Genomic DNA, 71425 nt, shown 5'->3' with positions numbered 1-71425 from the left:
AAGTTGAATGCTGTAACTCGCCCCGACAACTACCCGATGCCACGCACTGATGAGCTATTGGAGAAACTGGGATGTGCCCAGTTCATCTCTACCTTAGATTTAACCAAGGGGTACTGGCAAGTACCACTAGATGAACCCGCCAAAGAAAAGTTAGCCTTCATCACCCATGCAGGGGTGTATGAATTTAATGTGCTTCCTTTCGGACTGCGAAATGCACCTGCCACCTTCCAAAGGCTGGTAGATGGTCTACTAGCAGGATTGGGAGAATGTGCAGTTGCCTACCTCGATGATGTGGCCATTTTTTCTGATTCCTGGCCCGAACACCTAGAACACCTGGAAACGGTCTTTGAGCGCAGCAGGCAGGCAGGACTAACTGTTAAGGCCAAAAAGTGTCAAATGGGCCAAAACAGAGTGACTTACCTAGGGCACCAGGTGGGTCGAGGAACCATAAACCCCCTACAGGCCCAGGTGGAGGCTATCCAAAAGTGGCCTGTCCCAAGGTCAAAGAAACAGGTCCAATCCTTCTTAGGCTTGGCCGGATATTACAGGCGATTTGTACCACACTACAGCCAAATCGCTGCCCCACTAACTGATCTAACCAGAAAAATGCAGCCAAATGCTGTTAAGTGGACTGATGAGTGTCAGAAAGCCTTTACCCAGCTTAAGGCGACGCTCATGTCTGACCCTGTGTTAAGGGCCCCAGACTTTGACAAACCCTTCCTAGTAACCACCGATGCATCTGAGCGTGGGGTAGGAGCAGTTCTAATGCAGGAAGGACGGATCACAACTTCCATCCTGTCGTGTCTCAGCAAGAAGCTGTCTGAGAGGGAAAGCCACTGGTCCATCAGTGAAAAGGAATGCTACGCCATTGTGTACACCCTGGAAAAGCTACGCCCATACGTTTGGGGATGTCGGTTCCAGCTACAAACCGACCATGCTGCGCTAAAATGGCTCCATACTGCCAAAGGAATCAACAAAAAACTGCTTCGATGGAGCTTAGCTCTCCAAGATTTTGATTTTGAAATTCAACACATTTCAGGAGCTTCCAACAAAGTAGCTGATTGTAGCAGGGTGGACCCCTGCTCTGGCCCTGAAGGGGTTAAAAACAGCCCTGGGAAGAGGCCAAGGCTCGAGAAAGCAGCTTTTAGGTTGGGCTGATTGGAAAGTGGCTGAAGCTGGGGCCATGCCCCAAACTGAGTGACAGCTGGCCCCTATAAGAGGCAGAGAAGCCAGAAGCCCAACACAGTCTCTCTCTGCATTTAGAGGGAGATGGGCCTGGCTGCAGGGGCTATAGGCAAGGTACCTAGGGTGAAGCAGGGCTGGGGAAGGCTGAGGAGCTGGGGAGCTCCAGCCTGGAAAGCCCCAGGCTGTGGCCTAGCATTGGGCCAACAGGTACTGGGGGTTGCAGGGGGCAGCCCAGGAGTAGGCCAAGGCAGCAGGTCCAAACCCTTCTTGCCAGTGATGAATAGGCTGATACTGCAGTCTGCCCCAGGATGTGGGGCTAGACAATGACTGGCAGTAGCCATACACTGAGGCAAGGTGGGGATAGAGGGTGGGGGTTCCCCAGGGAGGGGAGACCTTAAGACTGAGGGGTTACTGCCAGGGGTAGTGCCACAGATAAAGGGGCACTGGGTCCAGGGAGGGACACAGGGGCCAGAGGACAGGCGGATCATCAGCCTGCAGAGGGCGCTCCAGTGCTGGAACGAGCTAATTCCCGGAGTCACCAGCAGGAGGCGCCGCAGGGGTGAGTCCGACCCGTCTACACGTGGTGGAGAATGGGGGCATAGTGGTCCGCCCCTGATACAAGGGTCCAAGGCAAGGACTGTGGGACAGTTGCCCAGAAGAAGAGCTGAGTCCAAAATGGTGGAGAAAATGAACAGAGACTATTATTGGAGAGCTTGTGTGGCCCGGCTCGCCGAGCAGCAAGCAGGGCTGCTTCAGCTGCTGCGGGGGAGGGCACAAGGACCTCATTGGGGCCCCGGCACCTGGGGCAGGAGGCCGGTGCCAAGGCCAAGGAACTGTTGGACCTGTGGAGAACCAGGACACTTGAAAAGGGAGTGCTCCCACGGAACTCGCAGGGCCCAGGCGAGCCCTGAAGGAAGGGCTATGCCAAAAATGTACCATGGACAGACTCGAGTGCCCCCTGTGAAGCCAACAGGGGGGCTCAAAATGTGTTGGGTCTGTGGGGAACCTGGGCACAAGAAGAGGGAGTGCACTCAGGGGACTCACAGGGCCCAGACTAGCCCTGAGGTGGTCAGGGGTAGGCACTGGAGGTGCTGCTTCTGCCACAAGGGGCACAAGCAGCCTAGTCCCCAGAGAAGTTGGGGGAGGCCGGAGGACCAGGCCAGGTCCAAGATTGCCCCAAAGGAGGGGGTGGTGATGACCAAGGCCCAAAAGAGGGGACTGGCAGGGGCAGAGAGGTCCCGAACAAACCGGGGATCCCATGGATCAAAGGACCAATCAGGGGACAAGATATTTTCAAATCTCTGTGGAGGGAAGTCTTTGTCTGTGTCTTTGTTTGGGTTGTTGTTCTCTTTTTAGATCTAAGAGGGGCCAGACATATCTCCAAGTTCTCCAAGTTTTCCTGAAGTATTTTCTACTATTCAGTATAGTGAGTATTAGAAAGGCGGGTTAGTCTTATAATTAATTTCTGCATTTGCAATTGTGTGTTTGCTGGAGAAATATCTTTATTGCTGTTTGCTGTTACTTTGATTATTCTGAGAAAGGGGGGGGGGAAGTCTCTCCAGGTTTATAGCTAGACCCTGTAATTTTTTCCATCCTGGTGTTACAGAGATAGTGTACTTTCTTTCTTTTCATAAAATCCTTTTCTTTTAGAACCTGAGTGATTTCTTCCCTTGTTTGGATTTTCAGGGGAAGGGGAGGGGGGAAAAGTGAATCCCTCTTTGTTTTGATTCAAGGAGTTTGAATCAAGGTATCTCTCCCAAGGACTAGGGGAGGGGGAAGAAGGTGGGGGAATGGATTATTTCCCTTTGTGTTAAGATCCCAGGAAGTTGGGATCTGTGTTCCCCAGGGAAAGTTTGGGGGAACAGGGAGTGTGCTAGACACTGGAATTTCTAGCTGGTGGCAGTATACCAGATCTAAACTAGGATATAAGTTTAGAGGAGCCCATGCAGGTCCCCATCTTGTGGACGCTAAAGTTCAAAGTGGGGAATAAACCTATGACACCTTCCCTTTATAGTTATGACACCTGTATTTAAGTCCCTGCTCCAAATCAGGTAGAGCAGAAATTTTGGATCTGGTCTCCCATGTCTCTCTCTGGCCTGGAAGTCTAAATATTAAGATGGGTGAACTGGAGTGGCTGGTATTAAATGAGGATATTGATATAAGAGGCGTCAGGGAAACATGGTGGAATGAGGATAATCAATGGGACACAGTAATACTAGAGTACCAAATATATCGGAAGGACAGAACAGGTTGTGCTGGTGGAGGACTGGCGCTAGAGATGAAAGAAAGCGTAGAATCAAATGAAAAATTGTAAATGAATCAAACTGTACCATAGAATCTCCATGGATAGAAATCCCATACTCTAATAATAAGAATAACGCAGTAGGGATCTATTACAAACCTCCTGACTAGGATGGTGATAGTGACTGTGAAATGCTCAGGGAGATTACAGAGGCTATTAAAATAAAAAAAACCTCAATAATAATAATGGGAGATTTCAATTATCCACATATTGACTGGGTACATGTCACCTCAGGACGGGATGCAGAGATAAAGTTTCTTGACACCTTAAATGACTGGTTCTTGGAGCAGCTAGTCCTGGAACCCACCAGAGGAGAGGGAATTCTTGATTTAGTCCTAAGTGGAGCACAGGATGTGATAAAAGAGGGGAATATAGCTGGACTGCTTGGTAATAGTGACCATAATATAATTAAATTTAATAATCCTGTGGCAGGAAAAACACCACAGCAGCCCAACACTGTAGCATTTTATTTCAGAAAGGGTACAAAATATATCAGAGTGACAGAACAGGGCTCCACAGGTGATCCTGGCAATTACAAGGTATCAGACCATATGGAGATCTCGGCATTATCCCTAGTTTTCTTATTAATCAACTATAATTTTTAAATATACACAAATGCACAGAGCAGCCAATTCCTCTCTGACTCAGCACAGAGCCCAAGAGTTCTCATCTCCCTTTGGGAAGGTCCATTAATTACTGTTTACTCCTAAAGATGAATAAATAGCACAGAAGTGCAGACATGGAAAGAGAGAGATTGGCTAGAATGTCTCCAGTCTCCAGCCTGTTTACATCCAGATGCGGTTTCTCCAGTAGACACTGAGCGAACTGACGGGGATTGCACAGAGCTATATTGTAAATGTCCTCTGTGTCAGCTCTCGGTGTGCGATGCTGCTGCAGATGCTGGATTCAGAGCGGTGTAGGTCACAGCTACCTGAGGGGGATTCCCAGGGAAGACGCTTCCGTCTCAGGATTCACAGGTACCATCTCTTGCTGAGGAGCTCACCTGCTCGACTAACCCAGTGCAATGTGGGCGTGATGGGATGGAGAATAGGTCTGGGGTCCTTTCTGCTCTGCACAGCCAGTAAACATCCCAGGGCCCTTCCCACAGGGGATGGGTTTGCTCCAGTATCATTGGCCAAAATGTCCTTCTTTGCTGTGTGACCCCTGCCCACCCAGGTTGATGGGCTCCAGCCCCAAGGTGGCTGCATTTCAGTGGCACAGAGGATCCTTCAGGATGAAAGGTGTTAGTATGTGGACAAGACAAGGCCACATTTTGAGTCCATCACCTGTGATTTGCTTAGTCTCCACTGAGGCAAATCTTCACTTGGAGTGAGAGCTCAGGAGCCAGCTGTGTGTTTATGCACAGACACTGTCCCCTCCTGCTCTTGTATTTCAGGGCTCTGACTGTTAACGGGGGAGGGAGGGGAGGAGGGGAAGAAGGAGCCGTTACCTGACTTTTATCTGCTGGAAAGTAAGGAGGTGTTAGGGCTCCTCATAGGAACAATTCTAAGAATTTGTCAACATGGCCAAGGCATAGAATCATGGAATCAGAGGACTCGAAATGTCAGCTAGGCAGGAGGGGCGCCGGGAGTGGACACAGAAACACAGCAATGTTGGATCGCAGGGATTCGAGAGGTCGTCTAGTTCAGTTCCCTGCAGTCATGGCAGGACCAGCACCATCTAGACCATCCCTGACAGGTGTTTGTCTGACCTGCTCTTAAAAATCTCCAGTGATGGAGATTCCACAACCTCCCTGGGCAATTTATTCCAGTGCTTAACCACCCTGACAGTTAGGAAGTTTTTCCTTTTGTCTAACCTAAACCTCCCCTGCTGCAATTTAAGCCCATTGCTTCTTGTCCTATCCTCAGGTATTAAGAAAAACAATTCTTCTCCCTCCTGCTGTAAGAACCTTTTCTGTACTTGAAAACTGTTATCATGTTCTCTCTCAGTCTTCTCTCTTCCAGACTGCACAAACGCAAATTTTTCAATCTTCCCTCAGGTCATGTTTTCTAGACCTTTCATCATTTTTCTTGCTCTTTCTCCAGTTTGTCCACATCTTTCCTGAAATGTGGCACCGAGAACTGAGCACAATACTCCAGTTGTGGCCTAACCAGCGCTAGCTACCATCTCTGAAGGAGGTGGATTACCTACGCTGATAGGAGAACCCCTGCCGTTGGTGTAAGTCGTGTCTACACAGAAGAGCTATGGCAGCACCACTGTAGCATTTGAAATGTAGACAAGCCCTCAATCAGATCTTCCAGTAAGGGATCCAGTCTGGGTCTGCAGCCATGAGGAATCCACCACTTCCCTTCGCAGTTTGTCCCAACGGTTGATCACCCTCAGGGCTAAAACTTTGGCCCTTATTTCCTACTGGAGTATGTCTGGCTTCAACTTCCAGCCACTGGGTCTTGCTCTGCCTTTCTCCGCTAGATTACAGAGCCTGTTATTATCCACGCTTTTACCCCAATTAAAGTCTTTGCTTAATCATCTTTTTGATAAGATAAATAGATGAACCTCTTTAATTCTCTTTCTGTCCGGCATTTTCTCCAGTCTCCAAGCATTTGTGTGGCTCTTTTCTGCACCCTCTCCAATTTTTCTCTGTCCGGCATTTTCTCCAGTCTCCAAGCATTTTTGTGGCTCTTTTCTGCACCCTCTCCAATTTTTCTACAGCCTTTTTGAAATGTGGACCCCAGAACTGGGCGCAGTTGGTTTCACTAATGCCATGTGCAGAGGTAAAATCCTCCCCCTGCTCCAACTCACCAACCCCGTTTGTGTATCCAAGGATCACATCAGCCCTTTTGGCGACAGCATCGCAGTGGAAGCTCACATTTAGTTGGGTGTCCACAAATGACCCCTGTTATAAACATACAGCATAAAATTTATATAATCAGTAGTATATTTAGAGGTGCATGTGACATATTAATTTTGTTTTCTCATAAAGCTCCAGGAAGAAATCACAGCCGGTGTAGAGCAGGCTGTCCAGCACTGTCTATGATTTGGGGGTGTGTTATAAACACACAGGTAAGGGTAGCATAACATCCCTCCTTACCTGTAAAGGGTTAAGAAGCTCACATAACTTGGCTGACACCTGACCAAAAGGACCAATAAGGGGAGAAGATACTTTCAGATCTGTAGGGGAAGGTTTTTGGTTTTGAGTTCCTTTGCTGTCTTGGAGTCAGCAAGGAACCAGGTCAGGGAAAATATATCTCCCTAAGCCATATCTGAGCTAAGCATCTACTACTGCAGAAACAGTAAGTAATAGCAAAGAAATGCGTTAGATTATCTTTTGTTGTAACTTGTAAATTTTCCCTGGTTTTATAACTTTAAAGTTTTGCCTAGAGGGGAAATCCTCTGTGTTTGGTATCTTTTTGTTTACCCTGTAAAGTTATCGTCCATCTTAATTTTACAGAGGTGATTCTTTTAGCTTTTTAAAAATAAATTTATTTTAAAAATCTAATTGTTTTTCAGTGTCCTAAAGACTCGGGGGGGGGGGGTTGATCTGTGCTCACTTTGTAACCAATTGGTGAGGATATTATTCTCAAGCCTCCCCAGGAAAGGGGGTGTAGGGGATTGGGGGGATATTTTGGGGGAGGTAGGGCTCCAAGTGGCCCTCCCTGAATGTTTGCTTAAATCACTTGGTGGTGGCAGCAATACTAAGGGCAAGAAAAAAATTTGTGCCTTGGGGGAAGTTTTTAACCTAAGCTGGTAAAAATAGGGGTCCCCGTATCTGTACCCTAAAGTTTAGAGTGGGGAGGAAACCCTAAGAACCCCTAAATCCTTTTGCGTGTCTGCATTGGGCCTAGAACTGATCCCTGCAGAACCCCACTAGAAACACTCCCATTCACTGACAATGGCCCATTGACAGCTGTTTTCTGACATCTATCAGTTAGCGTTTTTAGTCCTGTATGCCCGACTCATATCAAATAGTGTTCATTTATTATCTGAATGTTCTCCCCTACTAAATCAAATGCCACAGAGAAATCAAAGTCTATTACAGCTGTGTGGTTCCCTTGATCAACCAAACATGTTCTCTCATTACAGGATGAAACTGTGTTTATTTGACAAGACCTGTTTTTCATAAATCATATTGTTGACTGGCATTAATTATATACCTAGACTTTTTTTTTTGAACAAATCCCATACCAGCTTTTCCATTGTTTCCTAACCTTGTCAGATCATTTTTTAAACTTTCCTTTTATTTATTTTTTAATATTTTATGTTTAACACACAACCGTCCTATATTTGCCTTTGTTTTTTTGTCTCTGTTGCTGCCTGATTGCATCCTTCCATTTCTGAATGAGGGGTGCGGCTGATCAGTCAATTTGTAGCTCTGGTGTTTGTAACTCTAAGGTTCTACTGTAGATGCTGTTTAACATTCTCCTTTACTGCTAATGGACTGGAAAGTATTCCATCGCCTATATGCCATGAGTACCTCATACTTCTTTCTAAATGCAGAAGAAAAATATTTTCATTAATACATCTACCTTTTCTACAACATTAACAAGTTTCCTTCCTCCCTTAGGAATTGGCATAAACCTTTTCTAGGATTTCTTTTAAATTGCCTCCTTTTTGTGATCCTTAGCCCTCCCAAGTATGGATTTACCCTAATATCTTCTACATCCCTTATCAATTTTCATAACTTCTCATTTGTATTGCTTGATAGCTGCATTCCCTTTCCCCATTTGTTATATATTGTTATTCCCTCCCTAATTGCTGCCTTCACTTTGCCACTGAACTGGGCTTTGAGCCAAAATTGTCTAGTAGTGGGGTTTTAGCTATTTAATAATCTTATCTTACAGAACTCAAAATTTTCATTCAATTTTTCTCTTTTTTTTCCCTCCCAATCAGTTTTGCTGATAATTTGCTTCAGCTCTGGGGAATTAGACCTTTGGAAGCACGAAGTGTCTATAGATATTACTGGTTAGCAACTGTTCTCTCTTTGTCCCTTTGAATGTAATCAGTTGCATTTTTTTATTTTGTTCTCCTCCATCATATGCTCCCTTCTTTCTCTCGTCTCTACACTAAACAGTTCAGATATATAGGAATTATTGATGCATGAAGCACCATAACATATGGAATTGGCATTAGTAGGGTCAGTTGTTCATAATTCATTTTTCTGCATAATGAAAATGCCATTTTTCAGTTTCTGAAGAGCAACCGATCTGCTTCACCCATGAGAACAGCCTCCAGTAGTGCATGTAGTGTCTCATATTAACATTGTCTCTCCATCCAGGCATTTGTACTGCGACCATCACCCTAGAGCTTGGGCACATACAGGAAGTCAGGAGAATGTACGGTACATGCAGGAGACACCGTTCTGCCTCAGAGTTGGACACCTCCCCTACTCCATGTCAGATTCCAACAAAACCGATTTCACCAACCCCTCCACCTTCATCCTGCTTGGCATTCCTGGCCTGGAGGCTGCCCATATTTGGATCTCCATCCCCTTCTGCATCATGTATGCCATAGCCGTCTTGGGGAACTTCACCATCCTTTTCATTGTGAAGAGGGAGCCAAGCCTCCATGTGCCCATGTACTATTTCCTCTGCATGCTGGCGATCACTGACCTGGTTCTGTCTACATCCTCTATGCCCAAAATGCTGAGCATCTTCTGGTTCAATTCCAGGGAGATCGATTTCAGTGCCTGCCTCACTCAGATGTATTTCATTCACTGCATCTCAGTGATGGAGTCTGGGATCTTGGTGGCCATGGCTTTGGATCGCTACGTGGCCATCTGCCATCCCCTGAGACATTCCACCATCCTGACAAACCCTGTGGTGGCCAAGATTGGTCTGGCCGTGGTGCTGCGCGGGATCATGCTAATACTGCCCTATCCCTTCTTGGTGAGGCGTTGGCCATATTGCAGAACTAACATCATCCCCCACACATACTGTGAGCACATGGCCGTGGTTCAACTGGCCTGTGCCGACATCCGTATCAGTAGTTACTATGGCCTCTTTGTGATATTCTTGTTGACTGCTCTGGATGTGTTTTCTATTGCTGTGTCCTATACCCAGATCCTCAGGGCCATCTTTATCCTCCCCACAAAGGACGCCCAGCTCAAGACCTTTGGGACCTGCAGCTCCCACCTCTGTGTCATCTTAGCCTCTTACATCCCAGGTCTCTTCTCCTTCTTCACACACCGGTTTGGCCACAATGTGCCCCTGCATTTCCACGTTCTCATGGCCAACGTGTACCTCCTGCTGCCCCCCATGTTAAACCCCATCATCTATGGGGTGAGGACCAAACTGATCCGGGACAGGGTGCTAAGGCTCTTTACACATCAAGGGACGTAAAGTTTTCTCCTGGTGCTCTGGCTCTCAGGCCAAGCTCTGAGCAGAGCTGGCTGGTGACATGGTGCTGGGCCCCCTTCCTGAGTCACTGACTGGACAGTCAAGGTGGCCTTACTGCGCTGTGTCGGCATGACAAACAGGGGAATTGGTCTGTGTACAACCCAGAGGGTTGCCACCTTTCTAACTGCTAGTAAATGAACCCCTGAGGCCCTGCACTGTGCTGCACCTCTTCCCCCAAGACCCTGCCCCTGCTCCACCTCTTCCCTCAAAGACCCTTCCCCCATCCCACCTATTTCCTTGAGGCCCAGCCCCCTTCTCCACCTCTTGGCCCACAGCCCCGCCCCTGTTGCTTGCTCCTCTGCTCCCCTCCCCCGTCACTTGATGGATCATCTCCATGTTCCTCCCCCAGCCTGGGCTCCCTGTGCTCCAGGGATGGGAGGGGAGCTGCTGCAGCCTGACAAGCCGCCTGCCTGCTGGTAGGAAGCAGCCTGGTTGAGCAGGAGCTGCCATGAGTTAATGACCCGATGCCTCCCCACGCCCTGAAGTAACTGAACACTGCCAGTCGCCTTTAGACCGGACTGTCTGGCTGAGAACCGGGTACCTGGAAATGCTAAATGGCAGCTGGACACGGAAGCCAAAAACCCAACCCAGATGCACAGAAAGCCTATTAATTCCCATTTGATTGTATGAACCATCTGTATCCTTGTGTCTTTGGACTTTTCCTGTGCTCGTCACTCACTCTTTTCATTCTAAGGGGCAAGAGGCTGGGGTGGAGGCATCTGTCTGTAAATACATTCATTGGTCATTAAAGACTGTCAGAATCTATCGAGATCTCACCAGGAGAGAAGAAGGGAGTAACTGCATTCTAGGTAAAACCAGTTTTCTCCAGCGTCTCTGCAGAGGGATGGTCATGGAAGGAACCTCCCCAGAAGAGGGACTAGAGAGAGGAGGTTTTGGCCCAGATCTTCAAAAACACAGAGAGAAGCTGGGGCACAAGGGTGGCAGAGGGGACTCTTTGATTGTGTGGGTGTGGCTGCAGGAAAGAATCAGACTCCAGCAGGAGGAGAAGCCATGAGCTGCAGGAGGTGGCCTCTGGACACCCTGGAGGGCTCTGACCAAATCCCACAGATGCTCCAGGGCAATGAAGGCACAGAGACAGGTGTGCAGGTGTTGTGCTGTGTTTACCGGGATCTCGGGATCTGCTGTGCTGTCTGAAGTAGAGGAATTGTATAAGCAAGGCCTGGGTCTGTTTGCTGTAATGATCCTGTGCCCTGAATGACAGAAACTGGAAACCGCGTAGGTCCCAGGGGAGCTCTGGGAAGGGTGGGCTGAAGCAATGGGAGAGGCTGGAGGAGCCAGGCTGAAACTAGTCTCCGGGCCTTGGGGCCTGGCGTGCAGGTCTCCAATCGCAGAGGCTGGCATAGAATGGAAGCAGCACCCTGAGAATGGGCCTAAAAACCCAGAGCCAGGGGCAGGGCCTGACCGCTGCTCTGACTCAAAAGCACGTGGGCCCAGTGTGTGGGACCCAAACACCAGCACCTGGCGGGTGTCCAGCCATGGGAGCTTGAGCAGGGCTGTGGTAGCAAACCTGGGGCTGCTCCAGGGATGCCAGAGCACAGGGAGTGGAAGGGGAATGGGGCTGGGTGGGGACGTGTCGACAAGATGTTCTCCACCCAGATGTGGCTCCTCTTCCCCCAGTGATTCCCTGAGAGCTCTAGTTCCTAGACGAATTCAGCTGGGCTCCCTGCAGGCAACATTTCCTGAGCCAGGCCGTGCCGGTTTGGGGTCAGGGAGAGGATTTGTCTCCCTGAGAAAGTGCTCCCCAGAGTGCAAGAGGCAGCGAGTCCCTGTTCTAGTGGATTTCGTCCTATCTCCCTTCCTCTCTCTCTTTCTCTCTTTCTCTCTCTGTCTCCCTCTCTCTCCGTCCCTCCCTCTCTCTCTCTCTCTCCCTCTCCCTCTCCTTCCCTCTCTTTCTCTCTCTCTCTCCCCATGCATTTTGGTTCCTTTTCTCTCCTTTCCTTTCTAACTCCCCCCAACACACACACACACACACACACACACATGCCTCCCTCTCTCTGCCAGTTAGAACGTGCATCCCGCGCTAGGTGGCGGTTGCAAACACTCTCGGGACTGGTATTCCATTGACTTTAGTAGCAATTGCAGGTGCAGCACTGGGAATCGCTGCATCTGAGAGCTGATCTGACAGGCAGTGAAGCAGGGCACATTACTCTGGTTATTCATCCTGGTTAAACAAAGTCTCTGGCCATCAGCATCAAGCAGCCTGCAGCTGCAAACTGCACCCAGCTGGTGGTAGCTTCATAGACAGAGCTGGAGGTGGCTCAAAAGATGTGGCACTTGGAGAGCAGCAGCTGCTGCCCTGTTCCCTTCCGCAGCCTCTGTGGGGATGTCGTGGCATCAGGCTTGCTGCAAAGCTGCAAGTCGATAGAGCAATGGGTACCCCAGCTCCCGTGGATGGAAGTGAAATGTGGGGGCTGAGGAAGGCTGAGGGGCTCCGGGGTGACGTTTTCAATGCTCCTGGTCTCCAGCAATTGCTCCGTACCAAGCGGCAGCAGAAGACCAGGAGTGAGGATACATTGAACCCACAGCCGCCCCCATCAGCTGTGTTAGTTTCAGAAGCTTTCTTGCTGGGGACACATTACTTGGGTAATTGTAACTTTAATAAAAGTTATCAAGTTGACTAGGCCTAAATCTCTCTTATATTTTAACCTAAATGTGTGTTGTTTCCAGTGTAAAGGGAAAAATCTGCCCAGCAACAGGGGCTGGTGCATTGTCCTCGCCACACTGAGGGAGGGGCAGACTGGGTAATAAAGTTACATGGTCAGGCTTCTGAGCAGGGCAAGACAGTGCAGCTCTGGTGTCCTAGGCTGGGGAGCTGGGGCCTCTCTATTATTGGTTCATGAGTGGCTGGCCAAAGCATTCATGTAACTGCAGCTGGGTGTGTCCCTGCCTGTGAATGTTTGTGTGAGTGCAGGAGCTGGAGGGGTTTGCAGCTTGTCACATTATCACAGTGTGAGAGGGGTCCCAGACTGGCATGCCAGAGGGCTCCGCTGTACCCCAGTTCCAGGTTGCACCCTGGGGAAGGCCGTCACAGTGGTGCTGCAAGCAGAATGAAATGCGCCGCTCATTGTTCTGAGTGAGATTTGCACTTCCTACACTGGTGTGGAGATTTTAAGCGAGATGTTAAATGTTGTGGCTGGAGAAAAGTAAAAAAAGATACCACTTTATTTTCTATTTGCTTGTTTCGGGAAAGGGAAGTAGGGACAGAAAAGCATAAAAAATGAGTGAAAACAGCAAAACAATTGCAAAATTGTGTGTGTTCCAATTGCAGGCAACAGAAAAAGAAAAAGACCACGTGAGAATTTTGGAGCTAGAGCAGATAGAGGCTGCAAGAGAGGAGGCTGAACACGGAAGAGCTATTGAACTAAACGAAAAGAATGATTTAGGTGGGGTTGGTCCTGCTTTGAGGAGGGGATTGGACTAGATGAGCTCTGTGAACCTTGGTGGGTGGAGCCAGGCTATGCTTGCCCCTCCCACCAGAAGTCAGAGGATGGAACAGGAAATATAAAGGGCGGGTCCTGGGGCTCATTTAGGCTGCAGCTGCCGAAGGAGCCAGACGCCTCCTGCCCTCTCCCGAGCTGGGAGACTGCAGTGGATCCCCACTGAGCTGGTTACAGGACTGGCCAGAGCGGCTGGAGCCACCCCCTGACCAAGGCTCCATTGGGACTGGCTCTGGCCTCCTACTCAGATGAGCCAGAGGAATCCCTGGGGATCCAGGTGCCCACCTATGGGAGGGCAGCAAGTGGCCTGGCGCAGCTGACGCTAGTCTGGCTGGGTTGTAGCCAGACACCACCTCAGAGCATTGTGGCTGGATTCCCAGCTGATCCAGGCGTGGAATTCTCCACCCCAGTTAGGGCTGGGACGTGGTGGAGCTGGGAAGGCCTGCGTCCCCCTACCCCTGCCACTGCACCCCTAGTGTGGCAGTTCCCCCTCTCTAGGCCAAGGAACCTGGAACTGTCGACTGTCGGACAGAGCTAGGACACCCGACACTCTTGCTGCTTGCCCCTGAGTACAGGCCTGAGCCTTTGAGCGGGGGTGGGACTAGATCCCTCCTGTGGTCCCTTCCCACCCTGAGATTCTAGGATTCTATAGACTTTTTGCTGCCCTGCCCTGACTAAGGACGTGGGGATAATAACCGTGTGTTTGCAGCTCAGCCCTGGGTACAGGACCGAGCCATAGACCCTTTAGAGAGGGGAGGCTGAACATGGATGGGCTATGGAACTAGAACAACAGACATTGATTAGAAAGAGGGAGAGCGGAAACACCAACTGGATTTGCTGGAAAAGCAGAACCAGAATCCTCCCCCTCCACTGATTCCCACCTCTCCAAAATCCACAAATGGGAACAGTTGTGTCCTGCATTGCAATGATACAGGTGATATGGCTGAATACCTCACTACCTTTCAGAGGTGCGTGTGATTCATAAGATTCCTGATTACCAGAAGAGGCCCACTTTCGTTACCAAGTTAACTGGTAAAGTGCTGTATATATTCAATAAAATGCCAGTTCAGGATGCTTTAGATCAACGTTTCTCAAATGCAGCCATTGTGGCCGCATGAGGCCACCAGGGGCTTTTCTTGCAGCCACAGACTCCTGGCCACTGACTGGGGTGGGGACACAAAGCAGAACCTCTCCCCCAGCGCCACCAGAAGGGGTTCGGTCCTACCCCAGTCTGGAGCCATGAACACCAGATGTGCAAGCAGCCAATGGGTTTCCCACCTTCCTGGGGGTGGTGAGGCTCAGGCTTTGGGCTTCAGCCTGGGGTGGTGGGTGGCAGGCTGCGGTCATGAGACTTTGGGCTCTGGCCCTGGACCCATACAGCGGTGGGTGCCGGCTCTGGGCTCAGCCCCACCATTGTTCCTGGCCCTCTCAGCCTCCTCTGGCCCTGGGTTCTGTCCATACGGTGGTGGGCTCTGGCCCTGCACCCTGACCTCCCCCTCCCCCCATTGCCTCCCTACCCACCTCCCCATCCAGGGCTTAATTTGTCCCCTCTCTTGCCAGGGCTGAATAAGTGTGCTGTAAAACACTGATATTTGTACAGTTGTTAATATGTCTGCTATGAAAAGTGAGATTAACAAACAAACACATATTACTTCGCACAGCAGCAGACTTACTAGCTAGCAAGTCTTTAAAGAAAAAGGTGACCAAAAACAGAGGGAACAACAACAAAAGAGAAGAATGTGCAAAGCACCTTATTTGTGTTTCTGTTCTGTTTAGGTCCAGTAAAGAATAGACAACTGTCCATTGTTTTTATTATTGTGTCTGCAATAAATAAATAAATAAATAAATAAACAAACACCCTCCCCCCGACACATACATAAATTATAATGATTTGGCCAGGTCTGTGTGCATCTTTATTTGCTTTTCCTAAAGTTAATTACGTATTTTAAGAAAAAATGTCATAGCTGCCAGCAGCAAGAGTTGGTGGCTGCACTCTGAGGCCACCACTAGTTTTACTGTGAGAATCCCTGCTTTAGATTATTGTAAATTCAGAGCAATGGGTTTGGAACAATTTCAGCTCACCCCTGAAGCAGCTCGAGTGAAACGCAGGAACGCTGAGAAGTGGGCTGGGATGAGTAATGTGGAATATGGAAACAGAATGAAAGATTTGATGGGGAAGTGTGTAAAGGCCAAATGTGTTACAAGTGTTGAAGGAATGTTTGACCTTGTTGCTCAGGAGCATTTCTTACACATATGTAAAGATGACGTAAAACAGTGTCTGTGGGGGAAAAGGTGAAACCTGTGGCTCTCTAGCTGTTGATTTTGAGCAGACACAAGTATCTATTGTGAATATACCCCCGACAGAGGGGTTTAAACTTGGTAGGAGACGGTGCTTGTTTCCCCCATTCCTCTAATCCCCGACCCAAATCTCCCGTAGCAACATAAGAGCAAAGAAGGTGCCATCATCGTGGTATTCCACTGATCACCTGAGAATAAATACCCTGTTTCAGGAGGAAGCAAACGGCTGATAGTCCATGTGGATGCTACGACCCTGAGCAGAGAAGCCCCTCAGGAACCTGTCACTTTTCATACTGGGTTTCTAAAATTAACCTCTGCACAACTAGGTATGAAGCACATAAAGGCTGTCACCATTAATGACAGGGAACTCCTTGGGTGGAAGATACAGGGACGGTAATGTCTGTGGTTAGGAGGAGGATAGTGCAAGAAGGTGATATACTCCCAGGACATATGGCAGAGCTTGTATTAGTAGGAGGTGACAAAATCCTTCTGCCTTTGGCTAAAGTGCACATAGAAACCAAGGATTTGGAGGTATTAGCGAATAAGCAGGTTTTCCCAGAGGCGGATTGAGTAGACGGGTTGCTTTATTACGGTTCTTGTTCCCCTCCACCCAGTTGTCCAGTAAGCACTGAATTAGTTACAGCACACTCGTTTTATCTAAGTTAGTATGTAAATATCTACAGTCACTACAACACCTCCAAAGCCCTTATTGAATAATATGAATGCCCATACAATGAATATTAATAACTAGATACTGACTAGAATTATCACCGCCCCGATTGCTGTTTACAGCATTAGCATATTCTACAAATAACTTTTACTGTAAAGATACTTTTTTTACAATAATTGCAGCCACAAATTCCCTGGATCAGCAGTTTGCAGGGAAGGGAGGAAGGGGCCATGACCCCGAGCTAATTTACGTGGCTGGGAACGGAAGGGCGGGGAGATAACACTGCTTTCCCCAAAAGGTTCCCTTAAGATCCCCACATTCCTTCTGCAGCTGCAACGCGTCTCAACCCTTAACAGGAGAAGGGCAGGGAGAGGGGTTGCCCTTTATCTATCAAGCTCGGAAGCAGTGCCTGCTCATGCCTCGACTCCCTAACGCCATGTCTGCACACCAGCGGTTTCCCAAGTTTCTGCTTAACCCTGACATAGCCCAACTGTCCCCCACTCTCTTCAAAGCAGAGCCCAGGCACCCCTCCTTCCCACACACTGAACGGCGGGGCACTCAGGCTGGAGGCCCCGGCTCCAATTAGTCTGATACCTTGGTCCACCAGTCATGCTATGGGGAGAGAGAGAAGGCCGGCCACCAAATGGGTGAGCATCCCCTCAGGAAGGGCAGGGGGTGGAGCACCTGCCAGTGAGACCACTGTCCAGGCTGTTACCCGAGAGTCCTTTACACCTGATCAGGGGATGGATCCCACCTTAGAGAGCCCAGTGGCATGAGTCCTAGAGGGGGACACAGAGGAGGAAACTGGAGGAGGAATAGGCAGGATACGGGAATGTCTCTTCACTGGTGACATGCGGGTGGGTGGATTCCAAGAACAGAAAGTCGTGTTCAGCATCTGTGCACTCAGGCACGTACCCTGTGGTTCAGACTATGAGAGGGAACTGACCTCTGGGAGGGGAGCAGACACACAACTGACCTCCCAGGGATATAGAGAGGGATGACGGAGGGAACCTCATTCCAAATCCCAATTTTTCAGGACTTTGCTCCTGACGCACTTGTGAAACTAACTTCCCTCTTTAACACAAGACGCAGATCTTACTGAAGGGATCGTGGTCTGCTGAAATGCTAATTTTCCAACTGACAGAGGGGAGTAGGACATTCCCTGGGCTTCTAAGACACAGAAAGGAGCTCTGGAGAGGACACACTCCTGAACCAAGAGAGCACAGATCACAGCCCTCTAGGAAAGGGGTGGGGAAGATCTCAGTGCTGGAGGTGGGGATCACAAGGAAATCCTGTGGGGGACGTGTGACGTTCCCCTGGTGTTATCCGGACCGGTGATCTGGTAGGTCATGCCAACCCTCGACTCTGGGAGCCAGCCTGACCCTGCTCTGCTGTGAGAACCCCCACTCCTGGGCTGGTCACACACAGCCTCTGGCATGTGAGCTGCGCCCAGCTACATGAGTGAGCACTTTTGGCCAGCTGCTGCTTGGACTGTACAACAGACTGACACTAGCCAATATCTCCAGTCCCAGACACCACCCTAGGAACCTGTGTCTTGCAGTGTCCAGTTATGTCCGCTGGACACTGAAAGCTTGTATGAGTTCATCAATTTAACAAGGAAATTGGTATGTACCAGGCTTGTTATCCCAAGGAGAGTCTCTGCCACGCTTCAAACCCAACACACTGCTTCAGCTGGAATAAACAATCAGATTGATTAACTACAAAGATAGATTTTAAGTGATTACAAGTCAAAGCACAAGTCAGATTTGGTCAAATGAAATAAAAGCAAAGCACATTCTAAGCTGATCTTAACCCTTTCAGTGGATGAGAATGAGCAAGGCAACCGTCTCTCCCTTTTATCATGTTATTTCTTTCCTGTTGGCTTTGCCGACCCCCTTCAGAGCCAGGTGAGCATTACATCATCACAGTCCCAAACTGACCAAAGAAGGGGGGTGACTCATTCGAGAGTCCAACAGACCCTTTGTTGCTGCCTAGGCCAGAGTCCTTTGTTCCTGTGAGTCTGGGCTGGGTTTGTGTGAACTGCCCCTCTGCTCCTGGAGAGTTTTGCCTGGGCTTGCTTTAAGGACACATTTTCAGCCTCATAAGTATATGCCTGAAATTACAACCTCTAAGATCACTATAACAACAATGCTCAGTGCATCATGAGCCTTCCGAAGACAATCGACATGACAAACTTTGCATTGGATTGGAAAAATTGGAACTAGTCAAGCGAAAGGCAACAAAAATGATTAGTGGGCTGGAGCACATGACTTATGAGGAGAGGCTGAGGGAACTGGGATTGTTTAGTCTGCAGAAGAGAAGAATGAGGGGGGATTTGATAGCTGCTTTCAACTACCTGAAAGGGGGTTCCAAAGAAGATGGATCTAGACTGTTCTCAGTGGTAGCAGATGACAGAACAAGAAGTAATGGTCTCAAGTTGCAGTGGGGGAGGTATAGGCTGGATATTAGGAAAAACTTTTCCACTCGGAGGGTGGTGAAGCACTGGAATGGGTTACCTAGGGAGGTGGTGGAATCTCCTTCCTTAGGGGTTTTTAAGGTCAGGCTTGACAAAGCCCTGGCTGGGATGATTTAGTTGGGGTTGGTCCTGCTTTGAGCAGGGGGTGGGACTAGATACCTCCTGAGGTCCCTTCCAACCCTGAGATTCTATGATTCTATGATTCTATGGATACCACACAAGTATATTATAAGGATGAACATGGGGTGCAGGGTGTTCCTCTGTTGCACAAAGCATCACAGGGGGTGGATTTTTTGCATGGTCATAACCCTGTGATTGGGAAGCAGCTCCACAGAGAGCTAATCAACACGGAAAGTCCCCTTACATCCTTACCTCACCAGATCCTGGAATACCAAGACCCCAAAATGACCTTCGACTTGGATCCCTATGAAGTGGACACTGAGGGGAAAGGACAACCAATAACTAAACACATGTTAAAGTTCAGGGAAATGTTGAAAGACACAATGGGTATTGAAGAAACCAAACTCTCTAAGCAGAAGGCGCGATATAAGAAAAATACTTGGAAATGCCTACCTGTGATAAAAGATTTTGTGGTGGTGTTAAATCTCATAATGCAAAGTTTGTTGCTAATGGTAAAGGTTATAACAAAGAATTTGGTACTGATGGTAAATCATACAAAAAAATTTAATGTGCATGATTTTTGAGAAAAGCTTTTGGACATCCGAGGACAGTGGTTCTCAAACTTTCGCACTGGTGACCCCTTTCACTCAGCAAGCCTCTAAGTGCGACCCCCCCTTATAAATTAAAAACACTTTTTTGTATACTTAACACCATTATAAATGCTGGAGGCAAAGCAGCGTTTGTGGTGGAGGCTGAGAGCTTGCGACTCCCCATGTAATAACCTTGCGACCCCCTGAGGGGTCCCGACACCCAGTTTGAGAACTCTTGTGCTAGGAGTAGTAAACAAGGAGCCCTGTGGGGATACTGCTCAAAGCTTGTCACAGCAGGGAAATGATAATAAACCTGCTCTGCTGTGTGGAAGGGAAACTGAGGCACAACACCCCATGGCATTGATGAATATCTGTATTGAGTTATTACCAGCTGGAAAAACACAATGGTTAACAATGCTGCAGAGATACAAAGAGAGGTTTTCTAGCAGCCCAGAGAAGGCACTACCTGACTTTTGAGATCACAGGGCTGACCTACAAAGTGTTAAAAGGTGCACAGAACTTTAGAAAAAATGGTCTTAGTAACACTACAATGTTTGCAGCACTTGGGAGTTGTAAGGTCAAAACCTAAAGAGGGCCTCGGGCACACTGCCTGCGCATCGCTCAGTGACTAACACTCCGGCAGTAAACTAAGGGATGAGGCGTGACTCTCTGTGCCCCAAAGCAATACCCAGGCACCCCCATATTTACCATGGTGATATGATTATGCGGTGTTTTATATAAGGTATGTTATATAAGCTCTCAATGGAAAATTATGATTTGCGGACTATGATTACCCTATTTGTGTGCATGTATTATTTTTGTACCTAAAGTTATCAATATGGACTATATACCAGTCCATATACCAGTCAAATGTGTTTGCTCCTGGGTAACACCCATGAGGTAGTTTACATCCAGTCTAGCCAGCACATTTTGGATAAACCATTCAAGGTAATGGTCCATGTGATGCATGGCCAGAAAGGGTTAAGCATCGTGCAGGATAAATGACACAAATTCAACTCTTAAAGACATATGTAGAGATAATGTTTGTGTTTTTGTGTATTTACATATATATGGGTAGTGGTCAACAGTGTAATCAGCAATCCTTGTCTCTGCTGTATTCTGTTAATTCAGAGATCAAAAGACCATTCTAGCGTTTAAATCAATTGTAAACACAGGATATCACGGTATTCATCTCTCTTTGAAATGTAGAGCAACTCACCTGTGAATGGTGGAAAAGCAGGCAATTGCCTTATGGTAATCTGTGTGAATAAATAACGATGACGCTTAGGAAACGAGTGCCCGTTGTTCCCTGAGGGACTCCAACCTGTCAAAGAAACCTTGACATTTTATAAAAGACCCATGGGTCCCAATCCTGTTTATCTCAGATCTGCTTAACTTTCATCAGGGGAAGTTTGAGTCACAAGATGAGATCCCAGTGAAGGTGGTACACCCTGAATGTGATACTGGACATTGGACTATAACCTATGGACTAAATTCCAAAAGAACTCTTGGCAACTACAAAAGCTGCTATGAATCTGAACATCAAGAACTGAACTCATGGCCGTATGTATGTTGATCTTTTAACTATACTCTCGCTTGTATTTTTTAATAAATTTTAGTTTAGTTAATAAGAGTTGGCTGTAGCATGTATTTGGGTAAGATCTGAAACATTCATTAACCTGGGCGGTCATATGTCTGGTCCTTTGGGATTGGTAGAACCTTTTCTTTTATATGATGAAATAGAGTTTTCATTAATCCTCATCCTATCTGACTTGGGTATCAAGGTGGAGGCCTGAGGGTGGGTTACTTTCAGGGAAGTGTGTTGCTGGCTTCTGAGTAACCAGTGAGGTAACACAGAGGCTGTTTGGGGCTGGCTTGGTAAATCTAAGTACTGGAATATCCACCAGCTTGTTGGGCTTTGCCTGCCCCATTCTTAACAGTTCACCCTAATTAAGTGACCTCAGCTGGCTCCCCTGGGACCCCGGTCACAGCCCACTAAAACACACAATAGGCCTTATGTGACGGTGCGATTCTGGCGGGACCCAACTGAGAGTGCCAAATCAGGACCAATTGCTCAAACAGGGCAGTTACAGCCCTAGGCTGGGGTTTTTCCACCTCTAAGGCAAACCAAACCAGCCAGACAAAAAGAACTTTGGTCTCACCCCACTGGCTAACCACAAGTCACACAAGCAATTTCCTTAGACACTCCAGTCTCCCAGCATCACCACCAGTGCACTCGTCCTGGGGATGAATGGTTATGAAAACCAATGCCCCAATAAAAGAAAAAGGTTCCCTCAATCCCAAAGGACCAAGCCCCAGACCCAGGTCAATATACACATCAGATCTTACCCACAAATCACGCTGTTGCCAATCCTTTAGAATCTAAAATCTAAAGGTTTATTTACAAAGGGAAAAAGGTAGAGAAGAGAGGTAGAATTGGTTAAATGGAATCAATTACATACAGTAATGGCAAAGTTCTTAGTTCAGGCTTGCAGCAATGATGGAGTAAACTGCAGGTTCAAATTGAGTCTCTGGAATACATCCCCCACCGGGATGGGTCGTTCAGTCCCCTGTGTAAAGCTTCAGTTTGTAGCAAAGTCCCTCCAGAGGTCAGAAGCAGGATTGAAGACAAGATGGAGATGATGCATCAGCCTTATATAGACTTTTCCAGGTGTAAGAATCCCTTTGTCCTCACGGTGGAAACTTACAGCCAAAATGGAGTTTGCAGTCACATGGACAAGTTTCTGCATACTTTGCTGAGTCACAAGGCGTGTCTGCCTTCTCTCCATGGGTCAATTGTGTAGCTGATGGCCCTTAATGGGCCATCAAGCCAGCTATGCAGGGCTAACATCAGCTTGTCTGGGACACTTCCCAGAGGCAGAGCATAATACAAAATACAGACAGTACAGAGCCAATACTTATAACTTCAACTACAAAATGATACACAGACATACAGACAGCATAATCATAACCAGCAACCCCTAACCTGGTCTTAGACACCTTAGATGACCCCCTTTACCTAAGGTTTGGTGCCACTACAGGACCTTGGTTGCAACCCATGTTCTATATGGTCCCCATTTATATCAATAACGTCACACCTTAGAAGAAGATTATCCCCACCTGATGGACTATCCTGTGAATGTTCAAGGCAGGATATGGGTAATGGTCCCTGCTATGACTCATCGAAGCAGGCAAGGGCATGTGACCAGCTCATGGGACACCGGACTCCATCTTGTGTCTGACCTTATCCCCTAACTGTGCTGGAGGCTTTGTTTGGGACAATGACATTGCCTCCGCATGGCAGAAGCTATAGCAGGAGTAAGAGACGTCATCACTTGTCCTCACTCCCCCCACAGCTGAACACCTGGAAACGCCTAATTAAAACGGACTGAACTGGGGCTGTGGTCTCAGGCTGAAGGGGTTTCTAGCCTGTGCATGGAAGATTGGTGGATTGTGTGTACCATCAGGGTGAGACACGGCTTGATTCAAGTCCTGTTTAGCGTATACAACTGAGATTGCATTTCTGTTTATTTCTAAAGTTACCAAGTTTGATCTGTTTGCTATTACTTATAACCACTTAAAATCTATTTTTCTCTAGTGAATAAATCTGTTTTATATATTTTTTTACCTACTACAGTGTGTTGTTTGAAATGTAAAGGGGACATCTGCTCAGGAAGAGGGGCTGGTGGGTTCTGCTCTCCACATTGAGGATGGGGTGGCCTGGGTAATAAACTTACACTGCTCAGCCTTTTGACCAGGCCGAGACGGTACAGCCCTGCAGTCCTAGGCTGGGGAGCTGTGGGGGAACTGGCTGGAGCTTCTCTATTGCTGGTTCATGGCTGGCTAGTGAAAGCTTTCATGTACCTGCAGCGGGGTGTGTCCCTGGCTCTGTCTGACCTGGGGAGACTTGCAGCTTGTCACAGCCTCCCAGTGTGAGAGGGGGCCCAGATTGGCATGCCAGAGGGCTTAGCAGTATCCCAGTTCCAGGCTGCCCCCTGAGGACGTCTGTCCCACCCACCCAACGAACAGGCCCTGCTAGAGCGTGAGTCAATTTCCCTCTCCTCATGCGCTCAGTTACTGACAAAGAGACCATGGTTACAGCAGGGAAGACAGGACTGATGGAGTCTGTCTGTCATTCTCTGTGTGACCGTGGCAAAGTCACGTCTCCTTGTACCTCTGTTTACCTATCTGTATAATAGGGATATGATTTTGCTTTTCTAGGTGTTTTGGACATTCTTCAATGAAATTGCTGCATGGTATTGTCAGGAAGGAGTTAAAATTTAGCCAACAGAAAAGACAGAAACTGACATGATAATTTAGCTAACAGCTAAGACAGAAACTGCAAATCAAGCAGGAATACACTTATATGGTCAAATGCCCGCCCAGTAAACCCTCCCTTCACAGCCCACCAGATATCTGTAAGTGCTCATCCCTACCCCCCCCCACACACCCCCTCCTTCCCCTGCAAGGTAGCCATAGATGCCTGATGTAATAGGATGGCCTCTATATGTTCGTACTGTTCTTATTTTTATCTTTGTTCAGGGTTTTCTCTTGAGTTATAACAATGTCTGTCTCTGTATGTACAGATACATGCAAATGAATTGATAAGAGAATGTATATAACTGGCCACTATGGCACCATATTTTTGAAGCTGCTTGTCAGTCTTCCCAGTACCGTGAATAAATCTCCTTCAGTATGGTCTGTGTTTGCCTGATTCCTGGAGAAAAGAATCCTTTTAGTCTAACAGTTTGATGATAGTTACTAATGAGAATTACAGATCACTTATCCCTTAGCGAGAGCCCCGTGCATGAGCAAAAACTGAGTGTATCTCCCAAGTCATCTTTCTCCAGATCTGTCTGCCTACTACCTACCCACCATCCTGGGCATTTACAGGGTATCAGACCCTATGGAGATCTCGGCATTATTCCCAGTTTTCTTACTAATCAACTATAATTTTTAAATATACAAAAATACACAGAGCAGCCAATTCCTCTCTGACTCAGCAGAGAGCCCAAGAGTTCTTGTCTCCCTTTGGGAAGGTCCCTTCATTACTGTTTACTCCTAAAGCTGGATAAAGAGCACAGAAGCACAGACATGGAAAGAGACATTAGCTAGAGCGTCTCCAGTCTCTAGCCTGTTTCCATCCATTTGCTGCATCTGCTCTAGAGGCTGGACAAACCCACAGGGATTGCACAGAGCTATATTATAAGTGGTGCACAGCCCTCTGTCAGCTCTTGGTGTGGGATGTTGCTGCAAATTCTGAGGTGAGAGAGGTGTGGGACACGGCTACCGGAGGGGGATTCCCAGGGAAGACACTTCCATCTCAGGATTCACAGGTACCCATCTCCTGCTGAGAAGCTCATCTGCTCGACAAACCCAGTGCAATGTGGGTGTGATGGGCATAGAGAAAGTCTGTGGTCCTTTCCGCTCTGCATGGCCATTAAAGGTGCCAGGGCCCTTGACACAGGAGATGAGTTTGCTCCAGTATCACTGTCCAAAATGTCGCTCTTTTCTGTCCATCTCATTGAATGGTCCCTTGTTTGTATGTTGTGGGACAGACTAAATATAAATGCCTCATCTTCTTTCTTTATCGATAGATTCATAGGGTTGAAGGTCAGATGGGACCATTTGATCATCCGGTCTGACCTCCTGTGTAACACAGGCCACTACATTTCACCCAGTTACCCCTGTATTGAGCCCAATGACTTGTGTGTGACTAAGGCCTGGTCTACACTAGGATTTTACTACTGCTGGCAGATTGTGTCCTTCTGGTTCCGAAGGAGATGTGTGGATGATTGGTCAGTTTGTAACCCTGGTGTTTGAATTCTAGAGTTCTATTGCAGATGCTCTTTAACATCCTCCTTCACTGCTAATAGGCTGGAAAGTATTTCATCACCTCATATGATATGTGTACCTCATACTGCTTCTTTCCAAAGGCAGAACAAAACTATTTCTGCAACACATCTACCTTTTCTGCAACATTAACAAGTTTCCTTTCTCCTTCTAGGAATTGGCTAAACCTTTTCTATGATTTATTTTGTTGTTAATATACTTAATAACCTCCTTTTTGTGATCCTTAGCCCTGCCAAGCATGGAGTTTTCTCTGATGTTTTTAACATCCCTTATCAATTTTCGTAACTTCCAATTTGTATTGCTTTATATCTATATTCCCCGTCCCCATTTGTGATATATTGCTTCCTCCCCCCCACAACTGCTGCCTTCACTTTGCCAATGAAGTGGGTTTTCAGCTAAAGTTGCCCACTTTCTTGGCTTTGGAATCGTGGCTTTTTAGCTCGTAAGAATTCTGCCTCTGGCAGGACACTACTGAAAGTATCAAGTAAAGACAAATTGCTCAGAACAGGACAGTCACAGCCCATGGCTGGGTGTCCTTTATTATTAAGGCACCAAACCAGCCATACAGAGAGGACTTCGGTCTCACCCCACTGGCTAACCACAAGTCACACAAGCAATTCCCTCAGACACTCCAGTTTCCCAGTATCACCACCAGTCCCACTCGGTATGGGGACAAATGAAAACCAATCCCCCAGTAAAAGGAAAAAGATTCTCTCAATCCCAAAGGACCAAGCCCGAGACCCAGGTCAATATATAAGTTAGATCTTACCCACAAATCACGCTGTTGCCAGCCCTATAGAATCTAAAATCTAAAAGTTTATTGATAAAAAGAAAGAAACAGAGCTGAGCGCTAAAATTGGTTAAATGGAATCAGTTACATACAGTGATGGCCAAGATCTTGGTTCAGGCTGGTAGCAGAGACGGGGTAACTGCAGGTTCAAGTCCAGTCTCTGAAGTGCATCCCCAGCTGGGAGCAAGGCCGGCTCCAACTTTTCTGCTCCCCCAAGTGGAAAAAAAAAAAAAAAAAAAAAGGAAGACGAGCAGCGGCAGTTCAGCGGCAGCTAAATCGCGCCGTTTCTTTGGCGGCAGGTCCTCCCTTTAATGTAGAGAGAGGGGAGCCGGCGTAGCAGACAGAGACAGACACACCCCCTGTGTAAGATAGAGATGGGCATTGCCCCTTTAAGTACGCTGACCCCACGCTAAGATCAGGAAGTTGAGACAGCAGCTGCGGCCGGCAAACTCCCTCCGTCCTGAGCCCTGTCGTGTCCCCTGCTCTGTGGAGATGGGGTAAGCGGGTGGCAGGAGCAGGGGGGAGGGGTTCACCCTGATATTAGTCATCCTCTTCTTCCCCCCGCCACAGCAAGCAGGAAGCTCCCGGGGGGAAGCAGCTCCAATGCAGAGGCAGGAGCAGCACAGGGCAGTGGGGCTAGGGACAGCTGAAGTGCCGGCAACTGATAGCCTGCTGGGCTGCTGCTGCACAGGGAGCTTAGGGGAGCAGGGAGCTGATGGGGGGGCTGCCAACCCACCCTGGTTCCAAGCCCCCACCAGCTATCTGCAACGGGCTGCTCTTTCTGCAAGCAGTGAACAACGCAGGCTGCTGCCAAGTGATGTTTTACGGGAGCATTGCACAACTTTAAACGAGCATGTTCTCTAATTGATCAGCAACGTAACAACAAAACAGTGTTAATTGGGATGACTTTAAGTGAGGAGTTACTGTACTGTGAATGAGCCAGTGTCTCGTGGAGCTGCAATCAATGACGCCTAGGTTTTTTCCCTGAGCTGTGTTCTAATTGGAATGTTTTCCCCTGGCACATGTCTTGGCAAAGGTTTGGCTGTTTTCCACTCTCAGATTTTGAGCAACTAGGTGAATGGTGAACAATCCCAGATGTGTAGGAATTACTGATGCATGGAGCACCATGAGATTAGGAATTGGCATTACTAGGGCCAATTGTTCATAATTCATTTCTCAGAATAATGAAAGTGTCATTTTTCAGTTTGTAAAGAGCGACCAATCTGCTTTACCTATGAGAACAGCCTCCAGTTCTGCATGTAATGTCTCATATTAACATTGTCTCTCCATTCAGGAATTTGTATTGTGACCATCACCCTAGACCCTGGGTACAACAAGTCAGGGGAATGTACGGTACATGCAGAAGACACGGTTCTGCCTCAGAGTTGGACACCTTCTCCCCTACTCCATGTCAGATTCCAACACCACTGACTTCAAGAACCCCTCCACCTTCATCCTGCTGGGCATTCCTGGCCTGGAGACAGCCCATGTCTGGATCTCCATCCCCTTCTCCGCCATGTATGCCATAGCCATCTTGGGGAACTTCACCATCCTGTTTGTCGTGAAGAGGGAGCCGAGCCTCCATGGGCCCATGTACTATTTCCTCTGCATGCTGGCGATCACTGACCTGCTCCTGTCTACGTCCATCCTGCCCAAAACACTCAGCATCTTCTGGTTCAATTCCAGGGAAATTGATTTCAGTGCCTGCCTCACCCAGATGTACTTCCTTCACTGCTTCTCAATGATGGAGTCTGGGATCCTCGTGGCCATGGCTTTTGATCGCTATGTGGCCATCTGCCATCCTCTGAGACATTCCACCATCCTGACAAACCCTGTGGTGGCCACAATCGGCCTGGCTGTGGTGCTGCGCAATGGCATGCTTGTTCTGCCCTATGTCCTCCTAGCGAGGCAGTGGCCATACTGCAGAACCAACATCATCCCCCACACACACTGTCAGCACATGGCCGTGGTGAAGCTGGCCTGCGCCGACACCCGAATCAGTAATTATTATGGCCTCTTTGTGATATTCTGTGTGATTGGTCTGGATGTATTTTTTATTGCTGTGTCCTACACCCAGATCCTCAGGGCCATCTTCAGCCTCCCCACAAAGGACGCCCGGATGAAGACTTTTGGGACCTGCGGCTCCCACCTCTGTGCCATCTTAGCGTTTTACATCCCTGGTCTCTTCTCCTCCCTCACGTACCGGTTTGGCCAGAATGTGCCCCTGCATTTCCACATTCTCATGGCCAATGTGTACCTCCTGGTGCCTCCCATGCTAAACCCCATCATCTATGGGGTGAAGACCAAGCAGATCCGGGACAAGCTGCTCCATCTCTTTACTCATAAAGGGACCTAAATTTTCTGATTTTTGGCTCTCGCACCAAGCTCCGTGCAGAGCTGGCTGGTGACATGGTGCTGGGCCCCCTTCCCTGAATCCCTTAATGGCCAGTCACAGGGACATTAAAACCCTTTTCTGACCTCACTGTGCTCTGACACTATGACAAACTGGGAATCGGTCTCTGCAGAGCACGATAACACATAGAGATTCTGTGACATTGCACTCTAGCATATTTTCATAAAATCATATAATGTGACTGGAATAGGCTTCATGCAAAAGGTCTCTTGTAAGGTATCATTACAAAGCTTATAATCTGCTGAGTGTGATCATCCTATTTGTACAAATGTACCACTCTTGTATTTCATATTTCTAGCTTCAGATACAACTCTCAGGGTCTATTGTAATTATGCAAAGTGTGGGCCATTAATGGTGGTTTGGAATCTTGATGACTCCCATTAACTAGGGCAATTGACTGCAGATGGGTGTGTTTTACCTGTAAGTCTTCCTGTAGACGTGTGTGCTGGCAAGTGGGCAATGAAGTCTTGCAGTGACATGTGGTGGGTGAGATTCTGTGGCCTGCGTTGTGCAGGAGGTCAGAGTAGAACTGAACTGGAATCCATCTTTAACCTGGTGTCTTTCCATTGAGAAGCGGGGTGGGGGGGAACCAAGAGAGGGACAAAGGATTCCCGCCTTATGCAAAAGATACATAAATTCCCACTTTATGCAGAGATACATAAGTGGGTGGAACAGAACAAAGAGAGGAGCCATCATGAGGAATCCCCTAGCTGCCACCGGAGCTGGAACAAGGGCTGTACCAGGGGAAAGGATTGTGCCCAGACTAGGGAGGTGTCCAGTCTGTGAAAGAAACGTATTGAAATGTCTCTGAGGGTGAGATCTTATCTGTATTCTGTGATCTAACCCATCACAGGTTCCAACTTTCTAATTATTGGTAACTGGACGTCTGAGGTCCTGCCTCGCCTCTTCCCCCAAAGCCCCAAACCCAGTGCCACAACTGACCTCAAGGCACCACCCACTTCTGCACGTTTTCCCCCAAAACCCTGCCTGTCACTCTCTCCTCTCCTACCCGCCCCCAGCCACATGCTGGATCATCTCCATATCCTCCCCTCCCAGCCAGGATGGGAGCTGCTGCAGCCTGACAAGGAGCCTGCAGTGAGGGCAGCGAGGATGCAGCGCTGGGGTCGACAGGCCAATCAGGAGCAGAGAGAGAAGACAGGAAGTCGTATAAAAGCAGTTGATGGTTGGTAGCAGGGTTGTAAGGCAGGCAGGCGAGATTGTGCACCGTGCAGCTTGTGGGCCCTGGAGCTCAGCTACAGAGTCCTGAGGGCAGAGACCCTTGTGTGGCTTGTTTCCTTCGCTTTCAGCTCCTCTTTGTTCCTCCTGGTGGGAGGCCTGTAGCAGGCAGAGCCCTGCAGTGGGGATGGGCCTCGGGGGCAGGGCAAGGGATCAGTTTTGAAGCTAGGTGGGCACCAGCTGAGAGAGGTGGAAGAATGGTCCCCTGCATTAGCTGGGAAGGGTGGAAGCTGGGCAGAGGCGTTGGTCGCTCACAGGGAGGGAGATCAATGACACACCTTCCATTCGCCGGCTGTTTACACACATACATGGCACCTTCTCTGGAACAGCATCTGTTGCCCAGGGCCTGAAGGTGAACAGTGAAACTGAGTCTCATGTATGCTCTGGATGATGCTTTTGATCACCTCATCTTTAGCGAGGCTGCTAGGCAGCGTTATCCCCATGTCATGGGATGGACTGAGCCACACCAAGGTAAAGTGATTTACCCCAGGCCACACAATGATTTGGTGCCAGAGCTGAGAATAGGAACTGGGAGTCTTGACCCCCAGCACAATTTGTCTGGGTTGTATTAGATGCACTGAGGCTATTTGTGTGTTGTGATCAGTGGAGTTGACGTCCTTCCTAAAGAGGAGGAATTTACTAAAGAAACAGCTAAAAACTGCAGCCACAAAAACAGGTTTCCACACAGCTCGGTCTTCAGTCTTGTCTTGCTTGTTTACCAGGGACCACACACAGTGCACAGAGGCCCAAAGACATATTGTAAGGAACCAAATCAGTGCAGGGTGTGACTCGAAGGCCTTGATTAGGACCTTTTGCTAGCAGCACACTAGAAATAATAAATAATCATCTCTGTTTAATGCATGGAGAGGCTGTTCCAAAAGTGACCCAGGAATTCGGTGGCAGAGCTGGGCGTCTTTGGTCCCAGTTCACTGGTCTCTGCTGATGCTTTATCTCTAGTTAAATGACATGGGCCAATTCCTCAGCTCATGTAAGTGGATGTAGCCCCACTGACATCAGAGGAGATCCCCTGGATTGAAGAAACCAATGGAGGGAGAGCACAAGGCCTCTTTGCTGCTGCATGGACTGTGTGAACCAGGCCTGAGAGAGCCTAAGCCCGTCCGTCTGCCTCAGTTTCCCCATCTGTAAAAGGGGGATACTTCCTGGGAGTAGTGAGTAATAGTCTGTAAAGCATTTCTCAACAGTCAACTCTGTATCCATGTGTCACTGTACCTCAGGACAAACTGCTGAGAAATAGGGCAGCCTGACCCCAGACTGATGGCTATTCCATCATTAGATTATACCCAGCTGGTAACAAAAGTAATCTTCTGTTTCACCACATTAGTTAACAAGAAGCTAAAAATGCAGTCTCCTGAGGCATTCCAAAGCTTGGGTCACCACCCAGAATCTGGACTCCATGATAAGTGGTTACTGAAAACAAGTTTAATCAGACATAGGGTCGTTTCAATCCCAAGAGATCAACCATTTAGCCAGTGTGACATTCTGTACCTTGTGGGAACACCCTGCACCCCCATGTTCATCCTTATAATACACTTGTGTGGTATCCAATGCAAAGTTTGTCATGTCACATATCTTCGGAAGGCTCATGATACACTGAGCATTGTTGTTATAGTAATTTTATGTATATAGTTATAAGGCTAAAAATGTATCCCCATGGCTTAAAACAAGCCCAGGCAAAAATTCTCCAAGAGCAGAGGGGCAGTTCACACCTCATCAGGGCATGAATGGAACAATCTGTTGGACTCTCAAGCGAGTCACCCTCTTCCCTGGGTCAGTTTGGGACTATGATGAGGTGATGCTCACCTGACTCTGAAGGTGGGGGGGCAAAACCAAGATGGAAGAAAGGACACGATAAAAGGGAGAGACTCCCTGGCTCTCTATTCCACCTCCATACAGACACCACCACCAAGCAACTGAAGCACTGATCAAAGGGGAGAGCCTGGCTGAAGGGCAACCAGCCAGCCTGTGAGTGAGAAGCATCTAAGTTTGTAAGGGCACTGGACGTGTTAAGATCAGCTTAGAATGCATTATGATTTTATTTCATTTGACCAAATCTGACTTCTTGTGCTTTGACTTATAATCACTTAAAATCTATCTTTGGAGTTAATAAATCATACAATCAAAGAATCATGGACTATCAGGGTTGGAAGGGACCTCAGGAGGTCATCTAGTTCAACCCCCTGCTCAAAGCAAGACCAATCTGCAGCTAAATCATCCCAGACGGGGCTTTGTCAAACCTGACCTTAAAAACCTCTAAGGAAGTGTTTCCTAATATCCAACCTAAACCTCCCCCACTGCAATTTGAGACCATTGCTCCTTATTCTGTCATCTGCCACCACTGAGAACAGTCTAGATCCAGCCTCAATGCGCTTTTTTATTCTACCTGAAGCAGTGTGTTTGGTTTGAAGCAAGTCAGAGACTCCCCTTGGGATAACAAGCCTGGTATATATCAATTTCTTTGTTCCATTGACAAACTCATATAAGCCTGAAGCGTCAGGCGGATATAACCGGACACTGCAAGACGGAGGTTCCTAAGGATGTGTCTGGGACCAGAGATATTGGCTAGTGTCATTTGGTTGCACAATCCAAACAGTGGCTGGCCAAAAGTGCTCTCTCATGTAGCTGGAAGCAGCTTACATAACGGAGGCTGTGCGTGAACAGCCCAGGAGTGGGGGTTCTCACAGCAGGGTAAGCCTGACTCCCAGAGTCGAGGATTGGGGTTACCTAGCAGATCACTGGTCCGGATAACACCAGTGGAACGTCAGAGTGGCACAGAGAGCATGGTGCATGTATAGCTTGTTACTTCAAGTGGAGTTCACACTTTAAACACTGATATTTGTTTTAAGTGAGTCTTAAGTGCAGTGGCTAAGAACAGTGAGGAGAAGGTCACAGTTTTGTTAATTTCTGTTTCTATATTTTGGGTGAGGGAAATAAGCTTAAGAAAGCAGAAAAATGAATACCAGTGATGCAGCTACAAAACCGTTCAACAAGGACAAGTGCAGAGTCCTTCAATTAGGATGGAAGAATCCCATGCACTGCTACAGGCTGGGGACCAACTGCCTGAGCAGCAGTTCTGCAGAAAAGGACCTGGGGGTTACAGTGGATGAGAAGCTGGATATGAGTCAGCAGTGTGCCCTCGTTGCCAAGAAGGCCAATGGCATATTGGGCTGTATTAGTAGGAGCACTGCCAACAGATCGAGGGAAGTGATTATTCCCCTTTATTCGACACTGGTGAGGCCACAGCTAGATCATGGGGCTGAGACACATGACTTACTGGGAGAGGCTGAGGGAACTGGGGTTATTTAGTCTGCAGAAAAGAAGAGTGAGGGGGTATTTGAAAAGTGAGGGGGTTCCAAAGAGAAAGGGGATAGGGTCTTCTCAGTGGTGGCAGATGACAGAACAAGTTGCATTGGAGGAGGTCTAAGTTGGATATTAGGAAAAACTTTTTCACTAGGAGGGTGGTGAAGCACTGGAATGGTTCCCTAGGGAGGTGGTGGAATGTCCATCCTTAGAGGTTTTTAAGGTCAGGCTTGAGACAGCCCTGGCTGGGATGATTTAGTTGGGGATTGGTCCTGCTTTGAGCAGGGGGTTGGACTAGATAGCCTCCTGAGGTCTCTTCCAACCTTAATATTCTATGATTCTATGATTCTATCATTTCTTTCAAAGCTTGGTTCCAACACCAGTCAGTGGAAAAATACTGAGATCCCAAGATGGAGATAAACCCTGATGACAATGTCCAGATCCCTCAAAATGACATGTGTGACGATGCGGTTCTGTCAGGACCCAACTTGAGAGTGCCAATTCAGGACAAATTGCTTAAAACAGGGCAGTCACAGCCCAAGGCTGGGTTTTTTCCACCCCTAAGGCAAACCAAACCAGCCAGACAAAGAGGACTTTGGTCTCACCCCACTGGCTAACCACAAGTCACACAAGCAATTCCCTTAGATACTCCAATTTCCCAGTATCGCCACCAGTGCCACTTGTCCTGGGGATGAATGGTTATGAAAACCAACACCCCAATAAAGGAAAAAGGTTCTCTCGATCCCAAAGAATCAAGGCCCAGACCCAGGTAAATATACAAATCAGAACACTGTTGCTAATCCTTTAGAATCTAAAATCGAAAGGTTTATTCATAAAAGGAAAAAGATATAGATGAGAGCCAGAATTGGTTAAATGGAATCAATTACATACAATAATGGCAAAGTTCTTGGATCAGGCTTGTATCAATGATGGAGTAAACTGCAGGCTCAAATCAAGTCTCTGGAACATCCCCCACTGGGATGGGTCATTCAGTCCTTTTTTCAGAGCTTCAGTTTGTAACAAAGTAAGGTAAGAAGCAGGATTGAAGACAAGATGGAGATGAGGCATCAGCCTTTTATAGGCTTTTCCAGGTGTAAGAACCTCTTTGTCCTTACTGTGGAAAATTACAGCAAATGGAGTCTGGAGTCACATGGGCAAGCTCCTGCACTTTACTGAGATACAAAGCATATCTGCCTCCTCTCCATGGGTCAGTTGTGTAGATGATGATCCTTAAGGGGCCCTCAAGCAGGCTAGGCAGAGCTAACACCAACTTGTCTGGGATGTGTCCCAGAAGCACAGCACAAGTTTGAAGTACAGACAGAACAGAGCCAATACTCATAACTTCAACTAAAAAATGACACATGCACCCAGACAGCATAATCATAACCAGCAACCCATAACCTGGTCTTAGACACCTCATATGACCCACTTTACATAAGATTTGGTGCCACTACAGGACCTTGGTTGCAAGCATGTCCTATATGGTCCCACATTATATCAATAACGTCACAAGCTGGTGTTACCGGGTGACAGGGGAATAAAATATACGGGTCATGAACCACCAGTCTTAAGAAGGTCCCAGAGAACTACTAGGGGTGAATGGGAAGAGGCCAACTCTGTGCCTCAGTTTAACTATCTGTATAATGGGGATATGTTCATAATGACTTTCCTTTACTAGGGGTTTTGAAGACCCTTCAACGAAAGGTGCTGCACAGTATGGTGATAGTTATTGATGAAAATTATCGATCTCTGATACATCAGTGGCAGCCCCGTGTGCCTGCAGAAAGTGTTCATATCTCCCCTCGGTCATCTTTCTCCAGATGTGTCTGTCTACTATCTACCCAGCTATCCTTGGCATTTACAGGGTATTAGGCCCTAAGGACATCTAGTCATTATCCCTAGTTTTCTTCCTAATCAGCTATAATTTTTAAATATACACAAATGCACAGAGCAGCCAATTCCCCTCTGACTCAGTGGAGAACCCGAGAGTTCTCATCTTCCTGTGGGAAGGTCCCTTAATTACTGTTTACTGCTATAGCTGGATAAATAGCACAGAATCACAAACAAGCTTGTCACCAGCCTGTTTACATTCAGATGCCACTTCTCCCCTAGAGGCTGAGCGAACCCCACGGGGATTGCACAGAGCTATGTTATAAATGGTGCACACCCCTGTGTCGGCTCCTCGGTTGGGATATTGCTGCAGATGCTGGGCTGACAGAGGTGTGGGACACGGCTACCTGAGGGGGATTCCCAGGGAAGACGCTTCCATCTCAGGATTCACAGGCACCATCTCTTGCTGAGGAGCTCACCCCCTCGACAAACCCAGTGCGACGTGGGCATGATAGGATAGACAGTAAGTCTGGGGTCCTTGCTGCTTTGCACAGCCATTAAATATCCCAGGGCCCTTGCCACAGAGGGTGAGTTTGTTCCAGTATCGTGGGCCAAAACGTCTCTCTTTGCTGTGCCCCTCCCCCCTTGATGATGGCCACAAGGTGGCTGCATTTCAGTGGCCCAATGAATCCTTCCGGATGAAAGTTGTTAGTCGATGGACAATACACAGACAAATTCTGAGGCCATGGCCCATACTTTGCTCAGGCCCCACTGCGGGAAAATTCCCCTTGGAGTAAGAACTGAGTAAAGACCTCAGAAGCCAGCTGTTAATGCACAGAGACTGTCACTTCCTCCTCTTACATTTCAGGGCTCTGGCTGTTAATGGGGGTGGGGAGGCTGTTACCTGACTTTTATCTGCCGTAAAGCCTGGAGGTGCTAGGGCTCCTCACAGGAACAATTCTAAGAATTTTTCAGCATGGGCAAGACATCATTTTTCCTGGCTTCATTCGAGAAGTCGGCTGATCTGTCATGCCTGAAACTTAAAAAAAACAATTCAGCCGGAAGCAGACACCCAGTGTGGGAAATTTCAATCCAAACAGTTTGGCAAACTTATAAGCAACTGATAATGAGGTCTCCTAATGGAAGGTGTCAGACAGACTTAACTAAAGGTGGTGTCTATAATGGCCAATCCATTTGTGAATCCCATTCAGCTAAGCTCTGTGCTCCAATAATGCCTGTGGCAAGGAGTTCCACAAGCTCAATATGGATTATTGAAATTGAATGTTCCCTTCTTTTTGTGTTGTGAGACACAGTAAATATAAATGCCAGATCTACTTTGCTTATCAATAGATTCATGGAGATTAAGCCCAGAACAGACCATTAGGTCATCCAGTCTAAATTCCTGTGTAATGCCAACAGACCACAGTCGTCGGCGGGTGGGATTGAACCCTGGGACCTCTGGAGTTTAGAACATCAGCCTCTACTGCATGAGCTAAAAGCCACATGCTTGTTAGCTAAGGCCATGGAGCAGATGCCAAATTTCTCTCTCTAAGTGATCTTGGTGTCACTAGATGGGACAGAGCACAACACTCAGAAGGTTTGTGGGTTACACACCTCCCCTAGCTGACAGAACAGAACCCGATCGTTGGTGGGCAGGATCAAACCTGGGGCTTCTGAAGCTTAGCACATCAGCCTCTACTGCATGAGCTAAAAGCCACGTGTCTGTTAAGCAGACTCATAATCTGTCTCTTTAAGTGGTCTCAGGGCCTCTAGATCATAGGGACAGAACATCACATAGGCCACTGAATTTCATACATTTACCCCTGTATTGAGCCCTATGACTTGTGTCTGACTAAGACCTAGTGTACACTAGGGTTTTACATCATAGAATTATAGAGCCCCAGGGTGACATGGGACCACAAGGGTCAGCTGGTCTGCTAAGGTGCAGGCTTTGTTGGGTCTAGACAGACGACTGCCCAGCTTCTGTTAGCTCCCATAACCTCCTGAGGCGTCTGCTCCATTGTCTTCCACTTCTTACAGTTAGGAAATTTTTCCTGAGATTTCATCTCAATCTGCTGTGCTGTAGTTTGAACCCATTGACTCTGTCGTACCACTGTGGCCAAAGAGAACCACTTTTCTCCATCTGTTTTTATAGTAGCAGCCTTGCAAGTATCTGAAGACTGCGGTCATGTCCCCTTTTAATCTCCTCTTTTCTAAATTAATCATCTCCAGTTCCTTCAGCTTCCTCGTATGGCTTGTTTTTCACCCCTTGGATCCTCTTTGTCCCTTGCCTCTGGATCCTTTCCAGTTTCTCTGTATCCTTCCTGTACACTGGTGACCGAAACTGGACACAATTCTCCAGCAAAAAAAATGCACATCCCTGAGTGATGTCACTGTATCAACCTCACCTGGGTGCAGGCAATATGAGGTCGAGGGGAGGTGGATTCCCTATGCTGCTGGGAGAACCCCTGCCGTCAGTAGTGTCTACACTGAAGCGCTATGGTAGAGCAGCGGTAGCATTTTAAGTGTAGACAAGCCCTCAAGCAGATCTTCCAGGTGAGCATCCAGTCTGACTCTGCAGCCATGGGGAGCTGGGGAATCCACCACTTCCCTTCCCAGTTTGTCCAAAAAGTTGAGCAACATCAGTGTTGCTGGGAGAGCAGTACAGCAGTGCACAGACAATCCAGGAAGTTTCTGGAAAGTGTAGGGGATAATTTCCTGGTGCAAGTGCTGGAAGAACCAACTAGGGGAAAAGCTCTTCTTGACCTGCTGCTCACAAACAGAGAAGAAATAGTAGAGGAAGCCAGAGTGGATGGGAACCTGGGAGGCAGTGACCATGAGATGGTCGAGTTCAGGATTCTGACACAAGGAAGAAAGGAGAGCAGTAGAACAGAGACCCTGGACTTCAGAAAAGCAGACTTTGACTCCCTCAGGGAACTGATGGGCAAGGTCCCCTGGGAGAATAACATGACGGGGAAAGGAGTTGAGGAAAGCTGGCTGTATTTTAAAGAAACCTTATTGAGGTTGCAGGAACAAACCATCCCGATGTGTAGGAAGAAAAGTAAATATGGCAGGCGACCAGCTTGGCTTAACAGTGAAATCCTTGCTCATCTTAAACACAAAAAAACAGCTTACAAGAAGTGGAAGATTGGACAAATAACCAGGGAGGAGTATAAAAGTATTGCTCAGGCATGCAGGTGTGAAATTAGGAAGGCCAAATCACACTTGGAGTTGCAGCTAGCCGGAGATGTTAGGAGTAACAAGAAGGGTTTCATTAGGTATGTTAGCAACAGGAAGAAAGTCAAGGAAAGTGTGGGCCCCTTGCTGAATGAGGGAGGGAACCTAGTGACAGAGGATGTGGAGAAAACTAGTGTACTCAATGCTTTTTTTGCCTCTGTCTTCACAGACAAGGTCAGCTCCCACACAGCTGCACTCTGCAGCACGGTATGGGGAGGAGGTGACCAGCTCTCTGTGGAGAAAGAAGTAGTTCGGGACTATTTAGGAAAGCTGGACGAGCACAAGTCCATGGGGCCGGATGCGCTGCATCCGAGGGTGCTAAAGGAGTTGGCCGATGAGATTGCAGAGCCATTGGCCATTATCTTTGAAAAATCATGGCGATCGGGGGAGGTCCCGGACGACTGGAAAAAAGCTAATGTAGTGCCCATCTTTAAAAAAGGGAAGAAGGAAGATCCAGGGAACTACAGGCCAGTCAGTCTCACCTCAGTCCCTGGAAAAATCATGGAACAGGTCCTCAAGGAATCAATCCTGAACCACTTAAAGGAGGGGAAAGTGATCAGGAACTGTCAGCATGGATTCACCAAGGGCAAGTCATGCCTGACTAACCTAACTGCCTTTTATGATGAGATAACCGGCTCTGTGGATGAGGGGAAAGCAGTGGATGTGCTATTTCTTGACTTTAGCAAAGCTTTTGATACAGTCTCCCACAGTATTCTTGCCAGCAAGTTCAAGAAGTCTGGGCTGGATGAATGGACGGTAAGGTGGATAGAAAACTGGCTAGATGGTCAGGCTCAACGGGTAGTGATCAATGGTTCCATGTCTAGTTGGCAGCCGGTATCAAGTGGAGTGCCCCAAGGGTCGGTGCTGGGGCCGGTTTTGTTCAATATCTTCATTAACGATCTGGAGGATGGTGTGGACTGCACCCTTAGCAAGTTTGCAGATGACACTAAACTGGGAGGAGTGGTTGATACGCTGGAGGGTAGGGATAGGATACAGAGGGACCTAGACAAATTAGAGGATTGGGCCAAAAGAAATATGATGAGGTTCAACAAGGACAAGTGCAGAGTCCTGCACTTAGGACGGAAGAATCCCATGCACTCCTACAGACTAGAGACCGAATGGCTGAGCAGCAGTTCTGCAGAAAAGGACCTAGGGGTTACGGTGGACGAAAAGCTGAATATGAGTCAACAGTGTGCCCTTGTTGCCAAGATGGCTAATGGCATTTTGGGTTGTATAAGTAGGGGCATTTCCAGCAGATCAAGGGATGTGATCATTCCCCTCTATTCAGCACTGGTGAGGCCTCATTTGGAGTACTGGGTCCAGTTTTGGGCCCCACACTACAAGAAGGATGTGGATAAATTGGATAGAGTCCAGCGGAGGGCAACAAAAATGATTAGGTGGCTGGAGCACATGACTTATGAGGAGAGGCTGAGGGAAGTGGGATTGTTTAGTCTGCAGAAGAGAAGAAGGAGGGGGGATTTGATAGCTGCTTTCAACTACCTGAAAGGAGGTTCCAAAGAGGATGGATCTAGACTGTTCTCAGTGGTAGAAGATGACAGAACAAGGAGTAATGGTCTCAAGTTGCAGAGTGGGAGGTTTAGGTTGGACATTAGGAAAAACGTTTTCACTAGTAGGGTGGTGAAGAACTGGAATGGGTTACCTAGGGAGGTGGTGGAATCTCCTTCCTTAGGGGTTTTTAAGGTCAGGCTTGACAAAGCCCTGGCTGGGATGATTTAGTTGGGTTTGGCCCTGCTTTGAGCAGGGGGTGGGACTAGATGACCTCCTGAGGTCCCTTCCAACCCTGAGATTCTATGATTCTATCACTGTTAAACATTTGGTCCTTATTTCCTACTGGAATACGTCTGGCTTCAGCTTCCAGCCACTGGGCCTTGCTCTGCCTTTCTCCGCTAGATTACAGAGCCCATTGTTACCCACGGTTTTCTCCCCAGGAACATCTTTGCTTGATCATCTTTGTGACAAGATGTATAGATGAAGCTCTTTAAGTCTCGTTCTCTGCGTGCCATTTTTTCTACTATCATCCAGTCATTTTTTTAGCTCTTTTCTATACCCTCTCCAATTTTTCAACATCTTTTTGAAATGTGGACCCCAGGACATTTCACCAATGCCACAGGCAGAGGTAAAATCCTTCCCCGGCCCCCACTCACCACTTCCCTGTTTATATATCCAAGGACCACAACAGACCTTTTGGCCACAGCATCACGCTGGGAGCTCACGGTGAGTTAGCTGTCCCCAGTGATCCCAAATCCTTTTCAGGGTCCCTGCATTCCATAATACAGTGCCCTGGCCTGTGGGTTGGTCCTACATTCCTTGTTTCGAGAGGATCACTTTGCGATTCACTGTATTACAACATTTTGTTTGCATGGGCAAATGCTCCAAATCAATCAGTGTGCCTGCCCTGGCCACCTCATTGTGACCACTCTGCCAATCATTGGGTCATCCACAAATTTTATCTGCAGTAATTTTCTATTTGCTTCTAGATCATTGATGAAAATATTGAATAGCATCAGGCCTAGATCTGATCCCTATGGAACCTTGAGAGAAACACCCCCATTCAATGACAATAGTCCATTGACAACTGCTTTTTGAGATCTGTCAGTTAGCCAGTTTTTAGTCCATTAAATATGTGCTGTACTGATATTGTACAGTGTTCATTTTTTTATCTGAATGTTTTCCCCGACTAAATCCAATGCCTCAGAGAAATCAAAGTCTCTTACATCTTTGCAGTTCCCTTGATCAACCAAATGTGTAAATTAAATCTGTTAAAGAACTGAAATTATTTGACAAGACCTTGTCAAACATTTTTTTTTAATTTCACTTTATTTTTTAATTGTTTCTGTTTAATACAGAACTGTCCTTTATTTGCTTTTTTTTCAGTTTTTGGACTTATTTATTTATTTATTTTTGGCTCTGCTGCTGCCTGATTGTGTACTTGTAGTTCTGAATGAGAAGTGTGGTGGATCAGTCAGTTTGTAACTCTGGTGTTTGTAACTCTAAGGTTCTATGTAGATGCTGTTTGACATCCTCCTTGACAGCTAATGGACTGGAAAGTATTTCATCACCTCAAGTTAAATGAGCACCTCAAACTGCTTCTTTCCAAATGCAGAACAAAAATATTCTGTGAACACATCTACATTTTCTGTGATATTAACAAGTTTCCTTTCTCCTTCTAGGAATTGGCATAAAACTTTTCTAGGATTTCTTTTCTTCTTAATATACTTAATAACCTCCTTTTTGCTATCCTTAGACTTGCCAAGCATGGAGTTTTCCCTGATGTCTCATAAAGTCCCATATGAATGTTTATAACTTCCGATTTGAATTACTTGCTATATATTTTCCTTTTTCCACACTTCTTATCTATTTTAACATAAGAACATAAGAAAGACTGTACCGGGTCAGACCAAAGGTCCATCTAGCCCAGTATCTGTCTACCAAAAGTGGCCAATGCCAGGTGCCCCAGAGGGAGTGAATCTAACAGGCAATGATCAAGTGATCTCTCTCCTGCCATCCATCTCCATCCTCTGACGAACAGAGGCTAGGGACACCATTCTTACCCATTCTGGCTAATAGCCATTTATGGACTTAGCCACCATGAATTTATCCAGTCCCCTTTTAAACATTGTTATAGTCCTAGCCTTCACAACCTCCTCAGGTAAGGAGTTCCACAAGTTGACTGTGCGCTGCGTGAAGAAGAACTTCCTTTTATTTCTTTTAAACCTGCTGCCTATTAATTTCATTTGGTGACCCCTAGTTCTTGTATTATGGGAATAAGTAAATAACTTTTCCTTATCCACTTTCGCCACATAACTCATGATTTTATATACCTCTATCATGTCCCCCCTTAGTCTTCTCTTTTCCAAGCTGAAGAGTCCTAGCCTCTTTAATCTTTCCTCGTACGGGACCCTCTCTAAACCCCTAATCATATTAGTTGCCCTTTTCTGAACCTTTTCTAGTGCTAGAATATCTTTTTTGAGGTGAGGAGACCACATCTGTACACAGTATTCGAGATGTGGGCGTACCATGGATTTATATAAGGGCAATAATATATTCTCAGTCTTATTCTCTATCCCCTTTTTAATGATTCCTAACATCCTGTTTGCTTTTTTGACCGCTTCTGCACACTGCGTGGACATCTTCACAGAACTGTCTACGATGACGCCAAGATCTTTTTCCTGACTTGTTGTAGCTATATTAGCCCCCATCATGTTGTATGTATAGTTGGGGTTATTTTTTCCAATGTGCATTACTTTACATTTATCCACATTAAATCTCATTTGCCATTTTGTTGCCCAAACACTTAGTTTTGTGAGACCTTTCTGAAGTTCTTCACAATCTGCTTTGGTCTTAACTATCTTGAGAAGTTTAGTATCATCTGCAAACTTGACCACCTCACTGTTTACCCCTTTCTCCAGATCATTTATGAATAAATTGAATAGGATTGGTCCGAGGACTGACCCTTGGGGAACACCACTAGTTACCCCTCTCCATTCTGAGAATTTACCATTAATTCCTACCCTTTGTTCCCTGTCCTTTAACCAGTTCTCAATCCATGAAAGGACCTTCCCTTTTATCCCATGACAGATTAATTTACGTAAGAGCCTTTGGTGAGGGACCTTGTCAAAGGCTTTCTGGAAATCCAAGTACACTATGTCAACGGGATCCCCCTTGTCCACATGTTTATTGACACCTTCAAAGAATTCTAATAGATTAGTAAGACACGATTTCCCTTTACAGAAACCATGTTGACTATTGCTCAAGATTTTATGTTTTTCTATGTGTCTGACAATTTTATTCTTTACTATTGTTTCAACTAATTTGCCCGGTTCACCCCTAGAGCCCTTTTTACTGTTAATGTTGAGTTTATCAATTAATTCCAAAACCTTCTCTAGTGACACTTCAATCTGTGACAGTTCCTCAGATTTGTCACCTACAAAAGCCAGCTCAGGTTTGGGAATCTCCCTAACATCCTCAGCCGTGAAGACTGAAGCAAAGAATCCATTTAGTTTCTCTGCAATGACTTTGTCGTCTTTAAGCGCTCCTTTTGTATTTTGATCATCAAGGGGCCCCACTGGTTGTTTAGCAGGCTTCCTGCTTCTGATGTACTTCAAAAACATTTTGTTATTATCTTTGGAGTTTTTGGCTAGCCGTTCTTCAAACTCCTCTTTGGCTTTTCTTATTACACTCTTGCACTTAAGTTGACAGTGTTTGTGCTCCTTTCTATTTGCCTCACTAGGATTTGACTTCCACTTTTTAAAGGAAGTCTTTTTATCTCTCACTGCTTCTTTTACATGTGGTTGTTAAGCCACGGTGGCTCTTTTTTAGTTCTTTTACTGTTTTCCTAAATTTGGGGTATACATTGAAGTTGGGCCTCTATTATGGTGTCTTTAAAAAGGGCCCATGCAACTTGCAGGGATTTCACTTTAGTCACTGTACCTTTTAACTTTTGTCTGACTAACCCCCTCATTTTTGTATAGTTCCCCCTTTTGAAATTAAATGCCACAGTGTTGGGCAGTTGTGTTCTTCCCACCACAGGGATGTTGAATGCTATTTTATTATGGTCACTATTTCCAAGCGGTCCTGCTATAGTTACCTCTTGGACCAGCTTCTGCGCTCCACTCAGGATTAAATCTAGAGTTGCCTCTCCCCTTGTGGGTTCCCGTACCAGCTGCTCCATGAAGCAGTCATTTAAAGTATCGAGAAAATTTATCTCTGCATTTCTTCCTGAAGTGAAATGTTCCCAGTCAATATGGGGATAATTGAAATCCCCCACTATTATTGTGTTCTTAATTTTGATAGCCTCTCTAATTTCCCTTAGCATTTCATCATCACTATTACTGTCCTGGTCAGGTGGTCGATAATAGATCCCTAATGTTATATTTTTACTAGAGCATGAAATTTCTATCCATAGAGACTCTATGGAACATGTGGATTCGCTTATGATTTTTACTTGATTTGAATCTACACTTTTGCGCCTCCGTCCCCTCCCCCCTGCAATTGCTGCCTTCAGTTTGCCACTAAACTGGGTTTTTAGCCAAAGTTGTCCACCTTCTTCACTGTGGAATCGTGGTTTAAAGAACTCCAAATTTCCATTCCCATCTTTCTGTCTACATGTTTCCTTCCTATCAGGTTGGGAACTCTTCTCTGTTTGCCCATGTGAATGTAATCACTTCCATTCTTTTCTTTTCTTCTCCACTATCATATGCCCCCTTATTTCTCTCTTTTCTAAACTAAATAGTCCAAGATGTGTAGGAATTACTGACGCACGGAGCACCATAAAATATGGAATTGGCCTTCATAAGGTTAGTTTTTCATAACCCGTTTATCTGAATAATGAAAATGTCATTTTTCAGTTTCTGAAGAGCAACGAATCTGCTTCATCCATGAGAACGGCCTCCAGTAGTGCATGTAGTGTCCCATAGTAACATTTTCTCTCCATCCAGGCATTTGTACTGCGACCATCACCCTAGACCCTGGGCACATACAGAAAGTCAGGGGAACCTATGGTACATGCAGGAGACACTGTTCTGCCTCAGACTTGGGCACCTTCTTCCCTACTCCATGTCAGATTCCAACACAACCAACTTCACCAACCCCTCCACCTTCATCCTGCTGGGCATTCCTGGCCTGGAGGCAGCCCACATATGGATCTCCATCCCCTTCTGCACCATGTACATCATAACCATCTTGGGGAACTTCACCATCCTCTTCACTGTGAAGACGGAGCCAAAACTCCAGGTGCCAATGTACTATTTCCTCTGCATGCTGGCCGTCACCGACCTCGTCCTATCTACGTCCATCCTGCCCAAAACACTGAACATCTTCTGGTTCAATTCCAGGGAGATCGATTTCAATGCCTGCTTCACCCAGATGTACTTCATTCACTTCTTCTCAGCTATGGAGTCTGGGATCCTCTTGGCCATGGCTTTGGATCGCTACGTGGCTATCTGTGATCCTCTGAGATATTCCACCATCCTGACAAACCCTGTGGTAGCCAAGATCGGCCTGGCCGTGGTACTGCGTGGCGGCATGCTCGTTCTGCCCTTTCTCCTCCTGGCGAAGCGGTGGCCATATTGCAGAACCAACATCATCCCCCACACGTACTGCGAGCACATGGCCGTAGTAAATCTTGCCTGTGCTGACATCCGTGTCAGTAGTTACTATGGCCTATCTCTGGCCTCCTTTCTGTCCAGTCTGGATGTATTTTTTATTGCCTTGTCCTATACCCAGATCCTCAGGGCCATCTTCAGCCTCCCCACAAAGGACGCCCGGCTCAAGACTTTTGGGACCTGTGTCTCCCACATCTGTGTCATCTTAACCTCTTACATCCCAGCTTTCTTCTCCTTCCTTACGCACCGATTTGGCCACAATGTGCCCCTGCATTTCCACATTCTTATCGCCAACTTGTACCTTCTGGTGCCCGCCCTGCTGAACCCCATCATATACGGGGTGAGGACCAAACAGATACGGAACAGGTTGCTCCGGCTCTTTATGATAAAGGGACCTAAAGTTTTCTCCTGATGCTCTGGCTCTCACACCGAGCTCCGTGCAAAGCTGGCTGGTAACACTGACTGAGCAGTCAATGAGACATTAGATCCTTTGCTGACCTTACTGTGCTGATTCAGCAAGACAAATCAGGGAATTGGTCTATGTACCTACCCATTGGGTTTCCACCTTTCTGATTGTTGGTAACTAGATATCAGGAGCACTGCATCTAATTCCTATGTGAAAGAAATAAAATGTAATAATTATTAGATCCACACAGTTATAATACTAACATTTTCTTACATCTTATTGCAAGTCACTTAAGAGCCACTGATTAATTTTAAAGTGTTTATGTATGTTGTTACTTTGTTGCTAACTGTACAGAGAAAGAGAACCCTCAGGACTCCTGGGTTCTATCTCAGCTCTGGAAGGGGTGTGGGGTCTAGTGGGTTACAGCAGGAGGCAGATACAGCTGTAGTCCATAAGAGAACATCAGAATGGCCATACTGGGTAATACCTTTGGTCCATCTAGCCCAGTATCCTGTCTTCCATCAGTGGCCACTACCAGGTGCTTCAGAGGGAACGAACAGAACAGGCAACCGTCAAGTGATTCATCCCCTGTGACCCACTCCGAGCTTCTGGAAAACAGAGACTAGGGAAACACAGAACATGCTGTTGGATCCCTGCTCATCATGGCTAATAGCCATTGATGGACCTAGCCTCCAGAGAACCAAAGAAATATAGAGGTTTATGCTTGAAAGAGAACTCAGGAGGTCATCTATTCCAACCCCCTGTTCAAAGCAGGACCAACACCAACTAAATCATCCCAGCCAGGGCTTTGTCAAGCCAGGCCTTAAAAACCTCTAAGAATGGAGATTCCACCACCTCCCTAGGTAACCCATTCCAGTGCTTCACCACCCTCCTAGTGAAATAGTGTTTCCTAATGTCCAACCTAAACCTCCCCCACTGCAACTGGAGACCATTACTCCTTGTTCTGTCATCTGGTACCACTGAGCACAGTCTAGATCCAACCTCAATGTGCTTGTTTATTCTACAAAATGCGCTTTTTTATTCTACCTGAAGCAGTGTGTTTGGTGTGAAGCAAGTCGGAGACTCCCCTTGGGATTACAAGCCTGGTACATATCAATTTCTTTGTTCCATTGGTGAACTCATATAAGCTTGAAGCGTCCAGCAGGCATAACTGGACACTGCAAGATGGCAGTTCCTAGTGTTGTGTCTGGGACTGGAGATATTGGCTAGTGTCATTTGGTTGCACAATCCAAACAGTGGCTGGCCAAAAGTGCTCTCGCACATAGCTGGAAGCAGTTTACATGCCAGAGACTGTGCGTGAAAAGCCCGGGGGTGGGGTTTCTCACAGCACAGCAGGGTAAGGCTGGCTCCCAGAGTCGAGGATTGGAGTGACCTAGCAGATCCCTGGTCCAGACAACACCAAGGGAATGTCAGAGTGGAGCAAAGAGCAGGGTGTATGTACAGCTTGTTACTTCAAGTGGAGTTCACACTTTAAACACTGATATTTGTGATTTTATGTGAGTCTTCAATGCAGTGGCTAAGAACAGTCAGGAGAAGGTCACAGCTTTGTTAATTTCTGTTTGTTTATTTTGATTGAGGGAAATAAGTTCAAGAAAGCAGAAAAATGAATACCCAGTGATGCAGCTACAAAACCGTTGAACAAGGACAAGTGCAGAGTCCTTCAACTAGGACGGAAGAATCCCATGCACTCTTACAGGCTGGGGACCAACTAGCTAATAGGAAGTTCTGCAGAAAAGGGCCTGGGGATTACAGTGGACGAGAAGCTGGATATGAGTCAGCAGTGTGCCCTCGTTGCCAAGAAGGCCAAGTGGGGGTGAGACCTTTGTCATGGTGGCATGCGGGTAAAGGTCTCACCCCCACTTGGAACTGTTGGGCTCCAATGTGGGGACCTGACTTGGTTTCCCTCTAAACTAAAATCCTAGTTTAGATCTAGTAAGCTGCCACCACTCAATCAGGAAATGTGGATTGAGACACAGTCCTTCCCCAAAATCCTAGGGGATTCCAAGAGCCCCAAATCCATGGAGTTCTTACACCCAGGAGAAACAAACCATTCCCCCTGCTTCCTCCCCCCTCCCTTTTCCTAGGAGAGAGAGATACCTTGATTCAAACTGCTCGAATCAAACCCAGGAGGAACTGTCTCTTCCCCCCTCACCTTCCCCTGAATTTCCACAGAAGAAGGAATTAACCAAGTCCAAAGAAAAGAAAAGAATTTATTAAGAGAACAAAAAGAAAATACAGAATCTCTATGAGCCCAAGCTGGACACTCATAGGGTATAACCTTATCAATCTCTGGAGAGAATCCTCTCTCCCCCTTTCTTTCTCAGTGAAAGCAAAGTAACAGCAAACAGGAATAAAGAATTTCCTTTAGCAAACACACAATTGCAAATATAGAAATCAAATCATAAGACTAATTCGCCTTTCTAATTAATACTCACTATTAATTAGTAGAAACTACTCCAGGAGAACTTGGAGACATGACTGGTCTCTTTTAGATTCAAAAGAGTACCTGAGACAAACAAAGAAAACACAGACAAAAGCTTCCCTCCACAGAGATTTGAAAAAATCTTATCTCTGATTGGTCCTTCGGTCAGGTGGTCATCAGGTACTGTATGTTAACCCTTTACAGGTAAAAGAGCCCTTAACCCTTAACTATCTGTTTATGACAGCTGCGTTAGCAGGAGCATTGCCAACAGATCAAGGGAAGTGATTTTCCATTCTATTCAACACTGATGAGGCCACACCTAAATCAGGGGGCTGAGACATATGACTTATTAGGAGAGGCTGAGAGAACTGGGGTTATTTAGTCTGCAGAAAATCAGAGTGAGGGGGGATTTGAAAAGAGTGAGGGGGTTCCAAAGAGAAAGGGGATAGGGTCTTCTCAGTGACGGCAGATGACAGAACAAGGAACAATGGTCTCAAGTTATAGTGGAGGAGGTTTAAGTTGGATATTAGGAAAAACTTTTTCACTAGGAGGGTGGTGAAGCACTGGAATGGGTTCCCTAGGGAGGTGGTGGAATGTCCATCCTTAGAGGTTTTTAAGGTCAGGCTTGACAAAGCCCTGGCTGGGATGATTTAGTTGGGGACTGGTCCTGCTTTGAGCAGGGGGTTGGACTAGATGGCCTCCTGAGGTCTCTTCCAACCTTCATATTCTATGATTCTATCCTTTCTTTCAAAGCTTAGTTCCAACACCAGTCAGTGGAAAAATACTGAGATCCCAAGATGGAGACAAACCCTGATGAAAATGTCCAGATCCCTCAAATTGACCTGTGTGACGACGCAGTTCTCGCGGGACCCAACTGAGAGTGCCAATTCAGGACAAATTGCTTAAAACAGGGCAGTCACAGCCCAAGGCTGGGTTTTTTCCACCCCTAAGGCAAACCAAACCAGCCAGAGAAAGGGGACTTTGGTCTCACCCCACTGGCTAACCACAAGTCACACAAGCAATTACCTCAGACACTCCAGTTTCCCAGTATCACCACCAGTGCCACTTGTCCTGGGGATAAATGGTTATGAAAACCAACACCCCAATAAAGGAAAAAGGTTCTCTCGATCCCAAAGAATCAAGTCCCAGACCCAAGTAAATATACAAATCAGATCTTACCCACAAATCACACTGTTGCCAATCCTTTAGAATCTAAAATCGAAAGGCTTATTCATAAAAGGAAAAAGATAGAGATGAGAGCTAGAATTGGTTAAATGGAATCAATTACATACAATAATGGCAAAGTTCTTGGATCAGGCTCGTAGCAGTGCTGGAATAAGTGCAGGCTCAAATCAAGTCTCCGGAATACATCCCCTGCTGGGATTGGTCATTCAGTCCTTTGTTCAGAGCTTCAGTTCGTAGCAAAGTCCCTCCGGAAGTAACAAGCAGGATTGAAGACAAGATGGAGATGAGGCATCAGCCTTTTATAGTCTTTTCCAGGTGTAAGAACCTCTTTGTTCTTACTGTGGAAAATTACAGCAAAATGGAGTCAGGAGTCACATGGGCAAGTTCCCGCATAGTTTACTGAGTTTCAAGGCATATCTGCCTCCTCTCAATGGGTCAATTGTGTAGCTGATGGTCCTTAATGGGCCATCAAGCAGGCTAGGCAGAGCTAACACCAACTTGTCTGGGGTGTCTCCCAGAAGCACAGCACAAGTTTGAAGTACTGACAGTACAGAGCCAATATTCATAACTTCAACTACAAAATGACACATGCACCCAGACAGTTTAATCATAACCAGCAACCCATAACCTGGTCTTAGACACCTCATATGACCCACTTTACATAAGATTTGGTGCCACTACAGGACCTTGGTTGCAACCATGTTCTATATGTTCCCAGATTATATCAATAACGTCACAAGCTGGTGTTACCGGGTGACAGAGGAATAAAAAATATGGGTCACAAACCACCAGTCTTAAGACGTCCCAGAGAACTACGAGGGTTTTACTGCCTGTTAAACTTAGAGATGATTATGTTATTGATTCTAAATGGTCCTTTAATTAATATCATCATGTTTAGTATCAAGAAGTGGGCCCAGGATGTTAAATATGTTGAATGTTCTTTTATAAATGATACTGGTAAATGTATATGTTGTTAATGTGGGGCCCGGATGTGCTAGCGTAAACATTCTTCAGTGGCAGATTTTAGCCTGTGTGAATGTTAGGGGATCGTTGGCCCTTTACGAAAACTTAGTGAAGATGTTTGATTGGCTCTTTCCCAGTACCAAAAGGAAGGGTTGATGGGAAACCAAGACCATAAAAATGACAGGTGCCAGGGTCAATGGGGAGAGGCCAACTCTGTGCCTCAGTTTAACTATCTGTATAATGGGGATATGTTCATAGTGACTTTCCTTTACTAGGGGTTTTGAAGACCCTTTAATAAAAGGTGCTGCACAGTATGGTGATAGTTACTGATGAAAATTACTGATCTCTGATCCATCAGTGGCAGCCCCATGTGCCAGAAGAAAGTGTTCATATCTCCCCTCGGTCATCTTTCTCCAGATGTGTCTGTTTACTATCTACCCAGCTATCCTTGGCATTTACAGGGTATTAGGCCCTAAGGACATCTAGTCATTATCCCTAGTTTTCTTCCTAATCAGCTATAATTTTTAAATATACACAAATGCACAGAGCAGCCAATTCCCCTCTGACTCAGTGGAGAACCCGAGAGTTCTCATCTTCCTGTGGGAAGGTCCCTTAATTACTGTTTACTGTTATAGCTGGATAAATAGCACAGAATCACAAACAAGCTTGTCACCTGCCTGTTTACATTCAGATGCCACTTCTCCCCTAGAGGCTGAGCGAACCCCACGGGGATTGCACAGAGCTATGTTATAAATGGTGCACACCCCTGTGTCGGCTCTTCGGTTGGGATATTGCTCCAGATGCTGGGCTGAGAGAGGTGTGGGACACGGCTACCTGAGGGGGATTCCCAGGGAAGACGCTTCCATCTCAGGATTCACAGGCACCATCTCTTGCTGAGGAGCTCACCCCCTCGACAAACCCAGTGCAACGTGGGCAGGATGGGATAGACAGTAAGTCTGGGGTCCTTGCTGCTCTGCACAGCCATTAAATATCCCAGGGCCCTTGCCACAGAGGATGAGTTTGCTCCAGTATCGTGGGCCAAAACGTCTCTCTTTGCTGTGCCCCTCTCCACTTGATGATGGCCACAAGGTGGCTGCATTTCAGTGGCCCAATGAATCCTTCCGGATGAAAGTTGTTAGTCGATGGACAATACACAGACAAATTCTGAGGCCATGGCCTTTACTTTGCTCAGGCCCCACTGCGGGAAAAGTCCCCTTGGAGTAAGAACTGAGTAAAGACCTCAGAATCCAGCTCTTAATGCACAGAGACTGTCATTTCCTCCTTTCCTCCTCTTACATTTCAGGACTCTGGCTGTTAAAGGGGGTGGGGGGAGCTGTTACCTGACTTTTATCTGCCGTAAAGCCTGGAGGTGCTAGGGCTCCTCACAGGAACAATTCTAAGAATTTTTCAGCATGTCAAGACATCATTTTTCCTGGCTTCATTCGAGAAGTCGGCTGATCTGTCATGCCTGAAACTTAAAAAAACCAATTCAGCCGGAAGCAGACACCCAGTGTGGGAAATTTCAGTCCAAACAGTTTGGCAAACTTATAAGCAACTGATAATGAGGTCTCCTAATGGAAGGTGTCAGACAGACTTAACTAAAGGTGGTGCCTATAATGGCCAATCCATTTGTGAATCCCATTCAGCTAAGCTCTGTGCTCCAATAATGCCTGTGGCAAGGAGTTCCACAGGCCCAATATGGATTATGGAAATTGAATGTTCCCTTCTTTTTGTGTTGTGAGACACAGTAAATATAAATGCCAGATCTACTTTCCTTATCAATAGATTCATGGAGTTTAAGCCCAGAACAGACCATTAGGTCATCCAGTCTAAATTCCTGTGTAATGCCAACAGACCCCAGTCGTTGGCGGGTGGGATTGAACCTGGGATCTCTGGAGTTTAGTACATCAGCCTCTACTGCATGAGCTAAAAGCCACGTGTCTGTTAAGCAGCCTCATAATCTGTCTCTTTAAGTGGTCTCAGGGCCTCTAGATGGGACAGAACATCACATTGGCCACTGAATTTCATACATTTACCCCTGTATTGAGCCCCATGACTTGTGTCTGACTAAGACCTAGTGTACACTAGGGTTTCACATCATAGAATTATAGAGCCCCAGGGTGAGATGGGACAACAAGGGTCTGCTGGTCTGCTAAGGTGCAGGCTTTGTTGGGTCTAGACAGACAGCTGCCCACCTTCTGTAAGCACCCATAACCTCCTGAGGCGTCTGCTCCATTGTCTTCCACTTGTTACAGTTAGGAAATTTTTCCTGAGATTTTATCTCAATCTTCTGTGCTGTAGTTTGAACCCATTGACTCTGTCCTGCCACTGTGGCCAACAAGAACCACTTTTCTCCATCTGTTTTTATAGTAGCAGCCTTGCAAGTATCTGAAGACTGCGGTCATGTCCCCTTTTAATCTCCTCTTTTCTAAATTAATCATCTCCAGTTCCTTCAGCTTCCTCGTACGGCTTGTGTTTCACCCCTTGGATCCTCTTTGTCCCTCACCTCTGGATCCTTTCCAGTTTCTCTGTATCCTTCCTCTACACTGGTGACCGAAACTGGACACAATTCTCCAGCAAAAAAAATGCACATCCCTGAGTGATGTCACTGTATCAACCTCACCTGGGTGCAGGCAATATGAGGTCGAGGGGAGGTGGATTCCCTATGCTGCTGGGAGAACCCCTGCCGTCAGTAGTGTCTACACTGAAGCGCTATGGTAAAGCAGCGGTAGCATTTTAAGTTTAGAGAAGCCCTCAAGCAGATCTTCCAGGTGAGCATCCAGTCTGACTCTGCAGCCATGGCGAGCTGGGGAATCCACCACTTCCCTTCTCAGTTTGTCCCAACAGTTGAGCAACATCAGTGTTAAACATTTGGTCCTTATTTCCTACTGGAATATGTCTGGCTTCAGCTTCCAGCCACTGGGCCTTGCTCTGCCTTTCTCCGCTAGATTACAGAGCCCATTGTTACCCACGGTTTTCTCCCCAGGAACATCTGTGCTTGATCATCTTTGTGACAAGATAAGTAGATGAAGCTCTTTAAGTCTCGTTCTCTGTGTGCCATATTCTCTACTATCATCCAGTCATTTTTTTAGCTCTTTTCTATACCGTCTCCAAGTTTTCAACATCTTTTTGAAATGTGGACCCCAGGACATTTCACCAATGCCACAGGCAGAGGCCCCCTTCCCTGGCCCCCACTCACCACTTCCCTGTTTATGAATCCAAGGACCACAACAGACCTTTTGGCCACAGCATCACGCTGGGAGCTCACGATGAGTTAGTTGTCCCCAGTGACCCCAAATCCTTTTCAGGGTCCCTGCATTCCATAATACAGTGCCCTGGCCTGTGGGTTGGTCCTACATATCCTGTTCCGAGAGGATCACTTTGCGATTCACTGTATTACAACATTTTGTTTGCATTGGCAAATGCTCCAAATCAATCGGTGTGCCTGCCCCGGCCACCTCATTGTGACCACTCTGCCAATCATTGGGTCATCCACAAATTTTACCTGCAGTAATTTTCTATTTGCTTCTAGATCATTGATGAAAATATTGAATAGCATCAGGCCTAGATCTGATCCCTATGGAACCTTGAGAGAAACACCCCCATTCAGTGACAATAGTCCATTGACAACTGCTTTTTGAGATCTGTCAGTTAGCCAGTTTTTAGTCCATTAAATATGTGCTGTACTGATATTGTACAGTGTTCATGTTTTTATCTGAATGTTTTCCCCTACTAAATCCAATGCCTCAGAGAAATCAAAGTCTCTTACATCTTTGCAGTTCCCTTGATCAACCAAATGTGTAAATTAAATCTGTTAAAGAAGTGAAATTATTTGACAAGACCTTGTCAAACATTTTTTTTAATTTCATTTTATTTTTTAATTGTTTCTGTTTAATACAGAACTGTCCTTTATTTGCCTTTTTTTTTTTTTTTAGTTTTTGGACTTATTTATTTATTTATTTTTGGCTCTGCTGCTGCCTGATTGTGTACTTGTAGTTCTGAATGAGAAGTGTGGTGGATCAGTCAGTTTGTAACTCTGGTGTTTGTAACTCTAAGGTTCTATGTAGATGCTGTTTGACATCCTCCTTGACAGCTAATGGACTGGAAAGTATTTCATCACCTCAAGTTAAATGAGCACCTCAAACTGCTTTTTTCCAAATGCAGAACAAAAATATTCTGTGAACACATCTACATTTTCAGCGATATTGTTTCCTTTCTCCCTCTAGGAATTGGCATAAACCTTTTCTAGGATTTCTTTTCTTCTTAATATACTTAATAACCTCCTTTTTGCTATCCTTAGACTCCTAATTTCCATTCCCATCTTTCTGTCTACATGTTTCCTTCCTATCAGGTTGGGAACTCTACTCTGTTTGTCCATTTGAATGTAATCACTTCCATTCTTTTCTTTTCTTCTCCACTATCTCATGCCCCCTTATTTCTCTCTTTTCTAAACTAAATAGTCCAAGATGTGTAGGAATTATTGATGCACGGAGCACCATAAAATATGGAATTGGCCTTCATAAGGTCAGTTGTTCATAACCTGTTTATATGAATAATGAAAATGTCATTTTTCAGTTTCTGAAGAGCGACCAATCTGCTTCATCCATGAGAACGGCCTCCAGTAGTGCATGTAGTGTCGCATAGTAACATTTTCTCTCCATCCAGGCATTTGTACTGCGACCATCACCCTAGACCCTGGGCAAATACAGAAAGTCAGGGAACCTATGGTACATGCAGGAGACACTGTTCTGCCTCAGACTTGAGCACCTTCTTCCCTACTCCATGTCAGATTCCAACACAACCAACTTCACCAACCCCTCCACCTTCATCCTGCTGGGCATTCCTGGCCTGGAGGCAGCCCACATATGGATCTCCATCCCCTTCTGTGCCATGTACATCATAGCCATCTTGGGGAACTTCACCATCCTCTTCACTGTGAAGATGGAGCCAAAACTCCAGGTGCCCATGTACTATTTCCTCTGCATGCTGGCCGTCACCGACCTCGTCCTATCTACGTCCATCCTGCCCAAAACACTGAACATCTTCTGGTTCAATTCCAGGGAGATCGATTTCAATGCCTGCTTCACCCAGATGTACTTCATTCACTTTTTCTCAGCTATGGAGTCTGGAATCCTCTTGGCCATGGCTTTGGATCGCTACGTGGCCATCTGTGATCCTCTGAGATATTCCACCATCCTGACAAACCCCGTGGTTGCCAAGATCGGCCTGGCCATGGTGCTGCGTGGTGGCATGCTTGTTTTGCCCTATCTCCTCCTGGCGAAGCAGTGGCCATATTGCAGAACCAACATCATCCCCCACACGTACTGTGAGCACATGGCCGTAGTAAATCTGGCCTGTGCTGACATCCGTGTCAGTAGTTACTATGGCCTCTTTATGGCCTTCTTTCTGTCCAGTCTGGATTTATTTTTTATTTCCTTGTCCTATACCCAGATCCTCAGGGCCATCTTCAGCCTCCCCACAAAGGACGCCCGGCTCAAGACTTTTGGGACCTGTGTCTCCCACATCTGTGTCATCTTAGCCTCTTACATCCCAGCTTTCTTCTCCTTCTTTACGCACCGATTTGGCCACACTGTGCCCCTGTATTTCCACGTTCTCATTGCCAACATGTACCTCCTGGTGCCCCCCATGCTGAACCCCATCATCTACGGGGTGAGGACCAAACAGATACGGAACAGGCTGCTCCGGCTCTTTATCATAAAGGGACCTAAAGTTTTCTCCTGGTGCTCTGGCTCTCAGACTCAGCTCCGTGCAAAGCTGGCTGGTAACATGGTGCTGGCCCTGTTTCCTGAATCACTGACTGAGCAGTCAAAGAGACATTAGATCCTTTCCTGACCTTACTGTGCTGATTCAGCATGACAAACCTGAGAATTGGTCTGTGTACCTACCCACTGGGTTTCCATCTTTCTGATTGTTGGTAACTAGATCTCAGGAGCACTGCATCTAATTCCTATGTGAAAGAAATAAAATGTAATAATTATTAGACCCACACAGTTATAATACTAACATTTTCTTACATCTTATTGCAAGTCACTTAAGAGCCACTGATTAATTTTGAAGTTTTGATGTATGTTCTTACTTTGTTGCTAACTCTACAGAGAAAGAGAACCCTCAGGACTCCTGGGTTCTATCTCAGCTCTGGAAGGGGAGTGGGGTCTATTGGGTTACAGCATGGGGCAAATACAGCTGCAGTCCATTAGAGAACATCAGAATGGCTATACTGGGTAGTACCTTTGGTCCATCTAGCTTAGTATCCTATCTTCCATCAGTGGCCACTACCAGGTGCTTCAGAAAGAATGAACAGAACAGGCAATCATCTAGTGATTCATCCCCTTTCACTCACTCCGAGCTTCTGGAAAACAGAGGCTAGGGAAACACAGAACATGCTGTTGGATCCCTGCGCATCATGGCTAATAGCCATTGATGGACCTATCCTCCACAGAATCAAAAAAATATGGAGGATTATTGTTGAAAGAGAACTCTGGAGGTCATCTATTCCAACCCCCTGTTAAATGTAGGACCAATCCCCAATTAAATCATCCCAGCCAGGGCTTTGTCAAGCCGGGCCTTAAAAACCTCTAAGGATGGACATTCCACCATCTCCCTAGAGAACCCATTCCAGTGCTTCACCACCCTCCTAGTGAAATAGTGTTTCCTAATTTCCAACCTAGACCTTCCCCACTGCAACTTGAGACCATTACTCCTTGTTCTGTCATCTGGGACCACTGAGAACAGTCTAGATCCAGCCTCAGTGTGCTTGTTTATTCTACCTGAAGCAGTGTGTTTAGTTTGAAGCAAGTCAGAGACTCCCCTTGGGATTACAAACCCGGTATATATCAATGTCTTTGTTCCATTGATGAACTCATATAAGCTTGAAGCGTCCAGCAGGCATAACTGGACACAGCAAGACGGCAGTTCCTAGTGTTCTGTCTGGGACTGGAGGTATTGGCTAGTGTCATTTGGTTGCACAATCCAAACAGTGGCTGGCCAAAAGTGCTCTCTCATGTAGCTGGAAGCAGCTTACATAAAAGAGGCTGTGCGTGAACAGCCCAGGAGTGGGGGTTCTCACAGCAGGGTAAGCCTGACTCCCAGAGTCGAGGATTGGGGTGACCTAGCAGATCACCGGTCTGGATAATACCAGGGGAACGTCAGTGTGGCACAGAGAGCAGGGTGCATGTACAGCTTGTTACTTCAAGTGGAGTTCACACTTTAAACACTGATATTTGTGATTTTAAGTGAGTCTTAAGTGCAGTGGCAAAGAACAGTCAGGAGAAGGTCACAGTTTTGTTAATTTCTGTTTGTTTATTTTGGGTGAGGGAAATGAGCTCAAGAAAGCAGAAAAATGAATACCAGTGATGCAGCTACAAAACCGTTCAACAAGGACAAGTGCAGACTTCTTCAGTTAAGATGGAAGAATCCCATGCACTGCTACAGGCTGGGGACCAACTGGCTGAGCAGCAGTTCTGCAGAAAAGGGCCTGGGGATTACAGTGGACGAGAAGCTGGATATGAGTCAGCAGTGTGCCCTCATTGCCAAGAAGGCCAATGGCATATTGGGCTGCATTAGTAGGAGCATTGCCAACAGATCATGGGAAGTGATTATTCCGTTCTATTCGACACTGGTGAGGCCACACCTAGATCAGGGGGCTGAGACACATGACTTCTTAGGAGAGGCTGAGGGAACTGGGGTTATTTAGTCTGCAGAAGAGAAGAGTGAGGGGGGATTTGAAAAGTGAGGGGGTTCCAAAGAGAAAGGGGATAGGGTCTTCTCACTGGTGGCAGATGACAGAACAAGGAGCAATATGCTCAAGTTGCATTGGAGGAGGTCTAAGTTGGATATTTGGAAAAACTTTTTCACTAGGAGGGTGGTGAAGCACTGGAATGGGTTCCCTAGGGAGGTGGTGGAATGTCTATCGTTAGATGTTTTTAAGGTCAGGCTTGACAAAGCCCTGGCTGGGATGATTTAGTTGGGGATTGGTCCTGCTTTGAGCAGGGGGTTGGACTAGATGGCCTCCTGAGGTCTCTTCCAACCTTAATATTCTATGATTCTATCCTTTGTTTCAAAACTTGGTTCCAACACCAGTCAGTGGAAAAATACTGAGATCCCAAGATGGAGACAAACCCTGATGAAAATGTCCAGATCCCTCAAAATGACCTGTGTGACGATGCCGTTCTGTCAGGACCCAACTGAGAGTTCCAATTCAGGACAAATCACTTAAAACAGGGCAGTCACAGCCCAAGGCTTGGTTTTTTCCACCCCTAAAGCCAACCAGACCAGCCAGACAAAAAGGACTTTGGTCTCACCCCACTGGCTAACCACAAGTCACACAAGCAATTGCCTTAGACACTCCAGTTTCCCAGTATCACCACTAGTGCCACTTGTCTTGGGGTTGAATGGTTATGAAAATCAACACCCCAATAAAGGAAAAAGGTTCTCTCGATTCCAAAGAATCAAGTCCCAGACCCAGGTAAATATACAAATCAGAACACTGTTGCCAATCCTTTAGAATCTAAAATTGAAAGGTTTATTCAGAAAAGGAAAAAGATACAGATGAGAGCTAGAATTGGTTAAATGGAATCAATTACATACAGTAATGGCAAAGTTCTTAGTTCAGGCTTGTAGCAGTGATGGGGTAAACTGCAGGCTCAAATCAAGTCTCTGGAACATCCCCCGCTGGGATGGGTCATTCAGTCCTTTTTTCAGAGCTTCAGTTCATAGCAAGGTCCCTCCAGAGGTAAGAAGCAGGATTGAAGACAAGATGGAGATGAGGCATCAGCTTTTTATAGGCTTTTCCAGGTGTAAGAACCAATTTCTCCTTACTGTGGAAAATTACAGCAAAATGGAGTCTGGAGTCACATGGGCAAGTCCCTGCACTTTGCTGAGTTACAAGGTGTGTCTGCCTCCTCTCCATGGGTCAATTGTGTAGCTGATGGTCCTTAATGGGCCCTCAAGCAGGCTAGGCAGAGTTAACATCAACTTGTCTGGGATGTGTCCCAGAAGCACAGCACATGTTTGAAGTACAGACAGAACAGACGCAATACTCATAACTTTAACTAAAAAATGACACATGCACCCAGAGAACATAATCATAACCAGCAACCTATAACCTGGTCTTAGACATCTCATATGACCCACTTTACATAAGATTTGGTGCCACTACAGGACCTTGATTGCAACCATGTTCTATATGGTCTCAGATTATATTAATAACGTCACAAGCTGGTGTTACCGGGTGACAGGGGAATAAAATATACGGGTCATGAACCGCCAGTCTTAAGAAGGTCCCAGAGAACTACTAGGGGTGAATGGGGAGAGGCCAACTCTGTGCCCCAGTTTAACTATCTGTATAATGGGGATATGTTCATAATGACTTTCCTTTACTAGGGGTTTTGAAGACCCTTCAATGAAAGGTGCTGCACAGTATGGTGATAGTTACTGATGAAAATTACCGATCTCTGATACATCAGTGGCAGCCCCGTGTGCCTGCAGAAAGTGTTCATATCTCCCCTCGGTCATCTTTCTCCAGATGTGTCTGTCTTCTATCTACCCAGCTATCCTTGGCATTTACAGGGTATTAGGCCCTAAGGACATCTAGTCATTATCCCTAGTTTTCTTCCTAATCAGCTATTATTTGTCAATATACACAAATGCACAGAGCAGCCAATTCCCCTCTGACTCAGTGGAGAACCCAAGAGTTCTCATCTTCCTGTGGAAAGGTCCCTTAATTACTGTTTACTGCTATAGCTGGATAAATAGCACAGATTCACAAACAAGCTTGTCACCAGCCTGTTTACATTCAGATGCCACTTCTCCTCTAGAGGCTGAGCGAACCCCACGGGGATTGCACAGAGCTATGTTATAAATGGTGCACACCTCTGTGTCGGCTCCTCAGTTGGGATATTGCTGCAGATGCTGGGCTGACAGAGGTGTGGGACACGGCTACCTGAGGGGGATTCCCAGGGAGGACACTTCTATCTCAGGATTCACAGGCACCATCTCTTGCTGAGGAGCTCACCCCCTCGACAAACCCAGTGCAACGTGGGCAGGATGGGATAGACAGTAAGTCTGGGGTCCTTGCTGCTCTGCACAGACATTAAATATCCCAGGGCCCTTGCCACAGAGGATGAGTTTGCTCCAGTATCGTGGGCCAAAACGTCTCTCTTTGCTGTGCCCCTCCCCCCTTGATAATGGTCACAAGGTGGCTGCATTTCAGTGTCCCAATGAATCCTTTAGGATGAAAGTTGTCATTGATTAAAATATTGAGTAGCATCAGGCCTAGATCTGATCCCTATGGAACCCTGAGAGAAACACCCCCATTCAATGACAATAGTCCATTGACAACTGCTTTTTGAGATCTGTTATTTAGCCAGTTTTTAGTCCATTAAATATGTGCTGTACTGATATTGTCCAGTGTTCATTTTTTTATCTGAATGTTTTCCCCGACTAAATCCAATGCCTCAGAGAAATCAAAGTCTCTTACATCTTTGCAATTCCCTTGATCAACCAAATGTGTAAATTAAATGTGTTAAAAATGAAATTATTTGAAAAGACCTGTTTTCCACAAACCATATTGTTGACTGGCATTAATTACATTCCTAGACTTTTTTTTAACTTATCCAATACCAGCTTTTCCATTGTTTCCTAACCTTGTCAAATATTTTTTGTAATTTCGCTTTATTTTTTTAATTGTTTATGTTTAACACAGAACTGTCCTGTAGTTTCCTTTTTTTAGTTGTTGGACTTTTTTAATTAATTATTAATTATTTTTTATTATTATTATTATTATTATTATTATTATTATTATTATTATTATTATTATTATTATTATTGGTAGTAGTAGTAGTAGTAGCAGCAGTGAAGAGGGATAGCTCAGTGGTTTGAGCATTAACCAGCTAAACCCAGGGTTGTGAGTTCAATCCTTGAGGGGGCCACTTAGGGATCTAGGGCAAAAATTGGTCCTGCTAATGAAAGCAGAGGGCTGGACTTGATGACCTTTCAAGGTCCCTTCTAGTTTTAGGAGATTGGTATATCTCCAATTATTACCTTTTTTTTTATTACCTTTAGTAGTATTTTGGATCTGCTGCTGCCTGATTGTATACTTCTAGTTCTGAATGAGAAGTGTTGTTGATCGGTCAACTTGTAACTCTGTTGTTCATAACTCCAAGGTTCTACTGTAGATGCTGTTTGACATCCTCCCAGGGCTGCCCAGGGCAGGGGGGGGAAGTGGGGCAATTTGCCCCAGGCCCCACAGGGGCCCTGATGAGAATTCTCCGGCCCTGGTCCTGCCTCCACCTTCCCCCATCCCCTGGTGCCTCAGCACACCGTGTCCAGGAGCGGCCCTGACAGAACTAAAGTGGCGAGGCTCCAGGAGGGTCTGAGGTCCTCCCTGCTCAGAGCCACATGGTAAGGGGGTGAGGCTGCAAGCTTCGGGCCGACTGGCAGGAACTTAGGCTCTGCTAGAGCCAGGGGCGGCTCTAGCCATTTCGCCACCCCAAGCATGGTGGCATGCCGCGGGGGGCGCTCTGCAGGTCCCGCGGCTCCGGTGGCCCTCCCGCAGGCGTGCCTGCGGATGCTGAACCAAAACTGCGGGACCAGTGGACCCTCCGCAGGGGTACCTGCGGGAGGTCCACCAGAGCCACCTGCTGCCCTCCCGGCAACCGGCAGAGTGCCCCGCACGGCATGCCACCCCAAGCACGCGCTTGGTGTGCTGGGCCCTGGAGCCGCCCCTGGCTAGAGCCAGCTGCTGCAGCGCTGTCCGGGCTGAGGCTCCGAGAGAGTGGAGAGGTGGCGGTAACCCAGGAGTGGCCCTGGACAGAGCTAGAACGGGCTGGCTCCAGCGGGGCCTGAGCTCCGCGTGGTAAGGGGGTGAGGCTGCGAGCTCAGGGCCGACCGGCGGAAACTTAGGCCCTGCTGGAGCCACGGCTCTGCAGTGCTGTCCAGGGCCGCTCCTGGATGCGGCCCACTGAGGCTCCGGGAGAGGGGGGAGGTGGGGGTAAGCAGCATGGCAGGGGGTGGGGGCTAGGGGGGGTTGGATAAGGGGCAAGGAGTCCCGGGGACAGTCAGGGGACAGGGAGGGGGCAGAGGTTCTGGGTGGGTGGTCAGTGGATGGGGAATGGGGAGTTGGATCATGGGCGTTCCGGGGGTCTGTCAGGACTCAGGGGGGCAGTGAATAGGGGTTGGGGCAATCAGGGGACAGGGAACGGGCCGTTGGTGGGGAGTGGAGTCCTGGGGTGGCGGTTGGGGAGGGTGTCTCGGGGGTACAGTGAGGGGACAAGGAGCAGGATGGGTTGGGGATTCTGAGGGGGACAGTTGGGGGGCAGGAAGTAGATGGGGGTCAGATAGGGGGCAGGGCCAGTCTGTTTGGGAGGCAGAGCCTTCCCTACCCTAAAGCTCATTCAGCAGTTTGAGGCTTGCAGACGGCTATTGAACACCAAGGGCCAAGCTGTTCTCTTTTCCATGGGGGAGGGATCACATTAGAAGAGCAATATCCTACACCACCTACCTCCTTCCCAACCCTACCAAGGGAGACCCCCCCCCTGCATTCCCAGAGGCTCCAGAGGGGTTAATTCAGTGGTTCTCAAACTTTTGTCCTGGTAACCCCTTTCACATAGCAAACCTCTGAGTGCGACTCCCCCCCAATAAATTAAAAACACTTTTTTATATCATAGAATCATAGAACTTAAGATCAGAAGGGACCATTATGATCATCTAGTCTGACCTCCTGCAAAATGCAGGCCACAAAAGCTGACCCACCCACTCCTGAAATAATTCTCTCCCTTGACTCAGATGTTGAAGTCCCCAAATCCTGATTTAAAGACTTCAAGTAGCAGATAATCCTCCAGCAAGCGACCCCTGCCCCATGCTGCGGAGGAAGGCGAAAAACCTCCAGGGCCACTGCCAATCTACCCTGGAGGAAAATGCCTTCCCGACCCCAAATATGGCGATCAGCTGAACCCCGAGCATGCGGGCAAGACTCTCTAGCCAGACACTCGGGAAAAAGTCTTTCAATATCCCAACATTGACCCTCGGTACTAATTACCAGTGGCGGCACGTTATTGACCTATTGACTAAATCACGTTATCCTATCAAACCATTCCCTCCATAAACTTATCAAGCTTAATCTTAAAGCCAGAGAGGTTCTTCGCCCCTACTGTTTCCCTCAGTAGGCTGTTCCAGAATTTCACTCCCCTGATGGTTAGAAACCTTCGTCTAATTTCAAGCCTAAACTTCCCGACTGCCAATTTATATCCATTTGTTCTCATGTCCACATTAGTACTGAGCTGAAATAATTCCTCTCCCTCCCTGCATCCGAAGAAGTGGGTATTCACCCACGAAAGCTCATGCCACAAAACGTCTGTTAGTCTATAAGGTGCCACAGGATTCTTTGCTGCTTCTACAGAACCAGACTAACACGGCTACCCCTCTGATACTATCCCTCCCTGGTATTTATCCCTCTGATATATTTAAAGAGAGCAATCATATCTCGTCTCAACCTTCTTTTGGTTAAGGAAAACAAACCGAGCTCCTCAAGTCTCCTTTCATATGACAGGCTTTCCATTCCTCGGATCATTCTAGTGGCCCTTCTTTGTACCTGTTCCAGTTTGAATTCATCCTTCTTAAACGTGGGAGACCAAAACTGCACACAGTACTCCAAATGAGGTCTCACCAACGCCTTGTATAACGGGACTAGCACCTCCTTATCTCCACTAGAAGATATTATATATATATATATATATTTAACACTATTATAAATGCTAGAGGCAAAGCAGGGCTTGAGATAGAGGCTGACAGTTCACAACCCCCAGTAATAAACTCGTGGTCCCCTGAGGGTTCCCAACCCCCTGGGTTAATTTAATTTTAGCACCCTGTGTCCATTCACATGCATGTGCTATTTTGAGCATTTCAGTTTTCACAACATAGGCTCATCCCAGATTCTGGAACAAGCTCAAATGCTCAGTTTGTGGAGTATGTACATAGTCTATACTAAAGACAAATCCACAGTAACTGTCTCCAGTTTGTGAGGGACCCCATGGAGCCAGTCTCTAGGAAACAGATAAATGCATGGAGGTTAAGTGCATTAATGGCTATTAGCCAGGATAGGTAAGGAATGGTGTCCCTGGCCTCTGTTTGTCGGAGGATGGAGATGGATGGCAGGAGAGAGATCACTTGATCATTACCTGATAGGTTCACTCCCTCTGGGGCACCTGGCATTGGCCACTGTCGGGAGACAGGATACTGGGCTGGATGGACCTTTGGTCTGACCCTCTATGGCCATTCTTATGTTCTTATGTTCTAAGCTAAATGAACCCAAAGTTATGGAGACAGATATGAGTCAAGGAAGCCAATAGAGTATCAGAAACCTGGAAAAATCTCTGACTGGATGGGCTCAGTCATTTGGTCACAAGCTCAGGTGGTTCAAAAGTTTTGGATTTTTTTAAGCAGAATTTTGTTTTGTTTTGTTTCTTTAAACAAACACAGCAAGCAGCAAATATTTGGCCACACACTTCTGAAACCCCAAAGAAGGTCCAGGTTTTGGCAGACTAATTTCAGCTTTTAACTTAAAAAAAACCACAACAAATTTTGAAGGAAAGCAGATGTTGTCCATGATTTTTTTCTGCTTTTTAAAAAACCCTAGTTTTTGATGCAAAAAAGTTTTGATGGAAAATATTTGTCCAACCTTTTTAATGAGCTTTAGTGCCTTTTAGCACTAGCTGGTGCTGAGAACCAGTGATACCTTGTAAAGGTGACTTGAAAAGAAGTTTTCTCAAAACTGGGTTTCTGCCGAGATGCGGAAGGTTTTTAAATGTTTATTTTTCCCAGGGCTGCCTGGGGGGGGGAGGGGCAAGTGGGGCGATTTGCCTCAGGCCTCACAGAGGCCCCCACGAGAATACAGTATTCTGTAGTATTGCAACTTTTTTTTTATGGAAGGGGCCCCTGAAATTGCTTTGCCCCAGGCCCCCTGAATCCTCTGGGTGGCCCTGCATCCTCCTTGACAGCTAATGGACTGGAAAGTATTTCATCACCTCAAGTTAAATGAGCCCCTCAAACTGCTTCTTTCCAAATGCAGGACAAAAACATTCTGTGAACACATCTACATTTTCTGCGATATTAACAAGTTTCCTTTCTCCCTCTTAACCTTTTCTAGGATTTCTTTTCTTCTTAATATACTTAATAACCTCCTTTTTGCTATCCTTAGACTTGCCGAGCATGGAGTTTTCCCTGATGTCTTTTAAAGTCCCCTATGAATGTTTATAACTTCCGATTTGAATTACTTGCTATATATTTTTCTTTTTCCACACTTCCTATCTATTTTGCCCCTCCGTCCCCTCCCCCCTGCAATTGCTGCCTTCAGTTTGCCACTGAACTGGGTTTTTAGCCAAAGTTGTCCACTTTCTTCACTGTGGAATCGTGGTTTAAAGAACTCCTAATTTCCATTCCCATCTTTCTGTCTACATGTTTCCTTCCTATCAGGTTGGGAACTCTTCTCTGTTTGTCCATTTGAATGTAATCACTTCCATTCTTTTCTTTTCTTCTCCACTATCTCATGCCCCCTTATTTCTCTCTTTTCTAAACTAAATAGTCCAAGATGTGTAGGAATTATTGACGCATGGAGCACCATTAAATATGGAATTGGCCTTCATAAGGTTAGTTTTTCATAACCCGTTTATCTGAATAATGAAAATGTCATTTTTCAGTTTCTGAAGAGCGACCAATCTGCTTCATCCATGAGAACAACCTCCAGTAGTGAATGTAGTGTCTCATATTAACATTCTTTCTCTGTTCAGGCATTTGTACAGCTACCATCACCCTGGACGCTGGGCACATACAGGAAGTCAGGGGAACATATGGTACATGCAGGAGACATCCTTCTGCCTCAGAGTTGGACACCTTCTCCCCTACTCCATGTCAGATTCCAACACAACCGACTTCACCAACCCTTCCACCTTCATCCTGCTGGGCATTCCTGGCCTGGAGGCAGCCCACGTCTGGATCTCCATCCCCTTCTGCACCATATACATCATAGCCATGTTGGGGAACTTCACCATCCTGTTAATTGTAAAGATGGAGCCAAAACTCCATGTGCCCATGTACTATTTCCTCTGTATGCTGGCCGTTGCTGACCTGGTCCTGTCTACATCCACCCTACCCAAGATGCTGAGCATCTTCTGGTTCAATTCCAGGGAGATTGATTTCAGTGCCTGCCTCACCCAAATGTATTTCATTCACTGTGTCTCAGTGATGGAGTCTGGGATCTTCGTGGCCATGGCTTTGGATCGCTATGTGGCCATCTGCGATCCCCTGAGACATTCCACCATCCTGACAAGCCCCGTGGTTGCCAAGATCGGCCTGGCCGTAGTGCTGCGCGGCGGCATGCTTGTACTGCCCTATCCCTTCCTAGTGAGGCGGTGGCCATATTGCAGAACCAACATCATCCCCCACACATACTGTGAGCACATGGCCATAGCAAATCTGGCCTGTGCTGACATCCGTGTCAGTAGTTACTACGGCCTCTTTCTGGCCTTCTTTCTGTCCAGTCTGGATGTATTTTTTATTGCCTTGTCCTATACCCAGATCCTCAGGGCCATCTTTAGCATCCCCACAAAGGACGCCCGGCTCAAGACTTTTGGGACCTGCGGCTCCCACCTCTGTGTCATCTTAGGCTCTTACATCCCAGCTCTTTTCTCCTTCCTCACGCACCGATTTGGACACAATGTGCCCCTGCATTTCCACATTCTCATGGCCAACATGTACCTTCTGGTGCCCCCCATGCTGAACCCCATCATATACGGGGTGAGGACCAAACAGATCCGGGACAGGCTGCTCCGGCTCTTTATGATAAAGGGACCTAAAGTTTTCTCCTGATGCTCTGGCTCTCACACCGAGCTACATGGAGAGCTGGCTGGTAATGTGGTGCTGGGCCCCCTTCCCTGAATCACTGACTGAGCAGTCAAAGAGACATTAGATCCTTTGCTGACCTTACTGTGCTGATTCAGCATGACAAACCTGGGAATTGGTCTATGTACCTACCCATTGGGTTTCCACCTTTCTGATTGTTGGTAACTAGATCTCAGGAGCACTGCATCTAATTCCTATGTGAAAGAAATAAAATGTAATAATTATTAGACCCACACAGTTATAATACTAACATTTTCTTACATCTTATTGCAAGTCACTTAAGAGCCACTGATTAATTTTAAAGTGTTTATGTATGTTCTTACATTGTTACTAACTCTACAGAGAAAGAGAACCCTCAGGACTCCTGGGTTCTATCTCAGCTCTGGAAGGGGAGTGGGGTCTAGTGGGTTACAGCAGGGGGCAGATACAGCTGTAGTCCATAAGAGAACATCAGAATGGCCATACTGGGTAATACCTTTGGTCCATCTAGCCCAGTATCCTGTCTTCCATCAGTGGCCACTACCAGGTGCTTCAGAGGGAATGAACAGAACAGGCAATCGTCAAGTGATTCATCCCCTGTCACCCACTCCGAGCTTCTGGAAAACAGAGGCTAGGGAAACACAGAACATGCTGTTGGATCCCTGCACATCGTGGCTAATAACCATTGATGGACCTAGCCTTCAGAGAACCATAGAAATATAGAGGATTATGGTTGAAAGAGAACTCAGGAGGTCATCTATTCCAACCCCCTGTTCAAAGCAGGACCAACACCAACTAAATCATCCCAGCCAGGGCTTTGTCAAGCCTGACCTTAAAAACCTCTAAGAATGGAGATTCCACCACCTCCCTAGGTAACCCATTCCAGTGCTTCACCACCCTTCTAGTGAAATAGTGTTTCCTAATTTCCATCCTAGACCTCCCCCACTGCAACTTGAGACCATTGCTCCTTGTTCTGTCATCTGTCACCACTGAGAACAGTCTAGATCCATCCTCTTTGGAACCCCCCTTTGGGTAGTTGAAAGCAGCTATCAAATCCCCCCTCATTCTTCTATTCCGCAGACTATACAAACCCAGTTCCTTCAGCCTCTCCTCATAAGTCATGTGCCCCATTCCCCTGATCGTTTTCGTTGCCCTCCGTTGGACTCTCTCCAATTTGTCCACATCCCTTCTGTAGTGGAGGACCCAAAACTGGACATAATACTCCAGATATGGCCCCACCAGTGCTGAATAGATGGGAATAATCACTTTGCTCGATCTGCTGGCAATGATCCTACTATTGCAGTGCAATATATTGTTAGCCTTCTTGGCAACAAGAGAACACTGCTGACTCATATCCAGCTTCTAATCCACTGTAATCCCCAGGTCATTTTCTGCTGATCTGTCACTTAGCCAGTCAGTCCCCAGCCTGTAGCAGTGCATGGGATTCTTCTGTCCTAAGTGCAGGACTCTGCACTAACAACCCTGGCAGACCTGGTGGAGCTAAACTGGGCTGGGCCAGAAGAGGGATGCCTTTCCCCTGCCGCGGCAGCTCTAGCGGGGCTGGGGAGGGCTGGGCCTAGGGAGAGGCAGTGCTGTTGGGGCTGGGCTGGGCCATCCTGGGAAGGGGTGTCTCTCCCCAGCTGCGGGCCAGGGGAACGGTGCCTCTGTGCCGCTGTAGCCGTTTTGTGGGGGTGGGCTGGTGGAGGGGCACCTCTCCATGGCTACGGCATCTTCAGAGGGGCTAGGCTGGGCCGGAACAGAGGAGGGGCACCTCTCCCCACCTGCACAGCCCTTGATCGCCTGCTTCGTGGCCACACAGCTTAGAAGGAACTGAGTGGGTGACCCCTAGTTTTTGTCTTATGTGAAGGAGTAAATAACATTTCCTTATTCAACTTTTCCACATCAGTGATGATTTTATAGAACCTCTGTCATATCCCACCTTATCCATCACTTTTCCAAGCTTTTTAATGTCTTCTCATGCAGAAGGTATTCCTACCCGTAATCATTTCTGTGACCCTTCTCTGAACCTTTTCCAAATCCAGTATATCTCTTTTGAAATGGGGTGACCAGATCTGCATGCAGTATTCAACACGTGGATGTACTATGGGTTTACAGAGGCCATATGCTGTTTTCTTCCTTATTATCTATCCCTTTCCTAATGATTGAAAATATTCTGTTAGGTTTTTAGATTGCCACTGTACATTGCACTGGTGTTTTCAGAGAACTATCTACAGTGACTCCATCCAAGATATGTTATTAGATGTGTAACATCCAATTTAGACCCTATTACATTTATCAACACTAAATTTCATCTGCCATTTTGTTGCCCAGTTCCCTAGTCTTGTGAGATCCCTTTGTATCAGTCTGCTTTGGACTTTAATATATTTATTAATTTTGTATGATCTGCAAATTTTGCCACCTCACTGTTTACTGCTTTTTCCAGATCATTTATTAATATGCTGAACAGCACTGGTCCCAGGACACAATCCTGGGGGACACCACTGTTTACCTCTCTCCATTCTCACCATTTATTCCTAACCTTTGTTTCCTATCCTTTAACTGGAATGCATGGCAATGCTTTCAGGATCATCTAATGATCCGTAATTTAATTTAAAGACAAGCCTTTTCTTATGTTAATCACCCTGCCTCTGTTTATAAACAAAGAGAACTCATCACATGTGGGGCGAGGGCATGCACCACGAGCAGACCTCAGGTACAAAACTCAGGGGTTTCTAGAGGCCCCCTGACCTCCCTAAATGGTGCCCATGTCCAGCTGGATTCCCTCTGCCCTGGGGCTCACAAGGGAGCTGCAGCAGCATGATAAGAAGTCTACCTGCATGTAGGAGGCAGCTCCAGCTGAGCAGGGGATGCCATGGGCTAATGACTCAAGATGTCCCTCCACCCTGCAGAAACTGGACATGGCCAAATCCTCTTTTCGACTGGACTTTCCGGTTGAAAACTGGGTACCTGGCATTCTTAAATGGCACTCGGAAACAGAAACCAAATCTCAGACTGTTTCACCACCACCATAGTGAAATAGTGCTTCCCAATATCCAACCTAAACCTCCCCCACTACAACTTGAGACCATTGCTTCCTTTCTCTCACCTGCCACCACTGAGAACAGCCGAGCTCCATCCTCTTTGGAACCCCCCTTCAGGTAGTTGAAGGCTACGTGGCTCTGGGAAGAAGGATAAAGGAGTTTGAGGCGCAAGTGGTGTTCTCGTCTATCCTCCCCGTGGCAGGGAAAAGGCCAGGGTAGAGAGCGTCGAATCGTGGAAATCAACGAATGGCTACGCAGATGGTGTCGGAGAGAAGGGTTTGGATTCTTTGACCATGGGATGGTCTTCCAAGAAGAAGGATTGCTAGGCAGAGACGGGCTCCACCTCATGAAGAGAGGGAAGAGCATCTTTGCAAGCAGGCTGGCTAACCTAGTGAGGAGGGCTTTAAATTAGGTTCACCAGGGGAAGGAGACCAAAGCCCCGAGGTAAGTGGGGAAGTGGGATATCGGGAGAAAGCACAAGTAGGTGAGTGCAAGAGGGGAGGGCTCCTGCCCCATAATGGGACACGAGGACGATCAGTGAGTTATCTTACATGCCTATACACAAATGGAAGAAGCCTGGGGAACAAGCAGAGAGAACTAGAAGTCCTGGCACAGTCAGGGAATTATGATGTAATTGGAATAACAGAGACTTGGTGGCATAACTCACATGACTGGAGTATTGTCATGGATGGATATAAACTGTTCAGGAAGGACAGGCAGGGCAGAAAAGGTGGGGGAGTTGCGTTGTACGTAAGAGAGCAGTATGACTGCTCAGAGCTCCAGTATGAAACTGCAGAAAAACCTGAGAGTCTCTGGATTAAATTTAGAAGTATGAACAACAAGGGTAATGTCGTGGTGGGAGTCTGCTACAGACCACCAGACCAGGGGGATGAGGTGGACGAGGCTTTCTTCCAGCAACTAACAGAAGTTGCTAGATCACAGGCCCTGGTTCTCATGGGTGACTTTAATCACCCCGATATCTGCTGGAGAGCAATACAGCAGTACACAGACAATCCAGGAAGTTTCTGGAAAGTGTAGGGGACAATTACGTGGTGCAAGTGCTGGAGGAACCAACTAGGGGAAAAGCTCTTCTTGACCTGCTGCTCATAAACAGGGAAGAAATAGTAGAGGAAGCAATAGTGGATGGGAACCTGGGAGGCAGTGACCATGAGATGGTGGAGTTCAAGATCCTGACACAAGGAAAAAGGGAAAGCAGTAGAACAGAGACCCTGGACTTCAGA

General features: G+C 46.8%; 5 protein-coding genes across 5 annotated transcripts; all 5 read left to right on the top strand.

The window, feature by feature from the left end:
* Positions 1-8829: 8829 nt before the first annotated feature.
* On the top strand, positions 8830-9783 carry LOC123350885 (olfactory receptor 52N2-like). Its single transcript, XM_044989734.1, has one exon. The coding sequence runs from the start codon at positions 8836-8838 to the stop codon at positions 9781-9783; it is 948 nt and encodes a 315-aa protein (XP_044845669.1). The 5' UTR covers positions 8830-8835.
* A 17720-nt stretch (positions 9784-27503) lies between these two features.
* LOC123350877 (olfactory receptor 52E4-like) lies at positions 27504-28451 on the top strand. The gene has a single exon (XM_044989721.1). The coding sequence runs from the start codon at positions 27504-27506 to the stop codon at positions 28449-28451; it is 948 nt and encodes a 315-aa protein (XP_044845656.1).
* Positions 28452-44699: 16248 nt separating this feature from the next.
* On the top strand, positions 44700-45665 carry LOC123363050 (olfactory receptor 52N2-like). Its single transcript, XM_045003745.1, has one exon. The coding sequence runs from the start codon at positions 44706-44708 to the stop codon at positions 45663-45665; it is 960 nt and encodes a 319-aa protein (XP_044859680.1). The 5' UTR covers positions 44700-44705.
* A 9361-nt stretch (positions 45666-55026) lies between these two features.
* On the top strand, positions 55027-55968 carry LOC123350874 (olfactory receptor 52N2-like; the record flags this gene model as incomplete). Its single annotated transcript, XM_044989708.1, has 1 exon — positions 55027-55968. A coding segment is annotated over exon 1 (936 nt), but the record flags the coding sequence as incomplete, so codon positions are not given.
* Positions 55969-66165: 10197 nt separating this feature from the next.
* On the top strand, positions 66166-67131 carry LOC123363047 (olfactory receptor 52R1-like). Its single transcript, XM_045003731.1, has one exon. It carries the CDS (start codon positions 66172-66174, stop codon positions 67129-67131), a length of 960 nt encoding a protein of 319 aa, XP_044859666.1. The 5' UTR covers positions 66166-66171.
* Positions 67132-71425: the final 4294 nt, after the last annotated feature.

The sequence above is a fragment of the Mauremys mutica genome, chromosome 1 (assembly GCF_020497125.1).
Source record: "Mauremys mutica isolate MM-2020 ecotype Southern chromosome 1, ASM2049712v1, whole genome shotgun sequence".
Lineage (NCBI taxonomy): Eukaryota > Metazoa > Chordata > Testudines > Geoemydidae > Mauremys > Mauremys mutica.
The sequence above is the reverse complement of the archived record's forward strand: the minus strand, read 5'-3'. Positions and strand labels throughout refer to the sequence as shown.

What these genes read in the sequence shown, in the direction of transcription:
- LOC123363050 (XM_045003745.1), top strand. Translation starts at nt 44,706, where the DNA reads ATGTCAGATTCCAACACAACCAACTTCACCAACCCCTCCACCTTCATC.
- LOC123350885 (XM_044989734.1), top strand. Translation starts at nt 8,836, where the DNA reads ATGTCAGATTCCAACAAAACCGATTTCACCAACCCCTCCACCTTCATC.
- LOC123363047 (XM_045003731.1), top strand. Translation starts at nt 66,172, where the DNA reads ATGTCAGATTCCAACACAACCGACTTCACCAACCCTTCCACCTTCATC.
- LOC123350877 (XM_044989721.1), top strand. Translation starts at nt 27,504, where the DNA reads ATGTCAGATTCCAACACCACTGACTTCAAGAACCCCTCCACCTTCATC.